Source organism: Theobroma cacao, chromosome 2 (assembly GCF_053813885.1).
Source record: "Theobroma cacao isolate CCN51 chromosome 2, ASM5381388v1, whole genome shotgun sequence".
NCBI classification, from domain to species: Eukaryota; Viridiplantae; Streptophyta; class Magnoliopsida; order Malvales; family Malvaceae; genus Theobroma; species Theobroma cacao.
This window is the reverse complement of record NC_142640.1, coordinates 40,016,964-40,089,052: the sequence shown is the minus strand read 5'-3', so window position 1 is coordinate 40,089,052 and position 72,089 is coordinate 40,016,964. Positions and strand designations below refer to the sequence as shown.

Genomic DNA, 72,089 nt, shown 5'->3' with positions numbered 1-72,089 from the left:
ATTTTTCCACTCGGGGGAAAATTTGGAAAGTTGGATGAAAATTTTGATCAAGTTTGACCAATTGGAGTATAATTTGAGATTGAGAAGTGAAAAATTTCAATTTCGAGCATAAGGGCAAAAATGTCATTTTTTGGGTCCACAAGGGCAAAATTGGAATTTTACGATTTTACACCACCATGATATTTGTCAAGCTCTAGAATTTTACCTATTATTATTTTATGCTATGGATAAATATTAGAGCATTTGTGGTGGTGAGAAAAGGCTTAAACATTAAGTTAAAACAAGTAGGCCAATAAAAAGGTGACATGTGTCAAAAATTAAATATTATTATATTGCCATTTAAAAACCAGCCCATACTCTTCCACTTAGAAATTGAGGGCCGACCAGCACCTGCAGAAAAGAGAAGAAAAGAAAAGAAAAACCCTAGGGAGGAAAAACTAAAGAAAATTTGTTGAATTTTCAAGAAATTGGTGACTAAAGGTAAGATTTTTAATCTTAAGCTTGAAATTCATCTTGCCCATGCATTCTTTTCCATTTTCCATGAATTAAATTCAAGTTTTCATGAGGGGCAATATGCTGGCCAAATTTAGAGAGAGAAAGTTGGTGATGAATTTAGTTGAATTTCAAGGTAACTTAGTGTTTTTAGCTGTTTAGTAACATTTAGTATGAAAATTAAGCAAGAAATCCACATGCTCATTATAAAACCTATCTTGGCCGAATTTTATGGGTGAGGTTTGATGATGAATTTGGTTGTTTTTCATGCCCTTTAGATTGTATTTGGTGCTTAAGAATACCGAAAATCGAAAACGGGTACCGAAAAATTTTACTCCCGTTAGTTAGCAATTTGCACCATAATGAGGGATATTTTGGTAATTGCACTTAGAATAGATTTTTAGTGAAGTGTGTGAAATTTTGGGGAGTACTGGAAGTGCAATAAATTAATTGGAATCGAATTGGACGTTTAGACCGATTAAATAGTGTATAGTGCGCGATAAGCCGAACACCTCCCATTTTATTGCATGCATTCAAATAGAACATAGATTAGTTTTGTGACAATTCAGCATAAATATATTAAATTTTCTGTTGCACATTAGGTATAGGTGGTGAGCTCTCGGATAAGGGCAAATGTATTGCACCCAAGGATCAAGACTAGGAGTGTTGTAAATTCTCGTCAAAGTGAGTAACCACTGTTCATCTTATCTATCTAGAGTATTTTTTACAGTCGTTTTTATGATTTTAAGAATATTGAACCTAAATGAATTTTATGTTTTATGACTAATAATCGATTTAAGGAATAAGGTTTATGACTTATTTTACAATTCAATAATATTTTTGAAAATGTGAGTATGTGGAGACCAACCTTTGATGTTGCCTATATATTTAAGTTTACGTACCTACGTTTGGAATTGATGATTTATGAACTGATAGGTGATGACATATGTGGCTGGGTTTTTGGGTTGTGAAATATATAAACTGTTTGTTTTCCTTTGACAGGCTGGGTAGTATTATGTTAGCCACGTTATGCTGTCAAAATTTTATTGATTGGTGGGTTATTTAATTAGCCATTGCAGTAGGTGGGTTTTCGTGGACCAGCTTATTAGAGGGGCACGGTAAACCCCATTATATTTACCTTAGTATGAGAGGCACGAAGGATATCTCCTAAGGTACGATAGAGTTTGCTTCACGCCAAACCACCACTTGAGGATGAACTCTACCAACTCCAAGGGATGGCTAAACTATGTTTTTATGAGTGGTTGTTAACTCAATAACCTTGACGGACTCGGTTGAATGCCTCGGCCAAGGTATCACAGAGTATGATTTTTGGCACAAGCCAAGTTTTTAAGAAAATCATAAGTCGTGATGTGTATTATAATGAAATGTGTTGTTTTATATGATTTGAAACAAGTACAAAATGTTGTGGATTATGGTATGATGAAAAGTTAACTGTCTCCATTTACTCGGCTTTAGAAGTTAATGACAGACTTTGTTTACTTACTGAGTTTATGAAAACTCACCCTTTTTTTAACCATTTCAGGTTCAGGATAGTCTGTAGGCAGTCGATTTCATCAAGGATCTCTTTGGGACTTACTTCCTTGGAAATCGTAGGTCTACATTCTTGCACACTTTTGATTATCGCGGGGTCCATATGCCATTGTAGGAAAATTTTGAATACCTGGTTTACTGTATCACTATGTGTATGAATTTATTTTGTTCTTACGCTATAAAAATTATTTATGCATAGTTCTATAAAAATTGTTTTGTAAGAAAATGGAATATATTATCGAATATTTTTATTTAGTCTAATTAGCCAACTTTTCTCTCCAAATGGATGATTTAGATTACAAAAATTTATTTTTGATCGGAAATGGATATCTGTCTACCATATGTTGTATTTTTATCAGGTTTCAAAATTTTCAGGTAAAAATGACCAAAATATTCCTGTGTGACGAAAATTTTATTTTGATTGTTTTTGATCTAAAATAGTTTATATTCTCTTAAAACTCGATATTTAGTAACTATTGCTCACAGGGGAAGTGAAAAACTGATGCAAGAGCCTTGCGAGGTTTCGGTTGATATTTCGAGTAATGAATGTCTATCGAGATTTTACGACGGTTGTCACGGGCTCGAAGGGAGTGCCGGGTCGTGACAATTATTGTGATCATCCATTGAAAAACTAGATGATTTTTTAATCTAATGAATTCTTATGTGTTGTTTGCTTTGAAGGCAAATTAATTATAAAGCTATCACTAGTGAAAGTTGAGACTGAATCCTTTACATTTTTGAAACATATTCAGAGTGATATATGTAAATTCAAACATCCACTATGTGGACCATTTAGATATTTTATAGTTTGAAAGATGCATCTACTTGATGGTCACATTTGTGCTTATTATCAACTTTCAATTTGACATTTGCAAGATTGTTTGTACAAATAATTTGTTTGCGAGCACATTTTCCTAATTATGCAATTAAAATTATTTTGTTGGGTTGAGCCCTGCAGCTAATTGGAATTAGTTAAGCCTTGATTCCAATCATGCAACAATATCATTAATGTTGAATGGTTAGAGGTTTTCTTTCATTAATAAGACATCAATTATAATGAGTTATAATTCTAATTGGATAAAGTTTATAAGATTAATATGCCTTGTAAGGGAATTGTAATGGGCTGTAGTTATGAGATCCCTATGCATCAAAGTATAATATCAAAATATTCTTGGTCAATGTATCATTAAGACTTGCCATCAATGATGCTTAGAGACTGGTATATTCTACGTTTCTTACTTTGGAAGTAAGCAATTGATTTCATAGATTGAAGTATAGAGATACTTAGAACTAGAATATAGATACTTGCCTAGGAAAGCAAGTTCACTAAATATAACCCACCATGAGAACTGCATTTGATAATACACTCTAGTGTCTATGCAGCACTTCCAATGCATCAATTATGTAAACTGTCAAGACCCGAAACTCCCGTCGAGCCAGTGACAACCACCGCGGTGCCCCGATGGGCACTCATCTCTCAAAATGCCAACCGAAACCCTGCAAGGCTTAATATCAGTTTCTCATTTCTCCCGGTGAGTAACCGTTGCCAAATATTATGTTCTAAAGGATTTTGAGCTATTTTCAACTTAAAATAGATAAAATAAAAGTTTTCATTTCACAGGGGCATTTTGGTAATTTTTCATTGAAAATCTCGAAACCAGTTAAAAATGTAGTAAGCAAGTACCAATCGCATAATTCACAATCAATAATAAGTTTAAGCATCTAAAACCTTTATTTAAAATGAAATTATAATTATTTGGATATAATAAGAAGATAAAACAAGATATTCAATAAAATATTTTTTTTATAAACAGTAATTTTAGAGTTATACGTAAATACTTTTTATAATGTAAAAACAAAATAAATTCATTTATACTGTAACGTAATAAACTAGAGTATTTAAATTAATTTAAATTTACAATATCAAATGGGCCCACAATAACCAGAATTAAAGAAACTGTGAACCTACAGTTTGGAGGACGCAAGTCCAATGGAAGCCCTCGATGGAATCAGCTATCTACAACCTACTCTGAGCCTGAAATGGGTGGAAAAGAGGGTGGTGAGATTATAAAATCCCAGTAAGTAAACAAACATAATTTAAATCAGCTAAAACCGAATAAAAGGAGACAATCAAAATATCCCATCATATTACGTATTTCACAATTTGAAAATTTATCCCAACCCATGCAAACAATTGTATTTCATTTAATTTCTCATTTAGGCTTATGACTTCTATAAACATTTGGCTCATGCCATTAAATAGTACTCGACGACACCTTGATCAGAGGTGTACACTCGAGCCCGCCAAGGCTATTAAAATTTCATATACACGTAAAATATATTTTTAGTTTGAGAAAATCACAGTCGTTCTTTGGCGTTAGCGGAGTTCATCATCACAAGGTGGTTCGACGTGACGTGAACTCTATCCATACCTTAAGAGATACATTACACGCCTTTCCGACCGAGGTACATATATATATCCGAATTCTGTGCCCCTCTAATAGGTTGGTCCACAGAATCTGCCCACTGTAGCAAGCTAAACTCACCATACAATAAAATTCAATAACATGATATGACAATTATTGTAATTCATAGCCTTTCAAAGCTAAATACACATTTCATATATTTCAACACAAATACCAATTCAGCCATTCATGCAAATATCGTCATAAGCCATTCGATTTCAAATCATAAATTTACGACATAATAAGTGGTCTCCAATTACTCTATTTTTCAAAATCATTATTTCGTTTCAAGACAATTTATAAAATCCTTTCATGTAAATACATTTTGTTTGTACAACATAAAGATTTACCATTTAAACTCCTTTTTATAAAATTTCACCAAAACCGAATAAAAACATACTTTAGATGATTAAAATGATAGTAAGGTTACTCACCTCATAATAGCGGGATTTCTACGTCACTATTGATTCGTATACGCGTACAATTATTCCTAATTGCCAATCCTATACTTTGTTCGACGCGCTCCCACAACAACTTTCCAAACAACAATTTGAATCCAATATATTTAGTGCATCAATTCCACTTCTCTCTCTCTCATTCTATTATAAATCCACTCACCTAATTCACATCTTAATATATTTTTTTACTATAATTAATTGCATCATTCGTTTACGTAATTCTTTAGATTATTAACACCGGTAATTTATTTATGGTATTAAATGCCTATTTCAGCCTTTTAAACAACTTCAATTTACTTCATATCACTAACTAACCTGTCACGACCTGGTACTCCCCTCGAGCCCATGACAACCGCCGCGGTACCCCGATAGACACTCATTTCTTGAAATGCCAACTGGGACGCCGCAAGGCTTAATATCAGTATCTTATTTTCCTTGTGAGTAACCATTGCCGAAAATCATGTTTTAGAAGATTTTAAGTTGTTTCCAACTCAAAACAAATAAAATAATAATTTCTGTCTCTTAGGGGTATTTTAGTTATTTTTTCCTAAAAATTTCGAAACTGACTAAAATATAATATACGAGTACAAAACATATAATTCATAATCAAAAGAGAGTTTTAAAGTCTAAAATCTTCATTTAAAATGAAATTTCGATTATTTGGATATAATAAGAAAATAAAAAAAATGTTAAGTAAAATATTTTATTTTCTTATAAAACAATATTTTTAGAGTTATACGTAAATAATTTTTATAGCATAAAAGTTCAATAAATTCATACATACTGTAATACAGTAAGCCAAAATATTTAATTTAATTTACAATAATAAGTGGGACCCCGAATAAACAAAAGTAAAGAGGACTATAAACCCATAGTTTGAAGAATGCAAACCCAACGGTGGTCCTCGATGAGATCAACTATCTACAATCTAATCTGAGCCTGAAATGGAGGGAAAGGAGGGTGGTGAGATTATAAAATTCCAGTAAGTAAACAAACATCATTCAAAAGATCTAAAGTCCGAGTAAAAGGAGACTATTAAAACATTTCATCCAAATAAGTTTTTCATAACATAAGTATTCATTTCATTTAAATAGTCAACATGGCTTACGAGTATTTTAAAATAAAACTTGGCTCCTGCAATAATCATTCTCGGAGATACCTTGGCCGAGGCATCTTACCGAGTTCACCAAGGCTGTAAAAATTCGTATACACGAAAATATATTTTTAGTTTAAAAAACATAGCCGTTCCTTGGCGTTAGCGGAGTTCATCGTCACGAGGTGGTTCGACGTGACGTGGACTCAAACCATACCTCAAGAGATACCCTACGCACCTCTTCGACTGAGGTACATATTTATATCCGGATTTCATGCCCTTCTAATAGGCTGGTCCACAAAATTCACCCATTGCAGCAAGCTAAACCCACCATATAATAAAATTTTAATAGCATGACAGGGCTAATATAATACTACCTAGCCTGCAAGGGTAAAATAAAACAATTTATACAATTCATAAAACACAACCCAACTAGTCATGCCAACACAATAACAATATAACATAAGCCATCAATTTCCAATCATAAATTTACAACATACCAGTGGTCTCCAATTACTTTATTTTCAAAATCGTTATTTCGTTTCAAGACAATTTATAAAATCTTTTCATTTAAACACATTTTTGTTTATAAAACCTAAAATTAGCCATTTAACTCATTTTCATAAAATTTCACCAAAATCGAGTTAAAACATACTTCAGATAATTAAAATGATAATAAGGTTACTCACAATGTCTAGAGGGGGGATTTTCGAAATACTCAGACTACTGGTCCTCGGGTACAATTCTCTTATCTTTATTAGAGGACTCACCACCTTGACACAATACAAAATCGAGAAATTCACCACATTGGTACTAAATTGAAATTAAATTAATTTATACTACTAATGCATGATATGGAATGCAAAATGTCCGATTAATCGCTTAAATGTAATATTTGACCTAAGTCACACTATACTCGGTCTAATCGACTAAAATCTCTAATTTAACTCCAAATCAATTCTTGTCACTTTCTACACTCCAATTATACCTAAATTACCTCCGTGATTGTGAATGAGATTCAATTTATCAGTCCTGGGTCAATAATCACACATGTTTATACATTGAGCAAAAATTCAGATTTTCACACAAAAATTTCCCATTTAATTTCTAGCCTCACCAAACTTCAAATATCACCAAAATATCATAAAATACCATCAATTTCAGCCTCAATATTCTCCCTAGAAAACTTGGCCTCTTATGGGTAATGGGAGAAAATCAATTTTGTTTCTAAATATGCTAAACTAATTAAACACTAACATAACTTAGAATCAAATCAATCCAACTTCATTCTCTCTCCATACCCATTTGGTCAGCCATAAATTCACCATGAAAACATGAAATTTAATCATAGAAAATAAGGAGAAATGCATGGGAAAGGTAGATCACAAGTCAAAATCAAGAAATGTTACCTTTGATTGTTTGATTCCTTGAAATCCCACACTTTTTCTTCAATTTTTCCACCTAGGTTTTGTGTTTTTCCTTTCCTCTATTTGTTCTTACTATGGCCAGCCACATGAAAAGAAAATGGGATAAATATGGGCTGATTTTTATGGAAAATAATAAAATATCCTTACTTGACACATGTCACATGCTTATTAGTCCATTTTTCTTTTTTTTTTATACTTTAATAATTATGCTTCCATTCTCCACCACATGATTAGTCAAAGGTCAAAATGAGGATAAGGAAAGACCATGTGCTGGACAAGTGTCCTGGTGGTGGAAAATTACGATTTTGCCCATGAGGTGGTAAAATTACCATTTTACCCTTATGCTCCGAAAAATATCGAGATTATAATTTTTCACTTCACAACCTAAAATTATACTCCAATAAGTCAAATGTGATCAATCTTGATCAAAAACTTCTTCCAATATTCTAATTTTATCCTCAGGTGCAAAATTACCATTTTATCCCTAGATAGTGAAATTTCGATTTGACTTCAAATTAATCCTCGAACTCCGAATCACCATTTTAAGTCATTCCTTGACTATAAAATTTTGAATTTCACCCTAAAATCTATATTCGATCTAATTCGAGGCTTAAATCAACTTTGTTGTACCTCTAAGTACAATACCGACTTTTGTAAATTTTTCGGGACTCTTCTAGCATGCTTGCATGCTATCCATCACATGTATGTCATGACAAATATTTTATAAGGTCGGGCTTTACATAACTAATGTACAATTAAATAAAATAAGCTAGTCTCCATATAGTCCAATTTCAAAATAAGCTATGGAGAAGAGTAAACAATTTTACCCAATTAAGCTAGGTTGGCCCAAGTCTCCACTTTTCTTCCTTTGGTGTTTTTGGACTCTTTTATGATTTCTCCTCAACTTATTTCTATTGGGCCATGCCCATTTTTCTTTCTTGTTGGGCCATGCCCATTTTCCTTTCTTGTTGGGTCATGCCCATTTTCCTTCCTTATTACTTTCTTTTCTTTTCTTTCTTTCTTTCTTCCACCGTCCAGCAGCCCTTGTTGTCTTTCTTTCTTTTTTCTTCACATGCACAAACTGTCCTAATTTCTTCCTTTCTCTCTCTCTCACCACCGGCCACACTTTCTTGCCTTTTATCCTTCAATTTTTTAGCAACTAAAGCTGCTCATATTGGCTTCAAAATCAGCAGCTAAGATGCTCTGTTTTTCCTCAAAAATTCAGTAGCTAAGCTGCACTTTTTCCTCCAAAAATTAGCAGCCAAAACAACAACAATTAACCACCAAAACAACACCTTACAACCTTCAAATTCTACTACAAAAATATGCACTTTTTAGCCTCCAAAACCAGCAGCGAAGCTGCACTTTTTGGCCTCCAAAATTAGCAGAAAAATATCTTTTTTCAGCCTCCAAAATCATCCCTTAAATGGCTCTCTTTTCTTTCTTAAATGGTGTCAAAATCGACCCCTCAACTCAACTCTCCCTCCTCTCACTTTCTTTCTCACGCTCGGCTTTCTCTTTGTTTTTCTTTCTCTCGACTCCTTCTTTCTTCCTTTGTATTTTGTTTCTCTTTTACTCTCCTTCACAACCGACCTCTCTTCTTCTGTGTCTTCTTTACTTAGCTTACTCAATTATATATATATATATATATATATATATATATATATATATATATATATTATTCTTTCTTGAATGTTCCACATAGTTCCAACATGACCGGCCCCTCCAAAATTTTTTTTCTTCCTTCACCTTTTTGCTCTACATGGACGGCCCCCTCCAATTAACCAAGTAAAGAGTCTTCGACTCTTTTATTGACCACATAGGCGGCTACCCGTGTTGGTATTCTAATATATATATTTTTTATATACTATTATTACTTTACTATATATTCATTTTATTTCTCTCATTAATTCCACTACATATTCTTTTGTCACGATCCGGAACCTCCTTTGGGCACATGACAACCGTTGCGACGTCTCGATTTACACTCATTGCCCGGAATGCCAATCGGAACCCCGCAAGGCTTACATATCAGTTTCTTGCCTTTTCTGCGAGTAATCGTTTTTAAACATTCTGTTTTAAACAATTACTAGTCGTTTCCGGCTCAAGTAAATCAAATGACAAAAATATAGCATTTTTATATAAAATAATATTTATAGAAACACGTGTAAGTAAAATAAATTCATACATACAATAATTTACAAAGTTATAATGTACAATAATAATTACAATGACAAGTGGCCCATGAATATACCAAGTACTGGTGATAGTAACCTACTGTCTGTGACGTAGAGATGTCAACTAGAATCCTCGACAAAATAGGGTATCTACAAGCTACCACAGACCTGAAATGTTTGGAAAGGAGGTGGGTAAGATTTTGCAATCCCAATGAGTAAACAGACATTATCATAAATATCTAAAGGCGAGTAACATGGAGGCAAGTTTAAACACAAATTACAAATCATTTCATAAGGTTTTTAATTTATTCCTTAAACCCTAAAATATTTGTAATTTACCAAAATAGTTGTTAAGGCTTATGACTTTTATTAAAACAAGGCTCAAGCCAAAACTAATCCTCGGGGTTCCATTAAAACAAGGCATCTAACCGAGTCCGCCAAGGTAGTTATGATATTTACATATGAAACACATTTTTATTTTTAAAACAAGCCATTCCTTGGCGTTGGCCGAGTTACACATATACGTGGGGGTTCGACGTGAAGTGAGCTCTAATACTACCCCGGGAGTTACCCTCCTAGCCTCTACAACCGGAGTAATTATGTAACCGGGTTTACCGTGCCCCTCTAATAGGCAGTCCACAGAAACCCGTCACTGCAGTGACTAAACCTACCAATTTTAATAAAATTTCGACAGTATAACGTGGCTTTTATTTATTTACCCAGCCTGCATAGTAAAAACAGCGTACATAAATTTTCAATGCAATTTATCAAATATAGCCACATATACTCATATTTCATAAGCCATTCATAGGAAAATATATATTTCAAAATAATTGGCAGCCTCCAATTACTCAATTTCATAATCAACACAATATATTTTTATTTGTCACATTTATTTCTAAAACATCAAAAATCCCATTTTAATCTCGTTTTCATTTCATAAAATACATAAAGAGCATTTAAAAATAAACTCTAGATAATTTACAATAATAATAGGTTTACTCATTGTTTGTACAAACTAAATGCTTCCTAGGTGCCCCGATCACTGTTCGTCGGGTACGACTTCCTTACCTTTACTGGAAGGCTCTCTTCCTAGACATATTGCAAAAATTACACAATTCACCACATTGATGCTAAATCACTATATAATTGACTTAAATCCTATACTAATGCATGGTATGAAATGCAATAGCCTAAAACGGCTTAAACGCGGTATTAACTTATTTTTGGTACTTTACTCGATAAATTGCTAACGTGCTCCATTTTAGCTCTAAATTGTCCCATTTTCTCTCCAACATTTCTAACCATTAAATATCAGCCAATAACTCACTAAAATCACCAAAATCAGCTCACTTTCCTCCTTGAAAAATTCAGCAAAAAATAGGACATTAATTCTGTAAGTCTTTCACTTTGTTTTTCTATCACATTTAACCATTTTTCATTATTTTCTCTTCATTTCTCTTAGAATAAAAATCAGTTCATCATCATTGTACATCATTGAACATTCAACCAAGGGTGGGTATTGTGAAAATTTCATGCTTTCTTACCCAATTTGATTTCTATACACATTTAACTAACTAAAACTATCAATTTAACTAAAAATCAAAACATAAAAATTTCAAATTCCTCCCTCTTGAATTTCATCCAGCCCTTGATATCACTTTTGATCTCTCTCCTCAAGCATGCTAAATGGAAACAAAGGCATAAGAAAGGTAGAAATCAAGCTAAAGTCGAAAAATCTTACCGTTAGACGCGTAAAAGGTCGAAAAACGCGATTTTCCCTTTGAATTTTCTAGTTTTCCTTGTTTTTCTCTTTTCTTCCTTTCCTCTCTATTTTCTCTCTTGTTCTTTCCTTATGGCCAGCCAGCACTTAATATGGGGTTTAAATGGGCTGCCTTTTCATTAAAATAATATTAAATCATTAAAAAGTGCCATGTGTCACTTTCCCAATGGCCCGTTTTAAAAATTTCATCCATTTGTTTCCAAATTTTCACCATACACTTGTCCCACATATCCATAGCTTAGATAAAATTCTCAGACTTATCCAAAGTCTTGGTGGAGTAATTTTTGAAATTTACACTTTTGCCCTCGTAAAAGTAAAAAATTACATTTTTGCCCAAAAAACTGAAAAATTGTCCATAGACATATTTTTCATCCCTTATACTCATACCATTCCCAAATTTGTCAAATTTTTTCTAAATTCTCTCAAAATCTCAAAGTTTGTCCGCGGGTGGTAAAATTACGATTTTACCCTTGAACATCAAAATTTTCAATTTTACCCCAAATGAACTCTCGAACTCCGAACAATCATTTTTAGTCATTCCTGAACTGTAAAATATTAAATTTCATCCTACGATTCCTATTTGAACTAGTTTGAGGTTAAATCAACTCAAGTGTACCGTTAGGTACAATACCGAGTTTTGTCTATTCTTAGGACTTTCCTAGCGTAATAACATGCTACTCAGTGCATGTATGTCCTGACATGTGTTTATAAGGTCGAGTTTTACAATTTTACCCCCCTAAAAATAAAATTTTGACCTCACAATTTCACTTACCATATTCGACAAATAGATACGGGTATTGGTTCCTCATCTGATGCTCTACTTCCCATGTCATTTCCTCTATTCGAGCACTTTTTCACAACACTTTGACCATTGAAATACTCTTGTTCCTCAGTACTTGATCCTTTCGATCCAAGATACTCACAAGTTGCACCTCGAACTTCAAATCGTCATGCAACTCGATCGGAGGTGCTTCGAGGATGTGAGAGGGATCTGGTACATATTTCTTAAGCATGGAGACATGAAAAACGTTGTGGATCCGATCTAACTCCGAAGGTAGTTCTAACCGATAAGCCACTGGTCCAATTCTCTCAATGATTCAGAATGGTCCAATATACCTCGGGTTAAGCTTTCCCCCATTCGCAAATTGAATCACACCTTTCCACGAAGAAACCTTAAGAAAAACTCTATCATCGATCTCAAACTCCAAGTCTTTTCTCCGTTTATCTGCATAGCTCTTCTGCCTATCCTGGGCTACCTTCAGGCTTTCTCGTATAATTTTGATCTTGTCATTAGTTAGATCGATCAATTCCACACTAACTAACTTTCTTTCACCCACTTCATCCCAATAAAGTGGAGTACGACATTTCCTTCCATATAAAGCTTCGTACGGTGCCATACCAATGCTAGACTGGAAGCTATTGTTGTAAGCAAATTCCATTAACAGCAAGTGTCTATCCTAACTCCCAAGAAAATCCATGACACAAGCTCTCAACATATCCTCCATAGTCTGGATAGTCCTCTCTGACTGACCATCCGTTTGTGGTTGAAAAGTAGTGCTAAATTTCAATTTGGTTCTGAGAGCTTCTTGAAATTTCGGTCAGACTCGAGAAGTGAATCGAGGATCTCGGTCTAACACTATAGAAACGGGAACTCCATGTAGCCTCACAATCTCATCTATATAGAGCTGAGCCAGCTTCTCAATAGAGTATGTACTATGGATTGCTAAAAAGTGAGCGGACTTAGTCAATCGACCTACGATCACCCAAATCGCATCCTTTCCCCTCTGTGTCCGCGGTAGTCTCAAAACAAAATCCATAGTTGCATGCTCCTATTTTCACTCGGGAATAGTTAAAGACTGAAGTGTACCTGTTGGCTTCTGATGCTCCGCCTTAACTTGCTGACATACGAGACACCTTGCTACGAATTTTGCTACGTCTCGCTTCATACCTAGCCACCAATAATTCTCCTTGATAGTCCTATACATCTTGGTGCTTCCGGGATGTAATGCATAGGCAGATGAATGAGCTTCTTCCATGATCGCCTGTCTCAACTGGTTTCCCTCAAGAACACAAACTCGGTCTCTAAACATCAAGACGTTATCCTCTCCGAATCTAAACTCACTAACTCCCTCATCGGTCAATTTTTGAATTTTTTTTCTTAACTCTTCATCAGACCTCTAAATGTCCTTGATCTGATTTAGTAACGAAGGTTGCACAATGAAGCTTGCCAATAAGGATCCATCTTACCATTTCTTAACTGGACCCCAAGAGATTTCATATCTAATAATGCTGAAAAATAACAACTCTGAAGTGTGGCTAAAGACGATGAAAACTTACGACTTAAGGCATCAGCTACAACGTTCACCTTTCCCGGATGATAGTCTATCACCAAGTCATAATCTTTTATCAACTCCAACCATCGCCTTTGCCTCAAATTAAGCTCATTCTGAGTGAGCAAATATTTTAAACTCTTGTGATTCGTAAATACCCGACAATGCTCACCATATGTCAAGCCCGACCTTATAAAATACTTTCCATGTCATTCATATGATTGACAATATGCTTGCATACTTGGAAAGCCTTGAAAGAAAAATCGTTAAAAGACGACAATGCACCAAATGGTACAATTAAGTTAATTTAAGTCTCGAACTAGATCAAATAGAGAATTTAAAATGAAATTAAGAATATTAAAGTCCCAGAATGGTTTAATATGGTGATTTGGAGTTCGAGGATCAATTTGAAGTCAAACTAGAATTTTTACTGTCCAAGGGCAAAATGGTCATTTGCCACCCAAGGACACAATGGGAATTTTTAGAAAAGAAATTTTTTAGCCCCATTTGACTTATTGGAGTATGATTTGAGTATTGGAGTATAATTTGAGGGTTTGGCAGTGAAAAAGTTTAATTCCAGTGATTTCTAGAGTGTAGGGGCAAAATCGTAATTTTGCCACCCGCGAACAAAATTTGAGATTTTGAGAGAATTTAGATCAAATTTGACAAATTGGAGAATGGTATGAGTATAAGGGATAAAAAATATGTCTATGGGCAATTTTTCAATTTTTGGGGCAAAAATGTAATTTTTGACTTTTACGGGGGTAAAAGTGTAAATTTTAAAAATTACTCCACCAAGACTTTGGATAAGTCTGAGAATTTTACCTAAGCTATGGATATGTGGGACAAGTGTATGGTGAAAATTTGGAAACAAATGGATGGCTAGAATTTAAGGAATTAATAAAACATTAAAAAATGAATAAAATAATATTATATTATTTTAGCCTTTAAAAAGGTAAAAATTCCGGAATTCTCATCTTCTTCAGCTGTCCAAACCAGGGGAGAAAAGGGGAAAAAAAAAAACAAGAATCCTACCTGAAAAATTTGGGGAAAATCAAGAGAAATCAAGAAATCAAGCATTAAAAAGGTAAATTTCATTGATTTTCCTTGTGATTTTCACTACCCATGCATTTTTTTCTCATTTTCATGCAAAATTAGAAAGTGGGTATGGACACCCATGCTGGCCAAACCTCCATGGATGAGTTTTGAGCTTGATTTTTGGTTGATTGTAATTGAATTAAGTGATTTTAGTTAAGTTATATTAAAATATAGCAAAAATAAGCTAGAAATATAATTTTTTCCCATTGAAACCCATTATGCTGAATTTTCTAGGGGAATATTGGCTGCTGATCTTGATGGTTATTTGAGGAATTATGATGAATAATGATGAATTATGAGCCTAGAAAAATAATGGAAATTTTCGGAGCAAAAATACAAATTTTTACCCACTAGGGGTATTTTCGTAATTTGTTATCGGGACTGATAATTTGCACCACACTGAGGGACATTAAGTCAATTTGGGTGCAATTGAGGTATAGAAACTGAAAAAAATTAATTTGGAGTTTAAACGGACGCGTATATCAATTTATCGGGTAAAAGACCGAAATAGGCTAACACCGCATTTAGGCAAAAATTTAGACATTTTTGCATTCCATATCAAGCATTAGTAGTCTAAATTAGTTTAATTTCAATTTAGTACCAATGTGGTGAATTTCTCGATTTTGTACTGTGTCAAGGTGGTGAGTCCTCTGATAAAGGCAAGGGAATTGCACCCGAGGACCAATAGTCTGAGTATTTCGAAAATCCTCACTCTAGACACGGTGAGTAACCTTACCATCATTTTAATTATCTAAAGTATGTTTTTATTCGGTTTTGGTGAATTTTATGAAAATGAGTTCAAATGGTAAATTTTTATGTTTTGTAAACAAAATGAGTTTAAATGAAAATATTTTATAAATTGTCTTGAAACGAAATAACGATTTTGAAAATAGAGTAATTGGAGACCACTGATATGTTGTAAATTTAAAATTGAATTAATGGCTTATGTTATTGTATTGGCATGACTGGCTGGGCTGTGTTTTTTATGAATTATATGAATTGCTTTATTTTACCCTTGCAGGCTGGGTAGTAATATATTAGCCCTGTCATGCTGTCAAAATTTTATTGTATGGTGGGTTTGACCTGCTGCAGTGGGCTGGATTCTGTGGACTAGCCTATTAGAGGGGCACGGAATCCTGTTATATTTTTACCTCGGTTGGAGAGGCGAGTAGGGTAACTCCTGAGGTATAACTTTTAGAGTTCACTTCACGCCAAACCACCTCGTGAAGGGGAACTCGGCCAACGTCAAGGAATGGCTATGTTTTCAAAATAAAAACATGACTTTCTAATAGCCTTGGCGGACTCAGTTGGGATAGCCCTCGGCCAAGGTATCCCAAATAACTGAGTATGATAATAATTTTTGGCATGAGCCAAGCTTTTTAAGAAATTCATAAGCCATACTGGTTACTTGCTTTAAATAAATTGATTTCATTTGGTTGAAATAAGTTGAAAGATGATAAATTACAGTTTGATGAAATGTTTTAATAGTCTCCTTTCACTCGACTTTAGATATTTTGAGTGATGTTTGTTTACTCACTGGGATTTTATAATCTCACCACCCTCATTTCCACCCATTTCAGGCTCAGAATAGATTGTAGATAACTGATATCGGCGAGGATTACAGTTGAACTTGCCACATCCAAAGACTGTAGGTTCATTTCTTTTGCTACTTTTGGTCATTCGTGGGCCCACGTGTCACTGTAAATTAAATTCTATCCTTTGGTTATCTGTATTATGGTATGTAAGAATTTACTTTGCTTTTACGATATAAAAATTATTTATACAGTGTTCTTAAAATATCTTTTTATGTGAAAATTGAATATTTTTATTTTATTATAACAGTCATAATTCCATTTTAAACGAATGTTTTAGACATCCAAAATTATTTTTGATCATGAAATATGTGTTTTCCACTTACATACTATATTTTTAGATGATTTTGAGATTTTTGGGATAAATGACGAATATACCCCTGTGAGACGAAAATTATTATTTTATTTGTTTAAGTTGGAAACAGTTTAAAATCTTTTAGAATGTGGTATTTGGAAACAGTTACCCACAAGGGAAATGAGAAGCTGATATTAAAGCCTTGCGGGGTTTCGGTTGACATTCCGGGTAATGAATGTCGATCGAAACATCGCGGCGGTTGTCACGGGCTCGATGGGAGTTCCGGGCCGTGACAATTAAGTTGGTATCAGAGCTGTTGGTTTGAAAGATTAGAGTTTTGGGTTTAAAGTTATTTTAAAGCTGTTTTAAAAATTTACAGTGTCAGTGTGGCCCCGAGTTAAGTTAGGTTAGGTTGAATAAAATACATGCATATGCATATAGAGCCTGAGGTTGCCTAAACTCACTTTGTTCCCTCTTATAGATTATTATGTCTCCTCGACGCAAACAACCACCTTTCACTAGATCAGCTGGGAGGGGAAGAGGTTGTTTTCAACGTCGTCAGTTAGGTGCAATAGAGGAGGAATCGACTGCATCCACCATTCGGGCAGCACCTGCTGCTGAACAAATCGAGACTCCTCCACATCCTCCACCTCCTCTGCCACTTACTAGTATTCTTGCTATGCCTCTTGAGGCAGTTCAAGCATTAGCAGCCTTCTTTACTGCTATTGCTGGCCAGGCTCAGGCTGGTCAAGTTCTTCCTACAGTTCCTCTGGCTGCTCCTTCAGTACCACTATCCCCACCTCCTGTCCCACCACCAGTGCTGGATGTTTCTGATTCTAAGAAGCTTAAAGAGGCTAGGCAACATAGTTGTGTTTCTTTTATGGGTGAGTCGGACGCAACCGTGGCTAAAGAGGTGGTGCGAATGGCTTTAAGAGCCGAGAAGCTTGCGAATGAAAATAAGAGTCTGCGAGCTGAGTTAGCAAAAAGGAGAAGTCTAAGTGTATCTTCTAGTCAGCCACCAAACAGGGGCAAAAACTCCTCTGTTTCAGGAAGTTCACGTAGATGCAGAAATTGTGGGAATTATCATGTTGGGCCGTGCAGAGGGCCTGCACGATGTTTTCATTGTGATAAACTGGGTCACATTAGGAGAGATTGTCCACAGTTAGGACGGGCTACGGTAGCTGCTCCATCTCCACCAGCTCATACGGATATACAGAGGAGAGATTCCTCTGGATTGCAACCGAGACAGGGATGATTTTGACATACCACCAAGGGTAGATTAAATAAGTTGAAATTAGTGCTCTAATAAAGTATGTATGATAGAAAGCTAGTTTGTAAGTTGTAGTTTTCATGCTCATGAAATATATAAAGATTATCAATATATGGACATACATTTGGAGTTGTAATTTACAAGTTTGAAGTATTTAAGATATGATTAAATGGAATTAGCATTAGTTAGGGTACGTAAATCTTTTAATTAATTTCTATGGAGTATCCATGATAGTAGAATGGAGGAACATCGTGCAGTGATGCTATATGGTGAAATCACTATACAATATGGAAAGGGTATTTTCGAGTGGGATTTATTGACTGATGATAAGTGATGAGCAATTTGAGATACATGTAGCTATGAATAAATTTGGAGATCTTTGCTTAAGCAAACTCGTATTAAATGTTATGGTAAAGATATATGAATGCTAGTGGCAAAAAAAAAATTACGTTAAATCAATGTTTTGATTTCACACTTGTGATAGAAAGTTAGTCTTGATAATTGTGGTATAGACTCGAAGGGAAGCCACACGATTGTGAATAATTGAGGTAGTAGCTTTAAAGGTGGAAGAGTTGCTAAGATAAAGTGAATTCAAACCGTTGCAACGCCACAGTACTGACTATCAAACGCTGTCACGTTAAGAACCCCTAATGGCTAGAAAGTAGAGCAAATTGAGAGTGGCATGAAGATGAAACACACGAGTTGAAGAATGGTCATTGGTTTTCATGCTAAGCTTTGTTGTTTGGAGTCTTAAGTGCATTGGGAGGTATTAAGATAAAGATGATGAGTGAAATTGCAAAGTTTTTTTTTTTTTTTTTTGCCTTATATATATTGGCATGTAAGAGAAAGAAAAGTTAGAGAATTTTTGAGATGGCTACATAAAAATAAATTAACATGTGGAGTGTTAAGATGAATAATATGATGACTGAAGTCAAATCTTAAGAAATAAAGAAGACAAGAGATTAAGTCTTGTTAAAGACTAAAGAGGAAGCGAGCGAAAGGTTAGATGAATGTATGAGATACTGATAAGAGATGTCAATAGCAAGTGAGGAAAATGTAAATAAAGATTTCAATAATGATATAGCAAATGAGTTTATATAGAATATTGTTATGAGAATATACTGATCTTGTCTTGACCTTGTTGAAAGGAAAGGATTAGTAACAACACAAGTAAACTAGGTGACATGCTAGAAACCCATGGAGATAAATTGAAGCATGAGTAGTTGGGCATGCCTTTATGGAAATGATATACTTGGTGTATAAAAGAGTAAATAAGTGATTAAGTGTTTCAAGAATGTTTACACGCCCTTGAGAAAGAATTATAAGTTATACATGATGGGCATAAGATGCGTGACTTTGAAACTTGCTAAGGAGCCAAATGGCTAAGTTACGGGTTAAATGATCATATGTTGTGAGACATAAATTTAAAATAAATATCTCTAAGGAAATACTCAAGAGAAGTTCTGCCATGGATCTTGTGAAAGCAAGCACTAAGTTATGTAGTTATAAAAAGGAAGCTATAAGCTGAGTGGTATAAGTATTAACATTAAAAAGTACTTGAAGAGAATTTAGTTTCAAGTCTTGTAATTTCAAGTACAATTTGTTAATTAGTTAAGGAAGAATGATGTTATATTCATATGAAAGAGTGGAATAAAGGATGATAGAAGTTAACCTTGATAATGAAGTCAGATAATGAAACTTTCTTAATATATTATGGGAATTGGAATTCGAAAATGCGTGAGGCATACATGATTCAAATGAATCTGAGTTTTAAGTGACAAATCAATATCGAAATGCAATAAGGATACAATATATAGGAGACATGAAGGATAATCGAGGAATAAGGATGACTTTTAAGAATTGTAGTATTGCATAAGATGCAATGATCAAGTCAAGATAAATTTTTGAGATACCAATGGGATTATAAAACATACATGCATAATAGATTATAATTCAATGGAGATGACATTGTGATGCAATGATATAAAGTACAAGGAAACTTAAGCATATAATTGGAAACGATAAGAAGAGAATATAAGTATATAAATGATGAGGAACTATACACAGGCATGATGAGAATTTGTATGAATTATGAAGCTTATTCTATTGAATCTTGATTGTGGATGGGAATGAATTAAGAGAAATTAGTCTGAAGGCATTTGAAAACAGAGACTCGTATACATAATGAGGAATATAGACATTTGAATGTATATGTATATGTATGTGTGGAGTAGTGATGTACCCAACTAAATGAATAATGGTTTTAGTGGTTCAAGATTTGAACTCAATATATTTGATGAGTTGTATAGATAATGTAACGATTAAGAATCTTATCAGAAGACGATTTATGGTGACCTAAGGAATTTTGGAGAAATAGTTAAGGGAATATAATCTATAGTACGATTAAGCCATATGAGATGGATTAATAGGATTAAGAAGATTGAAATTTCCTAAATGCAAAGTAAACATGAAATAAGTAGAAATAATTAAAGCCATTAATTTTCCTGAACGCTGAGTATATGTACAGGAATGAGTATGGCGTGTTAATGATGTTGTAAACTACACAATAGTGTATGAGGATAGGATGAATGAATGAAAGTCGAGAAGTTTGATATGGAATGAAGTAATAAGATAGTGATTGGTATACCTAAATAAGAATAAAATGCGATCGAAATTGGTATGATTGAGATGGAGTTATGGTTCAAGCTTAATGATAGTAATAGAAGCATGCTTAATGTCTCAATATAAGAGATCATAATTGTGAAGGTTATTATTGATATGATTTTAAAGGATAATAATAGACATAAGCGACGTACTTGAGTTGAATTGGAGGTAAATGAGGTGAACAAATCGAAATTCCCTATAAAGGGGAGGACATAAGAAGTCGAGCATTAGATGAGAAAACAATACCCCCACCTTTTCTCTGAGTTCAGTACATGAAATTTTGAGGTCAAAATTTTATTTTAAGGAGGGTAGTGTTGTCAAGCCCGACCTTATAAAATACTTTCCATGTCATTCATATGATTGACAATATGCTTGCATACTTGGAAAGCCTTGAAAGAAAAATCGTTAAAAGACGACAATGTACCAAATGGTACAATTAAGTTAATTTAAGTCTCGAACTAGATCAAATAGAGAATTTAAAATGAAATTAAGAATATTAAAGTCCCAGAATGGTTTAATATGGTGATTTGGAGTTCGAGGATCAATTTGAAGTCAAACTAGAATTTTTACTGTTCAAGGGCAAAATGGTCATTTGCCACCCAAGGACACAATGGGAATTTTTAGAAAAGAAATTTTTTAGCCCCATTTGACTTATTGGAGTATGATTTGAGTATTGGAGTATAATTTGAGGGTTTGGCAGTGAAAAAGTTTAATTCCAGTGATTTCTAGAGTGTAGGGGCAAAATCGTAATTTTGCCACCCGCGAACAAAATTTGAGATTTTGAGAGAATTTAGATCAAATTTGACAAATTGGAGAATGGTATGAGTATAAGGGATGAAAAATATGTCTATGGGCAATTTTTCAATTTTTGGGGCAAAAATGTAATTTTTGACTTTTACGGGGGTAAAAGTGTAAATTTTAAAAATTACTCCACCAAGACTTTGGATAAGTCTGAGAATTTTACCTAAGCTATGGATATGTGGGACAAGTGTATGGTGAAAATTTGGAAACAAATGGATGGCTGGAATTTAAGGAATTAATAAAACATTAAAAAATGAATAAAATAATATTATATTATTTTAGCCTTTAAAAAGGTAAAAATTCCGGAATTCTCATCTTCTTCAGCTGTCCAAACCAGGGGAGAAAAGGGGAAAAAAAAAACAAGAATCCTACCTGAAAAATTTGGGGAAAATCAAGAGAAATCAAGAAATCAAGCATTAAAAAGGTAAATTTCATTGATTTTCCTTGTGATTTTCACTACCCATGCATTTTTTTCTCATTTTCATGCAAAATTAGAAAGTGGGTATGGACACCCATGCTGGCCAAACCTCCATGGATGAGTTTTGAGCTTGATTTTTGGTTGATTGTAATTGAATTAAGTGATTTTAGTTAAGTTATATTAAAATATAGCAAAAATAAGCTAGAAATATAATTTTTTCCCATTGAAACCCATTATGCTGAATTTTCTAGGGGAATATTGGCTGCTGATCTTGATGGTTATTTGAGGAATTATGATGAATAATGATGAATTATGAGCCTAGAAAAATAATGGAAATTTTCGGAGCAAAAATACAAATTTTTACCCACTAGGGGTATTTTCGTAATTTGTTATCGGGACTGATAATTTGCACCACACTGAGGGACATTAAGTCAATTTGGGTGCAATTGAGGTATAGAAACTGAAAAAAATTAATTTGGAGTTTAAACGGACGCGTATATCAATTTATCGGGTAAAAGACCGAAATAGGCTAACACCGCATTTAGGCAAAAATTTAGACATTTTTGCATTCCATATCAAGCATTAGTAGTCTAAATTAGTTTAATTTCAATTTAGTACCAATGTGGTGAATTTCTCGATTTTGTACTGTGTCAAGGTGGTGAGTCCTCTGATAAAGGCAAGGGAATTGCACCCGAGGACCAATAGTCTGAGTATTTCGAAAATCCTCACTCTAGACACGGTGAGTAACCTTACCATCATTTTAATTATCTAAAGTATGTTTTTATTCGGTTTTGGTGAATTTTATGAAAATGAGTTCAAATGGTAAATTTTTATGTTTTGTAAACAAAATGAGTTTAAATGAAAATATTTTATAAATTGTCTTGAAACGAAATAACGATTTTGAAAATAGAGTAATTGGAGACCACTGATATGTTGTAAATTTAAAATTGAATTAATGGCTTATGTTATTGTATTGGCATGACTGGCTGGGCTGTGTTTTTTATGAATTATATGAATTGCTTTATTTTACCCTTGCAGGCTGGGTAGTAATATATTAGCCCTGTCATGCTGTCAAAATTTTATTGTATGGTGGGTTTGACCTGCTGCAGTGGGCTGGATTCTGTGGACTAGCCTATTAGAGGGGCACGGAATCCTGTTATATTTTTACCTCGGTTGGAGAGGCGAGTAGGGTAACTCCTGAGGTATAACTTTTAGAGTTCACTTCACGCCAAACCACCTCGTGAAGGGGAACTCGGCCAACGTCAAGGAATGGCTATGTTTTCAAAATAAAAACATGACTTTCTAATAGCCTTGGCGGACTCAGTTGGGATAGCCCTCGGCCAAGGTATCCCAAATAACTGAGTATGATAATAATTTTTGGCATGAGCCAAGCTTTTTAAGAAATTCATAAGCCATACTGGTTACTTGCTTTAAATAAATTGATTTCATTTGGTTGAAATAAGTTGAAAGATGATAAATTACAGTTTGATGAAATGTTTTAATAGTCTCCTTTCACTCGACTTTAGATATTTTGAGTGATGTTTGTTTACTCACTGGGATTTTATAATCTCACCACCCTCATTTCCACCCATTTCAGGCTCAGAATAGATTGTAGATAACTGATATCGGCGAGGATTACAGTTGAACTTGCCACATCCAAAGACTGTAGGTTCATTTCTTTTGCTACTTTTGGTCATTCGTGGGCCCACGTGTCACTGTAAATTAAATTCTATCCTTTGGTTATCTGTATTATGGTATGTAAGAATTTACTTTGCTTTTACGATATAAAAATTATTTATACAGTGTTCTTAAAATATCTTTTTATGTGAAAATTGAATATTTTTATTTTATTATAACAGTCATAATTTCATTTTAAACGAATGTTTTAGACATCCAAAATTATTTTTGATCATGAAATATGTGTTTTCCACTTACATACTATATTTTTAGATGATTTTGAGATTTTTGGGATAAATGACCAATATACCCCTGTGAGACGAAAATTATTATTTTATTTGTTTAAGTTGGAAACAGTTTAAAATCTTTTAGAATGTGGTATTTGGAAACAGTTACCCACAGGGGAAATGAGAAGCTGATATTAAAGCCTTGCGGGGTTTCGGTTGACATTCCGGGTAATGAATGTCGATCGAAACATCGCGGCGGTTGTCACGGGCTCGATGGGAGTTCCGGGCCGTGACACCATACAAGTAATGCCTCTAGATTTTTAAAGCAAACACTACAGCTGCTAACTCTAAATCATGGGTAGGTATTTTACTTCATGCCTCTTTAGCTGTCTAGAAGCATAAGCCACAACTTTTTCATCCTGCATTAGTACGCACCCCAACCTTAACTTAGATGCATCACTGTACACCACAAATCCCTTACCACTCATTGGAAGTGTTAAAACGAGAGCGGAGGTTAACCGGTTCTTTAGCTCCTGAAATCGATTCTCACAAACATCATCCCACTCAAACTTAACTCCCTTACGAGTTAGACAGGTCAAAGGAGCTGCTATTAAGGAAAACCCATGAACAAACCTCCGATAATAATCGGCTAATCCGAGGAAACTACGAATCTCCATCACTGTCTTAGGTTGCTCCCATTGTAAAATTGCCTCTATCTTCTTGGGATCAACATATATTCCAGCTCCCGATACTACGTGTCCCAAGAATACCACTTCTTGTAACCAAAACTCACACTTCGAAAACTTTGCATACAACTGTCTTTCCCGCAAAGTCTGTAATACTATACACAAGTGGTTAGCATGCACATCATTATCTCTCGAGTAAACCAGGATATCATCAATGAACACAATAACAAACTTGTCCAAGTAAGGGTGAAACACCCTGTTCATGAGGTCTATAAAAGCTGCTGGTGCGTTAGTTAACCCGAAAGGCATGACCAAGAACTCATAATGACCGTACCGAGTCCTGAACGCTGTCTTGGGTACATCATGTTCTTTGATCCTCAACTGATGATACCCAGACCTCAGATCAACCTTAGAAAACACTGTAGCTCCCTGTAATTGATCGAAAAGATCATCAATCCTCGGTAACGGATACTTGTAAATCCAAAGCTTTAAAACCAAAATCTTTGATTTTTAAACTATGCCCTGATACCAATCTAAATTGTCATGACTCGGAACTCCCCATCGGGTCCGTGACAACCGTCGCGAGACCTCGATAAACATTCTTCACCCCGAATGTCGATCGAAACCTCGCAAGGCTCTTGTATCAACTTTCGCACTTCCCCGGTGAGCAATAGTTATCAAATATCAAAATTCGATGGATTAAAAATCATTTCCAAATCAGAACATTACATATTGTTTTCTGGCTCACAAGGGCATTTTTATCATTTTTATCAAAAATCTCGAAACTTGCTAAAAAATATAGTAGGTAAGCAAAAAATATATATTTAATGATTTAAAAATAAATTAAGTATTTAAAACGTTCATTTGAAGTGAAAATTTGACCATTTGAATATAATAAAAATGTTCAATAAAATAAGCTATTTTTTTGTAAAATAATTTTCATAAAACTATCGGTACATAATTCTTATAGCATAAAAGTTAATTATATTCATATATACTATAAAGCAAATAACCAAAACATAAAATTTCTTTTACAGTGACACGTGGGCCCACATCTAACCAAAATGCATCGGAAGCTGGAAACCTATAGCTTTTACCAATTCGAGTCCAAATGAAGGTCCTTGTCAAAGTCAACTAACTATGGAATTCCCCGAGCTTGAAATGTGAGGAAATGAGGGTGGTGAGATTATAAAATCCTAGTGAGTAAACAGATACCATCTAAACTATCTAAAGTCGAGTAAATGGAGACAATTGAAATAAATCATCATACTGTAATTTCATTACCTTTCAACTCATTTCAACCAAATAAAATCAATCCATATAAATCGAGTAATCAACTTGGCTTATGAATTTCTTAAAACTTTGGCTCGTGCCAAAACTCATACTCGGTGATACCTTGCGCAGGGCATCCAACCGAGTCTGCCAAGGTTGTTAAAATTTTGTATACACTTAAAATATATTTTTAGTTTGAGAAAAATATAGCCGTTCCTTGGGGTTGGTTGAGTTCCCCTTCACGTGGTGGTTTGGAGTGAAGTGAACCCTAAGCTTTACCCCAGGAGATACCCTACGCGCCTCTCCGTTCGAGGTAAGAATATAATGGAGTTTACCGTGCCCCTCTAATAGGCTGGTCCACGGAACCCCCTCTGCAGTGAATAATTAATATATACTCCACCAATCAATAAAATTCATTCTAGCATGACATGGCAATTTATCGCAACCTAGCTTCTCAAGGTTGAATACTCAGTACAAATAATTCTAACACCAAAATCAGTTTAGCCATTCATGCTCATATATTGTCATAAGCCATTCAATTTAAAACCATAAATTTACAACACAAGCAGGCAGTCTCCAATTACTCTACTTTCAAAATCAGTATTTGATTTTTCCAAAAAAATTATAAAATCGTTTTATAAATCCTAAAACATAGCAATTTACCGTTTAAACCCATTTTCCATAAAATCACACAATTGTATAAAACTACTCTAGATAATTAATATGATAATAAGTTCATTCACAGTTCTAGGAGTCGATGTACTCCTAATCCCAATCTCCAAGCACAATCTCTGTACTTTTACCAGTGTACTTTGCTCACCACCTATCCACAATGTACAATACATAATTCACCACATCAATGCTTGACCATTATAAAATCAAATCAGGCTCGGTATATATGCATGATATGATATACAACTTATCCGATTACCGCTTAAATGCGATGCTGACCTAATTCGGCCTATTATCTCCAATTTAACTCCAAATCAATTCTTCTCACTTTCTACACTCTAATTATACTTAAATTACCTTAGTGACTGTGAATGAGATTCAATTTATCAGTCTTGGTAGCAAATTACGAAAATATCCCTAGTGGGTAAAAATTCATATTTTTGCTCCGAAAATTCTCATTATTTTTCTAGGCTCATAATTCATCATTATTCATCATAATTCCTCAAATAAACATCAAGATCATCAGCCAATATTCCTCTAGAAAATTCAGCCAATAATGGTAATGGAGAAAAATAAATTCTTTTCTTGTTGTTTTGTTCCTAAATATGCTAAACTAACTAAAAACACTAACATAACTTAAAATCAAATTAATCTAACAACTTTCTCTCTCCTAACCCATTTGATCAGCCATCAATTCATCATGAAAACATGTAATTTAAGCATGAAAAATAAAGAGAAATGCTTGGGAATAAGAAAACTCAAGCTTAATAGAAAAAATCTCACCTTTTTCACTTAATTTCCTTGAAAATTCATACTTTTTTCTTTGATTTTCTCTTTCTAGGGTTTTGTTTTTATTTTCTCTCTCTTCTTGCTGGTTTGGCCGGCCATGGGGTGGAAGATGGGCTGATTTTTGTGCCTTTTAAAAAGGAAAATAATAAATTAATAAAGGCATGACACGTGACATCATGTCATTGGCCCGTTTTTAAAACTTTAAAAATTTTAATCCTTTTTATCTCCACCACATAATTAGTCAATGGTCAAAATGAGGATAAGAGATGACCATGTGCTGGAAAAATATCCTGGTGGTGAAAAATTACTGTTTTGCCCATAGGGTGGTAAAATTACCATTTTACCTCTATACTCCAAATTATACCAGAATTAAAATTTTTCACTTCTAAATCTCAAATCATGCTCCAATAAGTCAAATGGGGCCAAAAATCTTTTCTAAAAATTCCCATTTTGTCCCCAGGTGACAAATGACCATTTTGCCCTTAGATAGCGAAAATTTTGATTTTACTCCAAATTGATCCTCGAACTCCGAATCACCATATTAAACCATTCTGGGACTTTAAAATTCTTAATTTCATTGTAAATTCTCTATTTGATCTAGTTCGAGGCTTAAATCAACTTTGTTGTACCTCTAGGTATAATACTGACTTTTGTAAATTTTTCGGGACTGTCCTAGCATGCAAACATGCTATCCATCACATGTATGTCATGACAAATATTTTTATAGAGTCGGGCTTGTCATCTTCTCCCCCACTTGGGTCAACCATATGATCTTTCTTCATGACTGATTTCGACATCCGACTAAATATTAATATTTTAATATTATTTCATTAATAAAATATTATTTTATTCTAAAAAGTTTATCTTGTCTCCTTGGTACCCAAAATACCTTATTATGCCTCACTTGACTTCCGAATCGCCTTTTATCCCACAAATTCTCCTCCGATAAAATTATTATTATTTTATTATTATTTTCTCACTTACGAAATATTTTATCTTAAAATACTCATTTCCTCTTTTATCACTTTTAAACATTTTAATTGACCTCAATTTGCATTCGATCAACTTTATTTATCACCATATCAAAGTATGGGGTGTTTCAGTCTTGGTGGAGTAATTTTTGAAATTTACACTTTTGCCCCCGTAAAAGTGAAAAATTACATTTTTGCCCAAAAAACTGAAAAATTGCCCATAGACATATTTTTCATCCCTTATACTCATACCATTCCTCAATTTGTAAAATTTGATCTAAATTTTCTCAAAATCTCAAATTTTATCCGCGGGTGGTAAAATTACGATTTTGCCATTGAACATCAAAATTTCTAATTTTATCCCAAATGAACCCTCGAACTCCGAACAATCATTTTTAGTCATTCTTGGATTGTAAAATATTAAATTTCATCCTACGATTCCTATTTGAACTAGTTCAAGGTTAAATCAACTCAAGTGTACCGTTAGGTATAATACTGGGTTTCGTCTATTCTTAGAACTTTCCTAGCATAATAACATGCTACTCAGTGCATGTATGTCATGACATGTGTTTATAGGGTCAGGTTTTACACCTTTAATCTTTATATTTCAATTTCGATCCTTTTTGATGCTTCTAAAAATTTCAATTTTTATCTAACTTCCTTTCTCGGTGCGTATACCACCGAAATATAAAAGAATTTGCACCTCAATGTGGTATTATCATAATATTTAAATATTTACTTATCCGCGTTGGTTCGACTTAACAAAACACGCGTATTTCACTTTTTTTGCTTATTTATACAAAAAATTCACTTATATTTCTTCTCTCCCACTTGGATCAACCATATGATCCTTCTTCATGACTGATTTCGACACCCGATTAAATATTAATATTTAATATTATTTTATTAATAAAAAATTATTTTATTCTAAAAATTTTATCTTGTCTCCTCTATACCTAAAATACCTTATTATGCCTCAATTAGCATCCGATAAGTTTTATTTATCACCATATCAAAGTATGGGGTATTTCATAAATACTCCCTAAACTTGAGACACCAGGTTGCCTTATATGTGTAGTGCTATGCTTTAATTTCATCTCTCCGAGTGCCTAATCAAGGATGCCTAAACATGATGCTTTTGGGTATAGTATGAAGCATGTGAAGGCAAATGAGTGGTCAACATACAGATCATCACCTCAAGTGTTTTATAGGACATGAAATACCCCATACTTTGATATGGTGATAAATAAAGTTGATCAAATGCAAATTGAGGTCAATTAAAATGTTTAGAAGTGATAAAAGACGAAAGGAGTAGTTTAGGATAAAATGTTTCGCAAGTGAGAAAATAATAATAAAATAATAATAATTTTATCGGAAGAGAATTTGTGAGATAAAAGACGATTTGGAAGTCAAGTGAGGCATAATAAGGTATTTTTGGTACCAAGGAGACAAGATAAAATTTTTAGAATAAAATAATATTTTATTAATAAAATAATATTAAAATATTAATATTTAGCCGGATGTCGAAGTCAATCAAGAAGGAGGATCATATGGTTGATCCAAGTGGGGGAGAAGATGACAAGCCCGACTCTACAGAAATATTTGTGATGACATACATGTGGTGGATAGCATGTTTACATGCTAAGAGAGTCTTGAAAAATTTACAAAAGTCGATATTGTACCTAGAGGTACAATAAAGTTGATTTAAGCCTCGAACTAGATCAAATAGAGAATTTACAATGAAATTAAGAATTTTAAAGTCCTAGAATGGGTTAATATGGTGATTTGGAGTTCGAGGATCAATTTGGAGTCAAACTGGAATTTTCGCTATCCAAGGGCAAAATGGTCATTTGCCACCTGGGGACAAAATGGAAATTTTTAGAAAAGATTTTTGGCCCCATTTGACTTATTGGAGTAAGATTTGAGGTTTAGAAGTGAAAAATTTTAATTTCGGTATAATTTGGAGTAAAAGGGTAAAATGGTAATTTTACCATTCGAAATCGAAAATTTAATTTTTTGAAAGGATTTTGATCAAATTTAATTATTTGGAGTGTGAAATGAGTATGAGGAGTGAAAATTATGCATTATGGAAAATTTTCAATTTTTGGGGTAAAAATGTAATTTTTGAAAAGTTCAGGGGCAAAAGTGTAATTTTGAAAAATTTGCTCCACCAAAACTTTGGAAAAATCTGGAAATATCACTTAAGACTTGGATAAGTCAAAGGGAATGCATGGTGAAAGAAAATAGGACAAGTGGATGGCTAGAAAAAAGAAATGAATTAATAAAATATTTAAAATATGAATAAAATAATATTATTTCATTAAACAATAAAAATGCATAAAAAAAATCAGCCCACCCATTCTTCTTCTTCAACATTCGGCCAAGCAAGAAACAAGAGAGAGAAAGGAGAAAACAAAACCCTAGAGAGAGAAAATCAAAGAAAAAGTGTGAATTTTCAAGGAAATTAAGTGAAAAAGGTGAGATTTTTTCTATTAAGCTTGAGTTTTCTTATTCCCAAGCATTTCTCTTTATTTTCCATGATTAAATTACATGTTTTCATGATGAATTCAATTCTGAAAAAATGGGTTAGGAGAGAGAAAGTTGTTGGATTTATTTGATTTTAATTTATGTTAGTGTTTTTAGTTAGTTTAGCATATTTAGAAACAAAACAACAAGAAAAGAATTTATTTTCTCCCCCAACCATTAATGGCTGAATTTACCATGTAGTGAGTGAGGATGAGTTTGATTTTATTCTAGGAGAATTGGTTAAGGAATAATGAATTATGAGCCTAGAAAAATAATGAGAATTTTCGGAGCAAAAATATGAATTTTTACCCACTAGGGGTATTTTCGTAATTTACTGTTGGGACTGATAATTTGCATCACACTGAGGGACATTAAGTTAATTTGGGTGCAATTGAGGTATAGAAACTGAAAAGAATTAAATTGGAGTTTAAACGAACCCGTTAGGAATTTAATCGGGTGATAAGACGAATTAGGCTAATACCGGATTTAGATAGTTACCAGTGCATTTTTGCATTCCATATCATGCATTGGTAGGCCAAATTAGTTTAATTTTGATTTAATACCAACTTAGTGAAATTCTCGATTTTGCATTGTGTCAAGGTGGTGAGTCCTCTAATAAAGGCAAGGAAATTGCATCCGAGGACCAGTAGACAAAGTGCTTCGAAAGTCTGCATTCTAGACATTGTGAGTAAACTTATTATCGTCTTAATTATCTAGAGTAGTTTTATACAACTATGTGATTTTATGAAAAATGGGTTTAAATGGTAAATTGTTATGTTTTAAGGGAAATTGTGATTTTATAAAATGATTTTATAAATTTTCTGAAAAATCGAATATTGGTTTTGAAAATAGAGTAATTGGAGACTGCTAGTTTGTGTTGCAAATTTATGGTTCTGAATTGAATGGCTTATGACAATAAATGAGCATGAATGGCTAAACTGATTTTGGTGTTATAATTATTTATACTGTGTATTCAGCCTTGAGAGGCTAGGTTGCGATAAATTGCCATGACATGCTAGAATGAATTTTATTGATTGGTGGATTGTATATTAATTATTTACTGCAAAGGGGGTTCCGTGGACCAGCCTATTAGAGGGGCACGGTAAACTCCATTATATTATTACCTCGAACGGAGAGGCGCGTAGGGTATCTCCTGGGGTATAGCTTAGGGTTCACTTCACGCCAAACCACCACGTGAAGGGGAACTCAGCCAACGCCAAGGAACGGTTGTATTTTTCTCAAAAAAAAAAATATTTTAAGAGTATACAAAATTTTAACAGCCTTGGCGGACTCGGTTAGATGCCCCGCGCAAGGTATCACCGAGTATGAGTTTTGGCACGAGCCAAAGTTTTAAGAAATTCATAAGCCAAGTTGATTACTCGATTTTTATGGATTGATTTTATTTGGTTGAAATGAGTTGAATGGTAATGAAATTACAGTATGATGATTTATTTTAATTGTCTCCATTTACTCGACTTTAGATAGTTTAGATGGTATCTGTTTACTCGCTGGGATTTTATAATCTCACCACCCTCATTTCCTCACATTTCAGGCTCAGGGAATTTCGTAGTTAGCTGACTTGAACAAGGACCTTCATTTGGACTCGAATCGGTAAAAGCTGTAGGTTTCCAGCTTCCGATGCATTTTGGATAGATATGGGCATACGTGTCACTGTAAAAGAAATTTTATGCTTTGGTTATTTGCTTTATAGTATATATGAATATAATTATCTTTTACGCTATAAGAATTATGTACCGATAGTTTTATGAAAATTATTTTACAAGAAAATAGTTTATTTTATTGAATATTTTTATCATATTCAAATGGTCAAATTTTCACTTCAAATGAACGTTTTAGATACTTAATTTTTTTTTCTCATTAAGTATATATTTTCGGTTTACCTACTACATTTTTAGCAAGTTTCGAGATTTTCGACAAAAATGACGAAAATGCCCCTGTGAGCCAAAAAAAAATATATGTTATGTTATAATTTGGAAATGATTTGTAATCCTTCGTATTTTGATTATTTGATAACTATTGCTCACCGGGGAAGTGCGAAAGCTGATACGAGAGCCTTGCGAGGTTTCGATCGACATTCGGGGTGAAGAATGTTTGTCGAGGCTTCGCGGCGGTTGTCACGGGCTCGATGGGGAGTTCCGGGTCGTGACAATTTAGATTGGTATCAGAGCATGGTTTAAAGATCAGATATTTTGATTTTAAAGCATTAGATTTTAAAGCCTTTGGTTTTAAAGTTGTTTTAAGGAATCTACATTGACACTGCGTGGCCTCAAGTCCAGTTAAGTTAAGATAAGTTAAGATAAGTTAAGTTAGGTTAGATTGAATAGTATGTATGCATCTTCATGTAGAAATCTACCTACTTTTGAGATGCATAAATAATTACTATTTGATTGCATATAGGTTTTGAGGTACACTGGTGACATACACACCATGTCTAGAAGAGGTGGTAGTCTCGATACCTCTCATAGTGATAGCGAGGGATCGCTAGATTCTACTGCTAGGAGCCGATGGCAGCTCGAACCGAGTAGTCCAAAAAGTGCAGATAGTAATAATATTAATGTAAGCATGACAGGTTCCCTTTTGAGAGAATCTAAGGAATATGCTAAAGAAAGGGGGAAATTAAGGATAGCCGAATGAGGTATTCGTTTTAGGAAGAGCGTGACAGTAGTCCGACACTTTCCACTAGGCTGTGGGAGAAATGTAAGGGAACAACCAGAAAAGAACAAGGAGAAAGTAACAGTGGTAAGTAAACCCCGTATGGGGGTGAACGTTGTATGACATTTTCCTCCCGATTGTGGAAGAAATGCTGCACCGATAAGTGATGAGGAATGTAGGAGAATACAACAAGCCTGGATTAAAGAACAAAAGAGAAAATTTCAGGAGGAAGAGGATCCATTAATGTGCCCGGATCAGGACAATGAGGAAGCTAAAGATGTTTAATACTTTATTTGAAGTTGTATTATCATAAATCTAGGCAAGTGTCGTTTAAGGGATAATGTGGTAGTTACCTGTATAAAGGAGTTATGAGTGGCTTTTATTTTGTATGACTCGAACGGAATGTAAAATAGCAGTTTAAATAATTGGATATGTATGGGAATCTTTTAGTATAACAGAGATAAATTGGTAATATAATTATTGAGGAAGGTTATAGAAGGAAGCAATAAGGTCATAAATGACATTCGGAATGGATAATGTGATTAAGTTAATGATTGTAATTTAAGCATGAAGGGGATTATTTAGTGATGTTATGATACAATGAGGTAATAGTCGGGCACAAATATAACCCAATGAACTTAAATTATGGAATATGGGGAATATAAAATTTTGATTCAGTAAGGATTGTGAGAATAAAATAAGGAGGAAGCTGAGCTGTTTTCGTAGTTAATTATACCGAAAGTCAATAAGATTATTGGAGTATAAGACAAAGAAGATAAATGGGATAAGGATGACAATAAATTTGAGGAAAGTTGTAGATAGTAAGCAACTTATGTGTGGAGTGGTATATTTATCATGAACTTATTACACTGTATGGAAAGGATGTTTTGAGGTGGAATTTTATGAATGTTGATAAACGTCAAAAGATGACATGAGATGAAAGTATTAATCTAGCTTAGTGTGTATGACAAGAAAATAGAAGGTACCTATACTTATGGAACTCATGATATATATCTAAAAGGGAAACCACTGTTTGAGAATGATTGATGTGGTGACTTTGAATGCAAACAAATAGCTTTGATGAGAAAATTTCTATAGCTACAATACTTCAGCATTGACTGTTCAACGCTATACTACTTCAAATACCTCACGCTTATGATGCATGAGTAAGATGGGAGTGACACGATAATGAGCTTACAAATTGAATTTTGGTTGTTGGTCATTGTGTTTTGTTATCTGGGAGTCTTAAATATTCTGGAGAATGTTTACCCAAATGAATTGAAAAACTTCTTTATTGCCTTGTATAGAGGCATATAATAAAAAAAAAATTTTGAAAGATTCTTAAGATGACTATATTGAGATGAGATACCAAATAATGAAAGTGTGAAGGATGAATTACGAGACTGGTATAGAAAATCAGTTTATATAGAATATCATTATGAGAATTTGTAATATCTGTTTTGATACAGTAAAATGACAAGGGTTAGTAACAACATGAGGCTAATTGTGTGGCACCCTAGAAACTTATGAAGATGAGTTAGGAGTTGAATGGATGAGTATGTATTTATATATCTTTAAGAGTAAATGTTTTAGGAATACATAAACATCTTTGAGAAGAGATTCTAATCATACACAGCAAGTATGAAACGTAAAATTTTTAAAACTTGCTGAGAAGCCTAACGGCAAAATCACAAGTTAAGGGATCACATGCTGTGAGACATAAGTTTAAGATAGATATTCCCAAGGAAATACTCAAGAGAAGTTTTGCTTTGGATCTCGTTAAAGCAAGCACTAAGTTATGTGATTATAAAAAGAAGTTGTAAGCTGAGAGTGATATTAGTATTAGTATTGAAAAATACTTGAGGATAATCTAGTTTTAAGTTTTACAATTTCAAGTACAAATTATAAATTAGTTAAGGAAGAATGATGTTATGTTCATATGAAGGAGTGGAACAAAGGATGATAGAAGTTGACCTTGAAAATGAAGTCAGATAATGAAACTTTCCTAATATATTATGGAAATTGGAATTCGAAAATGCTTAAGGCATACATGATTCAAATGGGTTTGAGACTTAAGTGACAAATCAATATCGTAATGCAAGAAAGATACAAGGTAATATAGAGGCATGAAAGATGATTAAGGACAAAAAGGATGACTCTTAGGAATTGTGGTATTGCATGAGATGCAATGATCAAGTTGAGATAAATCTTTAAGGCATCAATAGGATTATAAAGCATACACATATAATAGATTATAATTCAATGGAGATGACATTGTGATGAATGATATATAGTATAAGGACACTCAAACATATGGTTGGAAATGATATGAATGATATGAAGTTATATACAAGTATAATAAGAAGGTTGACATGCACTATAAGAATTATTATATTGAAACTAGGATTAGGATATGGATGAATAAAGGGGGAATGTAGTCCAAGGCATGTGAACACATGGATTCCTATATATAAAGAGAGATGTTGACATTTGAAAATGCATGTATCTATGTATATATGAAATTGATAATTTTACTAACTAAAGTGAAGAATGGTTCTCAGTAATTGGGAGATTTTGAAATAGTGTCCAGAGAGGTCAGTGAGCTAAAGTGTTAACGGACATGCAATGAACGATTAAAGTTATGAGTGACTTTGAAGGCAAACCTTGAATTGTTTAAGTTCTTAATGGAACTCTATTAAAGGAAGTGTATAGACCAGTATAAGATGGATGAATCAAGGTTGAGAAATTTGGTACGCAGTGAATTAATAAAATGATGATTAGGTATACATAAGTAAGTATGATATGTGATCGAAATCGGTATAATTGAGATGAAGTTATGGTTCAAATGTAATAATGGAGATAAAGGCATGCTTAGTGTCTAGATATAAGAGATCATGGTTGTGAAAAGTATTACTGATCCGGTTCCAAAGGATGATAATTGCCTTAAATATAGCATTTAATTGAACTGAAGGTGAACGAGGGAAATAAATTGAATGTCCCTATAGAAGGAACAAGGAGTAGGATCATAGAAGGAGATTGATAACGCAACATCGACGGGAATTCGAGGACGAATTCTATTTAAGTGGGGGAGATTGAAATACCCCATACTTTGATATGGTGATAAATAAAGTTGATCAAATGCAAATTGAGGTCAATTAAAATGTTTAGAAGTGATAAAAGACGAAAGGAGTAGTTTAGGATAAAATGTTTCGCAAGTGAGAAAATAATAATAAAATAATAATAATTTTATCGGAGGAGAATTTGTGAGATAAAAGACGATTTGGAAGTCAAGTGAGGCATAATAAGGTATTTTTGGTACCAAGGAGACAAGATAAAATTTTTAGAATAAAATAATATTTTATTAATAAAATAATATTTTATTAATAAAATAATATTAAAATATTAATATTTAGCCGGATGTCGAAGTCAATCAAGAAGGAGGATCATATGGTTGATCCAAGTGGGGGAGAAGATGACAAGCCCGACTCTACAGAAATATTTGTGATGACATACATGTGGTGGATAGCATGTTTACATGCTAAGAGAGTCTTGAAAAATTTACAAAAGTCGATATTGTACCTAGAGGTACAATAAAGTTGATTTAAGCCTCGAACTAGATCAAATAGAGAATTTACAATGAAATTAAGAATTTTAAAGTCCTAGAATGGGTTAATATGGTGATTTGGAGTTCGAGGATCAATTTGGAGTCAAACTGGAATTTTCGCTATCCAAGGGCAAAATGGTCATTTGCCACCTGGGGACAAAATGGAAATTTTTAGAAAAGATTTTTGGCCCCATTTGACTTATTGGAGTAAGATTTGAGGTTTAGAAGTGAAAAATTTTAATTTCGGTATAATTTGGAGTAAAAGGGTAAAATGGTAATTTTACCATTCGAAATCGAAAATTTAATTTTTTGAAAGGATTTTGATCAAATTTAATTATTTGGAGTGTGAAATGAGTATGAGGAGTGAAAATTATGCATTATGGAAAATTTTCAATTTTTGGGGTAAAAATGTAATTTTTGAAAAGTTCAGGGGCAAAAGTGTAATTTTGAAAAATTTGCTCCACCAAAACTTTGGAAAAATCTGGAAATATCACTTAAGACTTGGATAAGTCAAAGGGAATGCATGGTGAAAGAAAATAGGACAAGTGGATGGCTAGAAAAAAGAAATGAATTAATAAAATATTTAAAATATGAATAAAATAATATTATTTCATTAAACAATAAAAATGCATAAAAAAAATCAGCCCACCCATTCTTCTTCTTCAACATTCGGCCAAGCAAGAAACAAGAGAGAGAAAGGAGAAAACAAAACCCTAGAGAGAGAAAATCAAAGAAAAAGTGTGAATTTTCAAGGAAATTAAGTGAAAAAGGTGAGATTTTTTCTATTAAGCTTGAGTTTTCTTATTCCCAAGCATTTCTCTTTATTTTCCATGATTAAATTACATGTTTTCATGATGAATTCAATTCTGAAAAAATGGGTTAGGAGAGAGAAAGTTGTTGGATTTATTTGATTTTAATTTATGTTAGTGTTTTTAGTTAGTTTAGCATATTTAGAAACAAAACAACAAGAAAAGAATTTATTTTCTCCCCCAACCATTAATGGCTGAATTTACCATGTAGTGAGTGAGGATGAGTTTGATTTTATTCTAGGAGAATTGGTTAAGGAATAATGAATTATGAGCCTAGAAAAATAATGAGAATTTTCGGAGCAAAAATATGAATTTTTACCCACTAGGGGTATTTTCGTAATTTACTGTTGGGACTGATAATTTGCATCACACTGAGGGACATTAAGTTAATTTGGGTGCAATTGAGGTATAGAAACTGAAAAGAATTAAATTGGAGTTTAAACGAACCCGTTAGGAATTTAATCGGGTGATAAGACGAATTAGGCTAATACCGGATTTAGATAGTTACCAGTGCATTTTTGCATTCCATATCATGCATTGGTAGGCCAAATTAGTTTAATTTTGATTTAGTACCAACTTAGTGAAATTCTCGATTTTGCATTGTGTCAAGGTGGTGAGTCCTCTAATAAAGGCAAGGAAATTGCATCCGAGGACCAGTAGACAAAGTGCTTCGAAAGTCTGCATTCTAGACATTGTGAGTAAACTTATTATCGTCTTAATTATCTAGAGTAGTTTTATACAACTATGTGATTTTATGAAAAATGGGTTTAAATGGTAAATTGTTATGTTTTAAGGGAAATTGTGATTTTATAAAATGGTTTTATAAATTTTCTGAAAAATCGAATATTGGTTTTGAAAATAGAGTAATTGGAGACTGCTAGTTTGTGTTGCAAATTTATGGTTCTGAATTGAATGGCTTATGACAATAAATGAGCATGAATGGCTAAACTGATTTTGGTGTTATAATTATTTATACTGTGTATTCAGCCTTGAGAGGCTAGGTTGCGATAAATTGCCATGACATGCTAGAATGAATTTTATTGATTGGTGGATTGTATATTAATTATTTACTGCAGAGGGGGTTCCGTGGACCAGCCTATTAGAGGGGCACGGTAAACTCCATTATATTATTACCTCGAACGGAGAGGCGCGTAGGGTATCTCCTGGGGTATAGCTTAGGGTTCACTTCACGCCAAACCACCACGTGAAGGGGAACTCAGCCAACGCCAAGGAACGGTTGTATTTTTCTCAAAAAAAAAAAATATTTTAAGAGTATACAAAATTTTAACAGCCTTGGCGGACTCGGTTAGATGCCCCGCGCAAGGTATCACCGAGTATGAGTTTTGGCACGAGCCAAAGTTTTAAGAAATTCATAAGCCAAGTTGATTACTCGATTTTTATGGATTGATTTTATTTGGTTGAAATGAGTTGAATGGTAATGAAATTACAGTATGATGATTTATTTTAATTGTCTCCATTTACTCGACTTTAGATAGTTTAGATGGTATCTGTTTACTCGCTGAGATTTTATAATCTCACCACCCTCATTTCCTCACATTTCAGGCTCAGGGAATTTCGTAGTTAGCTGACTTGAACAAGGACCTTCATTTGGACTCGAATCGGTAAAAGCTGTAGGTTTCCAGCTTCCGATGCATTTTGGATAGATATGGGCCTACGTGTCATTGTAAAAGAAATTTTATGCTTTGGTTATTTGCTTTATAGTATATATGAATATAATTATCTTTTACGCTGTAAGAATTATGTACCGATAGTTTTATGAAAATTATTTTACAAGAAAATAGTTTATTTTATTGAATATTTTTATCATATTCAAATGGTCAAATTTTCACTTCAAATGAACGTTTTAGATACTTAATTTTTTTTTTCTCATTAAGTATATATTTTCGGCTTACCTACTACATTTTTAGCAAGTTTCGAGGTTTTCGACAAAAATAACGAAAATGCCCCTGTGAGCCAAAAAAAAATATATGTTATGTTATAATTTGGAAATGATTTGTAATCCTTCGTATTTTGATTATTTGATAACTATTGCTCACCGGGGAAGTGCGAAAGCTGATACGAGAGCCTTGCGAGGTTTCGATCGACATTCGGGGTGAAGAATGTTTGTCGAGGCTTCGCGGCGGTTGTCACGGGCTCGATGGGGAGTTCCGGGTCGTGACAGGACATATCCTATTAGTTCTTAGTAAACATTAGCTTATTGAAGTCCTTGGCCAAGGCAACATGGAGATTATGAAAAGGTTTCATAAGTTTTTATAAGCTAATGCTATAATTGTATGAACGAATATAGAGTTCAATAAGAGTAGACATTGTACCAAGCTTTTATCATCTTCAGGTTATATGATGAGGGAATGAATTACATTGATAGACTGTATACTAAAAGGTTGTCAAAGAACCCTTTGACTCTCCTAATAATTGGGTGGCCATGATGCATTGTTAGATGTCAATATTGGTTTATGAAATTGACTATAAATTAATTAATTAAAATTTACATTAATCAATTAAGTCATTAATCAATTCCATTGCCAATATGTTAGGAACCTAATGGGTCACGCACAATGATTGCATTTGAATTAAATTGGGAGAGTGATGATTTAAGTTAGACTTAAATCACATGCTAGGTAATTAACTTCTATAAGCTTAATTAAAAGAGTTTAATTAAATTTTAACCATAATTATAAATAGTTATAATTATAAGGCCTTGAGTGCAAAATATAAAGGAAATTAAGTTTGACTTTAATTTTCAAGGACTTAATTAAAAAAGTTTAATTAAGTAATGGGGGCCTAATATTATAATGTGTTATAATACTGAGGGCTTAATTATAAAACTGATATTATTTTAACCTAACTATATAAGTCACATTTTAACTATTTTTCATATGAGAGTTTTTCACAATTGAAGAAAACCTAGTTTTTGTCGGAAAAAGAAAAAGCATTTTCTCTCTTTGCAGCCACTCCTTTTGTGTGAAAGAAAAAATTACTTATCAAGCAATTTTCAAGAGAGGTTCCGTTAAGATTGTGAAAAAGAAGAAAAAGACAATTGTAGTCATTTTCGCTAGCACAAAGTATAGTGAAAAACTCTTTTCTTCATTGAAGGTTCATGTGCAATCGTGTATACTATCGTTGGAGGCCAAGCACTTGATTGGCTGGGGTTTTTGCTCCTTGTGGTGTTCGCGGGATTGTTTTGGGAAGTGCAATTGTAATTACGAAATTACTTGATAAGGTAACTTTCAGAATAATAATTAATTATATGCTTTTATGTATTAAATATTACCAAGTTGATCCATGAGTGAAAGCATGTTTGGTTGTTTAGTTATAAAATATTAATTTTCTTTTTGTCGCGTATTTTAAGCATGCCGTCCATAGTTAAACCCATCAGTGGTATCAAAGCTTTCCTTGGTTCGATTTTAACACATTTTTATATCTATTGTTGTTAATGCTTTGTTGAAAAAGAATATGAGGTGTTCGGGTTTTGTTATGCACAAAGTAAATTTTACAATTTGTTTTAGTTATTTTGATTTCTAGATAGATTTTACTTGTAAATTTTAAACCTCATTTGTCACAATATTAATCTCATTTTAATGTCAAAATATTTCAGATTAACAAGTGCATGAGATGCAAAAATTAATTTAGCAAATAAAGATTTAATCTCATGACATTATGGTGTGATTTAAATGGCAGAATTCGATTCTGTCCAACCATGGCATTGGTCCATTTTCAGCCATAAAAGTGAGGTTTAAGTGCCTCATAAAATGCAGGAATATTAAAGGATGAATACACATTGGAAATATTCCAAGATAGGTAATTATGTGTGGCTGATGGTAGAGATAAAGTTATCAAAACATGACTGAAACAGCTGCTGTTTGCAACAGTAACAGTTACAGTTTTGTTTGACTTGGCAACTAAGAAAAGCCTCAATTTGTGCAATTACTTGCACCAATTGGTTGAGGATTTTTTTATGGAAAGATTTCATAAATTATCCAAATTGTTGCCAAGAATTTTAAGGATTTAAATTCCTAGCATTAAGCCTTCATAAAACTGAGTTGGTGGAGTCAAAACCGTTGCTACCTTTGCAGCAACAAGCCAGGGTTTTTGAATTTTTTGACAGCAAAAAACATTTCCTAAAATCTTGAAAAATTACTATGGAATTGTTCCATAAGTTTTCTATCAAAGAAAATTTAATTGGGAATTAAATTCCTAATTTTATGCTACCAAATAGCTTCAAAATAAAGACAAAACCGAAATTGCCTCTATAGCTTAAGGCCATGGTTTTGAATTTTTTTTTACAGCCAAAAACGTCTCCTAAAATCCTGAAAAAATATTATGGAATAGTTCCATGAGTTATCTATCAGGATAAATTTTATTAGGAATTAAGTTCCTAAGTTTTAGTCACAAAGAATTTCAAAAGGACTGAAAAACTGATTTTGCCACCTACAGATAAAAGTTACAGTTTTTTAATTTTTTGAATGGCTAAATCACCTCCTAAAATCCTGAAAATTTTTTTGAAATAGTTCCATGAGTTATCTATTAGGATAAATTTTATTGGAATTAAATTCCTAAAGATACACCACCATAATGCCACGTAATTAGGACATGTCTGCTGTTGTCTGCAGTAGGACACTGTCTTTGTTAAGACGTAGAATTTGTCCAAAATTTACCCCAATAATTGATCAATTAAATTGGTTAATTGGCAGAGGATAAGTTATGGAATTAGTTCCATAATTATGCTGATTTTTGAAACATTTAGTTTAAGGAATATGATTCCTAAAATTAAGGATGTCAAAAATGATGCGTTAACATCCACAAATAAAGAAATGTGATTTCTAAAATTATGGAGGTTAAAATATCTTCATTAGCTAACTAAATATTTATGGAATATGTTCCATAAAGATTCATAATTTATTTAGTAAATTATAGAATGTGATTCCTTCATTTAAGGGTGTCAAAATTTAAATAATTTAAGACAACATTAATTTAGGAATTAAATTCCTATTAGTAATGAGAATCTAAATATTTATGAACAAATTTGGTTTTGAATTGACTTCTTACAAGAAGATAATTCTAATTTGACATTAATTTAAAGATTAAATTGTCTAAGATATCTCCTAATAAAATTAGGTAATAATAGACATTCAATCTTTAATTAAATGAGATAAATAATAGATTATGTAAAATGTTTAGGAACACAAATTAAAATTGTTTGAATTTGTAATTTTTAATAAAAAATTTAATTCTAATCCTAACTAGATTAGGAACAGATAAATTACTAATTTTGATTAGAAATACTTACCATATATGAAAAAAGTTTCCATATATAGAATTAAATGGTTGCCTGAAAATTTGACATCGGTAAAATTCAAATATTGAAAATTGCTAATCTCAAATACCTCATATGATTAACAATTTGAATGAGATATGTCTTTAAATTTTATTCATATTGATGAATATATGTGGATGATTATAGACTTAGGCCCAATATGATTATGTTATGATTGAATGTATATTCTTGGTAATTTTTTGAAATAGGGCTTTCATATTTAATAATTCTATTTTATAGAATTATTTTAGTCTAATTTTGTTATTAAATATTAGCTAAGTCCTCAATTTTTAATAATAATTTACTTATTTTTAGTTGTTTTTATAATTAGTTTATTTTTAAGTGAGTTATTTTAATTTTATGTTATTTCTTTTAATTTGATTATTATTTATTAGTTTTTATATTTTTCGTAGGAGCTAAAGGAATTGGGCTTAATTTTGAAAAGTAAGGTGTTGAAAGATCCGAAAGTCTGTTTGCATATGCTTCAGTGTTTTAGCTATAACTTGCGCTACAAAACTTCAAATGATGTGATTCTTAGACTATTGGAAAGCTAAGAGACAGAGCTACAAGTTTTATGGAGATCACTTTACCCAGTTCTACATTGAAAGTAGAGAAAATCACATTAGAAAATGACTAGACATACTGTGCTGGGAATGGAAATTTGTAAAGACTGACAATTGATTTTTTGGGCCTCTCATTACACTTTTAAGCGCAATTAAAACATAGGTCAACTTAGAGAACTATAGGTTAAGTTTATTAGTATAAATAGGATATTTTTAAGAACATTAGGGTAAATGACCTAGGGAGATTCAAGAAGCTAGAAGTGGAGGCTGAAACTTGGAGAGTAAGGCGGCAAATATTTGTTTTTTTTCTTCCTTGGCATTTATTTTTCTTGTTACTCTCAATTGTTGAAATTATTATAATATTATTTGTCTTTGCAATGAGTAGCTAATTTTCTCTTTCTAGGATTGTAATTGAACTCACATGTAATCTAAATTTTTAATTTTTTTCTTACGTATCTTTAATGGGATTTGAATTGCTTATTCCAATTTGTTCTTAATGCCTTTAATTGCTTGGCCACCAATCAAATTGATTTAGGAACTTAAAAAAAACTTGGGAAAGGGAGTTTAATGTAGACTAAAATTGGGATAGCATATGATCATATTACTTGATTTGCGTATAGGATAAGGATATACCTATAGGCTATATGTAGTCAGATTAGAGCTATAACTTAATGAATTTATTTTAATTTCAATTCACATAGGGATATAGTGTTTTGATTAAAATAGATATTTTTATAAGATGAGTCAGAAGACCCTTATAAATAATTTACGACTCTAGGTTAGCAATTCAACCTATTGAAATAAGTTAAGGAAGAGAGGTAAGATTTAGATGAAATGTGAGGGATATTGTAATCCTTAGCTTGTTTGATTTGATATTTACTCAAGTTATTATTATTTTTATTTTTCTTAGTTTAAATTTTGGTTAAGTATTTTTAGTTAGTTAATTTAATTATTCGATATTGATTGTTTGCATAAGATTAAATTGTTATAAGTTTAGTATTTAGTAAAGTTTTAGATCAATTGTCTATGGGATCGATACTCTGCTTGCTTATATACTATATATTCGATACGTATATTTGCGTTGTAGAATTTTAACTGACAATGTCCTACCTTATCTCTTTATCTCGATTTATAAAATTTTTTCCTTATCTTACTCCCTTCGAATGTAACTCGAGGTTTCTACATTCAAATGTAATTAGAATTAGGATAAATTAGTAATTGAATTTGGGAAAAATTGACAATGGAGATCCAAGGTGCCAAGGAGGACAAGGAGATTACAAGCAGATTTTAAAGATTCTTATATGTAATCCCTTAGGTTTGATCAGGTTAGTTCCCTTTGATGGCTCAAGAAAATTGGTATAGTTAAAGTTCATAATCATCCAAAGTAGTTTGCATGTGATAGATTTATTTTATACAATTTAATAAATGCTATGCAATGCAAAGTAGTATGCATGTGATAGATTTATTTTATACGATTTAACAAATGCTATGCAATGCAAAGTAGTATGCATGTGATAGATTTATTTTATACGATTTAATAAATGCTATGCATGCAAAGATGAGACCTTAATAAAATCGAAAACAAAATCCCTCATCATATATTGAGTCACATGACATGCATGACCAAATTGCCTTCCACCATATAGCAAGATAACTTGGCTACTTTTTTAATCAAAGACTTGTTGAGCACACTTAAGGTCACACTTTTACATGAATATGGTCGAGCTATTGGTGGGTCTTACTCAACTGGTTTCATCAAATCCGGATGCTTGAAAACTTGATCATTATGGAAACTAGAGGCAAAGGCTAGTCGAAACGTGTATAATATATTTAGGCAATGTGTTGTCACCTAATTGATCTAGAAGTTGTATAGAGATACAATTCGTAAGCTTAGTTACCTACCTAATCCACCTATCATGGTTTGTTGAACACACTTAAGGCCATGACTGGATGGATGGGATCCTAACCCACTAAGAGAATCATAATAAAGATCTCTGGAGGTGATATGGAGGGTTATCATTTTGTAGAAAATAGTAGGAGAACTATTTAAAATTTTAAAACCTTGTTTTAAATAGTTTATGCATATTATTTACCAATTGCTTTATCTATTCAAACATGTTTATATACATTACAAATGGCTAAAAATCTATGACTATGGTACATTTTGGATGCAAATCAAACTCATTAGACCAAACCCTTTTGAAAGGTACCAAGACTTAAGAAATGTTTTCAACCAAAAGGCTGTTCGTTCCACAATCTCTACCAAACACAATTCATAATTAGGAGTGAGCTTCCATGAGATAGAATTTACATTACCTTAATTATGAATTGGGAAGACAACCATAATAATGGCACTAACTTGGAAATGTTCTCAAACATTTTTATTGTAAAGATGAAAAAAGGAAAGATTAAAAAAATGTTTCCTTGATAAATTTAAAGAAGAAGAAGCCTATAAAAGTTTTTACTTTTGCAAAAGTTTATGATTGAGCTAAAAGTTACTAATATTGTATTAACATCATAGGCATTCGATACTAGATGTTGAATGCATTTAAGTAGTGACATAAAGTGCAAAACAATAGTAGTAAGTCAATGCTTAATATAAATGTTAAGAAAACTGATTACAAATGATCTCGATTATGACATTTGAGTCTTGGTCATTGTAATAAGAATTAGAGTATGAAGATACTCAGATTCTTTTTTTTTTTTGGGAATTGTAAAAAGAGCTAGTCATTCTTATCTACATGACTAAATCACTTTTCATGCAAAAGTGAATGATTTGGTATGTTCAAAAGGTCTTATACATATAGATGAATAAGAACCATTAAACATAAAATAGTATGGCAAATGTTCCTAATTCAATAAGTTTACACAAGACCAAATTAAGATTTTGTCTTGTATACTTAAAGAAATATAATTTGAATTCTTGAAATGTTTAGAGAATTAAAATATAAGATCATATGAGCTATATAGTATGGAGTACTCCTATTAAGATATGATCTTAGTGAAGATTACTCTTACTTATTAATTAATCATTCAAAAGATGAATGTAGATTCATGTGAAATGGAACTTTCTTATGAATAAAATATAGAGATATTTGTTCAAAGAAAAAAACAATTTCGTATAGTGATATGATTTGGTCCATATCTCTCTAGTATATATGTAGCTAATTATATTATACCAAACCAATACGATTCCAAGCGTACGTTGACATGTATGTATGTAACATCACGGAATATTTTAAAGAGTTCAAATATTACTCTCACAAAGGATCTTGGATTTAGTGGGAGCATGATGGCACTAAGAAAGGAGTTTCTTTAGTATTACATAGTTACATTGGAATCTAACTCTTAAGATTTTGCATAGAGATGCTTAATCATATGTATAAGAACTCTATGAATTTAGTAGGTGTAAAGCCCGACCTTATAAAATACTAGTCATGATATACATGTGATGATAGCATGATTGTATACTAGAAGAGTCTTGAAAAATTTACAAAAATCGGTATTGTACCTAGAGGTACAACAAAGTTGATTTAATCCTCAAACCAGATCAAATAGAAATTTTAAGGTGAAATTAAGAATGTCACAGTCCAAGGATGACTCAAAATGGTAATTCGGAGTTTGAGGATCAATTTGGAGTCAAATCAAAATTTTCACTATCTAGGGGCAAAATGGTCATTTGCCACATGAGGACAAAATGATAATTTTTAGAAAAGATTTATTTGTCCCCATTTGACTTATTGGAGTATGATTGGAGTATTGGAGTATGATTTGAGGTTTAGAAGTGAAAAATTTTAATTTCGGTATAATTTAGAGTATAAGGGTAAAATGGTAATTTTGCCACTCCAACGGTAAAATTGTAATTTTCCACCACTAGGATATTTTTCCAGCACATGGTCTTCCTTTATCCTCATTTTTGACCTTTGACTAATCATGTGGTGGAGATAAAATGTTTAAATTTTTAAAATTTAAAAAATAGACCAATAAGAAAATGCCATGTGTCAAGCTTAGGATAATTTAATATTTAACTTAAAAATCAACATAAATCAGCCCATTATTCTTCAAATATTAGGTCAAGCTAGGAAGAGAGAGAAAGAAAGGAAGAACAAACCCTAGGTGAGGAATTTCAAGAGAAAAAGTGTGGAAAATCAAGGAAAACAAGTGAAAAAGGTAAGATTTTTCAACTTAAGCTTGAAATCTATTTTCCTTAAGCATTTCTCCTTATTTTTCATGCTTAAATTATATGTTTTTATGATGAATTGTTGGCTGATCAAAATGGGTTAGGAGAGAGAAAGTTATTAGATTAATTTGATTTTAAGTTATGTTAGTGTTTTTAGTTAGTTTAACATATTTAGAAACAAAACAACAAGAAAAGAATTTATTTTCTCCCACAACCATTAATGGCCGAATTTACCATGTATGACTGAGGATGAGTTTGATTTTTATTCTAAGAGAATTGGTTAAGAAATGATGAATTATGAGCCTAGAAAAATAATGAGAATTTTCGAAGCAAAAATACGAATTTTTACCCACTAGGTGTATTTTAGTAATTTGCTATCGAGACTGATAATTTGCATCACACTGAGAGACATTAAGTCAATTTGGTTGCAATTGAGGTATAGAAACTGAAAAAAAATTAATTTGGTATTAAATTGGACGCATTAGTAATTTAATCGGGTGATAAGATGAATTAGGTCAATACCGAGTTTAGATAGTTACCAGTGCATTTTTGCATTCCATATTATGCATTAGTTTAATTTCAATTTAGTACAAATTTAGTGAATTTCTCGATTTTGTACTGTGTCAAGGTGGTGAGTCCTCCGATAAAGGTAAAGAAATTGCATCTGAGGACCAGTAGACAGAGTGCTTCGAAAGTCTACATTCTAGACATTGTGAGTAAACTATTGTCATTTTAATTATCTAGGGTGGTTTTTAGATGATTTCATGAATTTTATGGAAAAAGGAATTTAAAAAGGTAAATTTTCATGTTTTATGAATAAATGTGTTTCAATGAAATTAAATTATAAATTGTTTTGAAATTAATAGTGATTTTAAAAAATAGAGTACACGGAGACTGTTAATCGTGGCAATTTGATTGTTTAAATTGATTGGCTTATGATAAATCGGGCATGATTGGCTAGTTGGCAATTGTATTGAAATAGAAATTGTTTAGTTGCCTTGAGAGACTGTGAATTACAAAATTGTCATATCATGTTATTGAGTTTTATTGTATGGTGGATTATATATATTAATTAATCATTGCAGTAAGGGGTTTTTGTGGACCAACCTTTTAGAGGGGCACGGTAAACCCCATTATATTCTTACCTCAAACGGAGAGGCGCGTAGGGTATCTCCTGGGGTAAAGCTTAGGGTTCACTTCACGCCAAACCACCACGTGAGGGGGAACTCAGCCAACGCCAAGGAATGGCTATGTTTTCAAAACAAAAACATGATTCATGTGAAATGTGAATTTTAATAGCCTTGGCGGTCTCGGTAGGATGCCTCAGCCAAGGTGTCCCTGAGAATGGATTTGTGGCACGCGCCTAGTTTTTATGAGATTCATAAGCCTCTTTATGTATTTTAAATGAAATGTATTCTAATGCTGTGACCCAGTTTACGATGATTTACTTTATTGTCTCCATGTACTCAATTCTAGATATTTATGATGATGTCTGTTTACTCATTGGGATTTTATAATCTCACCACCCTCCTTTTCACCCATTTCAGGTTTAGTATAGACTATAGATAGCTGATCTCATCGAGGACTACCATTGGATCTGCATTTTCCAAACCGTAGGTTCATAGTCCTCTTTACTTTTGTTTATTCGGGGGCCTTCTTGTTATTGTAAATTAAATTAAATATTTTGGCTTATTGTATTTCAGTATGTATAAATTTATTTAGCTTTTATGCTATAAAAATTATTCACGTATAACTCTATAAATATTGTTTTATAAGAAAATAGAATATTTTACTTAATATTTCTTTTATTTTCTTATTATATTCAAATAACCGTAATTTCATTTTTAAATGAAGATTTTAGACTTTTAAACTCATTTTGAATATGAATTATGTGTTTTGTACTTGTATATTACGTTTTAGCCAGTTTCGAAATTTTTAAGAAAAAAATGACCAAAATACCCATATAAGACGAAAATTAATATTTTATTTATTTTTAGTTGGAAATAGTTTAAAATCTTTTAGAACACGATATTGGACAATGGTCGCTCAGAAGGGAAATGAGAAACTGATAGAAAAGCCTTGCGGGGTTTCGGGTTGACATTTTGGGCAATGAGTGTCTACTTGGACACTGCGGCGGTTGTCACGGGCTCGAGGGGAGTATCGGGTTGTGACAATTCGATTGGTATCAAAGCTTTTGGTTTTAAAGATCAAAGTTTTTAGTTTTAAAGTGGTTTTAAAAATTTACAGTATCAGTGTGGCCCCGGATTAAGTTAGGTTAGGTTGAATAGAATGCATGCATTTGCATATAGAGCCTAAGGTACCTAAACTTGCTCGTATTCTTTTATAGATTATAATGCCTCCTCGACTCAGACGTCCACCTCTCACTAGATCGGTTGGGAGGGCAAGAGGTCGTTCCCAACGTCATCAGCTAGATGTAGTTGGGGAAGAATCGGCTGCGTCTACCATTCGAGCAGCACCTGCTATTGAGCAGGTTGATAGTCCTCCACATCCTCCACCTCCTCAGCCACCTACTGGTATTCCCGCAATGCCTATTGAGGCAGCACAAGCATTGGCAGCTTTCTTTACCGCAATGGCTGGTCAAGCTCAGACTGGTCAAGTTCCACCTATAGTGCCTCCAACTACTCCTTTAGTTCCACCACCAGTACAGGATGTATCCATTTTCAAAAAGCTAAAGGAGGCTAGACAGCTCGGTTGTGTGTCTTTCACGGGTGAGTTGGATGCCACTGTGGCAAAGGACTGGATTAATAAGGTTTCAGAGACTCTCTCTGATATGGGATTAGATGACGACATGAAGCTGATGGTAGCTATGAGTTTATTAGAGAAGAAGGCTCGTACCTGGTGGAATTCGGTGAAGTCCCGTTCCACTACTCCTCAGACATGGTCCGAATTTCTCAGGGAATTTGATGGTCAGTATTTCACTTACTTTCATCAGAAAGAAAAGAAAAGAGAATTTCTAAGCTTGAAGCAAGGAAATCTAACTGTAGAGGAGTACGAGACTCGTTTTAACGAGTTGATGTTATATGTGTCGAATCTGGTGAAATCTGAGCAGGATCAGGCCAGTTATTTCTAGGAAAGGCTCCGTAATGAGATTAGAGAGCGAATGACAGTGACTGGTAGGGAGCCACATAAGGAAGTGGTACAGATGACTTTACGGGCTGAGAAGCTCACGACTGAGAATAAGAGGATTCGAACTGAATTTGCAAAGAAGAGGAATCCTGGTATGTCTCTAGTCAGCCAGTAAAAAGAGGCAAGGACTCAACGACTTCAAGGAGCACTACTTCTATTTTCGTGACATCTCTTTGACCTCTATTTCCACCATCACAGCAGAGACTTTCAAGGTTTAGCAGATCTGTTATGATTGGTTCTAGGAAGAGTTTCGGAGGTTCTGACAAATGCAGAAATTGTGAGAATTATCATAGTGGGCTATGTAGAGGGCCAACAAGATATTTCCAATGTGGACAGACGGGTCATATTAAGAGTAATTGTCCACGGTTAGGATGAGCCACTATAGCTGCATCATCTCCACCAGCTCGCACTGATATGCAAAGGAAAGATTCTTCTGGGTTACCACCGAGACAGAGAGTAACCATACGGTCCGGTGTGGAGAGTAATACCCTGACGCATCCACCTTCGAGACCACAGACTCGAACTTCGATAAGAGTTTTCGCTGTGACGAAAGATGAGGCACGGGTCCGACCTGGAGTAGTGACAGGTATTATGTCTTTATTTGATAAAGATGCTTATGTTTTGATAGATTCTAGCTCAGATAGATCTTATGTGAGTAGGACATTTGCATCAATTGCTGATAGAAACCGTCACCATTAAAGGGAGAAATTGTAGTGCATACGCCTCTAGGAGAATAGTTGATTAGAAATACTTGCTATAGAGACTGTGGGGTAAGGGTAGGTGAGGAAGAATTTAGGGGTGACTTAATTCCTCTAGAGATCTTGGATTTTGATTTAATATTGGGTATGGACTAGTTAACTGCACATCGGGCAAATGTGGATTGTTTCCGAAAAGAAGTTGTTATTCGAAATTCGGAGGGAGCAGAGATTGTGTTTGTAGGGGAACGTCGAGTATTATCATCCTGTGTAATATCAGCCATCAAAGCTTCGAAATTAGTGCAAAAAGGGTATCCGACTTATTTGGCATACGTGATTGATACTTCAAAGGGGGAACCTAAGTTAGAGGATGTCCCAATAGTAAGTGAGTTTCCTGATATATTTCCTGATGATTTACCGGGACTACCTTCTGATCGAGAGCTTGAGTTCCCTATTGATTTACTTTCGGGTACCGCATCTATTTCTATCCCTCGATATAGAATGGCTCCGGCAAAGTTGAAGGAACTGAAAGTCCAGTTGCAATATTTGGTGGATAAAGGTTTCATTCGCCTTAGCATTTCTCCTTGGGGAGCACCAGTCCTATTTGTAAAGAAGAAGGATGGCACTCTTCGATTGTGTATCGATTACTGTCAGCTGAACCGAGTGACCATCAAGAATAAATACCTTTTACCCCGGATAGATGATCTTTTTGATCAGTTACGAGATTCAATGGTATTCTCTAAGATTGATTTGAGATCTGGGTACTATTAGTTGAGGATTAAGGAGCAGGATGTACCCAAGACTACCTTTAGAACGCGTTATGGGCATTATGAGTTTCTGGTGATGTCGTTTGGTTTGACTAATGCCCCGACAGTTTTTATGGATCTTATGAACCGGGTGTTCCATCCATACTTGGATAAGTTTGTGAGAGTATTCATAGATGACATCCTGGTTTATTCGAAAAATGATGATGAACATACTGTCCATTTACGTATTGTGTTGCAAACTTTGTGCGAGAGGCAACTCTATGCCAAGTTATCTAAATGTGAATTCTAGTTGAAGGAAGTGGTTTTCTTAGGACATGTGGTGTCTGGAGCTGGAATTTATGTCGATCCCAAGAAGATTGAGGCAATCTTGCAATGGGAGCAACCGAGAACGGTAACTGAGATTCGTAGTTTCCTTGGCTTAGTCGATTATTATCAGAGATTTGTTCAGGGATTTTCTTCGATAGCAGCTCTTCTGACTCATTTGACTCGTAAAAGAGTTAAATATGAGTGGGATGATGTTTGTGAGAATCGATTTCAGGAGCTAAAGAACCGGTTAACCTCCGCTCTCGTCTTAACACTTCCTGTTAATGGAAAAGAATTTGTGGTATACAGTGATGCATCTAAGTTGGGATTAGGGTGCGTATTGATGCAGGATGAAAAAGTAATAGCTTATGCTTCCTGGCAGTTGAAGAAGCATGAGACGAATTACCCTACTCATGACTTAGAGTTAGCAGTAGTAGTCTTCGCATTGAAGATTTGGAGGCATTATTTATATGGTGAGCGTTGTCGGATTTTTACTGATCATAAAAGCTTGAAATATTTGCTCACCCAGAAAGAGCTTAATTTGAGACAGAGACGATGGTTGGAGTTGATTAAGGATTACGACTTGGTGATTGATTATCATTCGGGAAAGGCAAATGTTATAGCGAATGCTTTAAGTCGTAAATCCTCATCTTCATTAGCAGTACTTCAGAGTTCTTATTTTTCGATATTACTTGAGATAAAATCTATAGGGATCCAGTTGAATAATGGTGAGAATGGAACCCTACTTGCTAGTTTCGTCATGAGACCTTCATTGTTGAATTAGATCAGAGAATTACAAAAATCTGATGATTGGTTGAAACAGGAAGTTCAAAAGCTACAAGATGGAGAAACTAGTGAGTTTAGACTCAGCGATGATGGTACTTTAATGCTTAGAGACCGAATTTGTGTCCCTAAGGATGATCAGTTGAGACGAGCTATTTTGGAGGAAGCTCATTCTTCCACCTATGCTTTACATCCTGGAAGCACCAAGATGTATCGGACTATTAAAGAAAGTTATTGGTGGCCGAGTATGAAATGAGACATAGCAGAGTTTGTAGCGAAATGTCTCACATGCCAACAGATTAAGGCGGAGCATCAAAAATCATCCAGTACTCTTCAACCTTTACTGATTCCTGAATGGAAGTGGGAACACGTGACTATGGACTTTGTATTGGGTTTGCCGCGGACACAGAGTGGGAAGGATGCAATTTGGGTGATTGTGGATAGACTGACTAAGTCCGCTCATTTCTTGGCTATCCATAGCACGTATTCTATTGAGAAACTGGCGAAGCTTATATAAATGAGATTGTGAGACTACATGGAGTTCCAGTCTCTATTGTGTCAGATCGAGACCCTCGATTTACTTCTCGATTTTGGTCGAAATTTCAGGAAGCTCTTGGAACTAAATTAAGATTTAGTACTGCCTTTCATCCGCAGACAGATGGTCAATTTGAGAGAACTATTCAGACCTTGGAAGATATATTACGGGCTTGTGTCATTGACTTTATTGGGAGTTGGGACAGACACTTGCCATTGGTGGAGTTTGCTTATAATAACAGTTTTCAATCTAGTATTGGGATGGCACCATACGAGGCTTTGTATGGAAGGAAGTGCCGAACTCCGCTTTGTTGGGATGAAGTAGGTCAGAGGAAATTGGTGAATGTGGAATTGATTGATTTGACAAATGATAAGGTCAAGGTTATCCGAGAGCAGTTAAAGACAGCTCAAGATAGGCATAAGAATTATTCAAATAAATGAAGGAAAGATTTGGAGTTTGAAGTCGACGATGAAGTTTTTCTTAAGGTTTCTCCTTGGAAAGGTAATAATTTGAAAATTTCAAGTATTAAATCTTATTTGATTATACTATTGTGATAATTTGTGGTATTTATTGGATAATGAAAGGTGTGATTCGATTCGTGAAGAGGGGAAAGCTCAATCCAAGATACATTGGACCCTTTCATATCATTGAAAGGATTGGGCCAGTGGCTTACAGACTTGAATTACCCTCAGAGTTAGATCGGATTCATAATGTCTTCCACGTCTCGATGTTGAAAAAGTATGTTCCTGATCCCTCTCACATTTTAAAGACACCTCCCATTGAGTTGCATGAGGATTTGAAGTTCGAGGTGCAGCCTGTACATATTCTAGATCGAAAGGATTGAGTGCTAAGGAACAAGTGCATTCCAATGGTGAAAGTATTGTGGAAGAATGCTCGAATGTAGGAGATGACGTGGGAAGTCGAGGGCCAGATGAGAAACCAATATCCACATATTTTCTTCGAATCCGGTAAGTGAAATTTTGAGGTCAAAATTTTATTTTAAGGGGGGTAGTGCTGTAACGCCCGACCTTATAAAATACTAGTCATGACATACATGTGATGATAGCATGATTGCATGCTAAGAGAGTCTCGAAAAATTTATAAAAGTCGGTATTGTACCTAAAGATACAACAAAGTTGATTTAATCCTCGAACTAGATCAAATAGGAATTTTAAGGTGAAATTAAGAGTGTCACAGTCTAAGGATGACTCAAAATGGTAATTCGGAGTTTGAGGATCAATTTGAAGTCAAACCGAAATTTTCACTATCTAGGGGTAAAATGGTCATTTGCCACTTGGAGACAAAATGGTAATTTTTAGAAAAGATTTATTTGTCCCCATTTGACTTATTGGAGTATAATTCGAGGTTTAGAAGTGAAAAATTTTAATTTCGGTATGATTTGGAGTATAAGGGTAAAATGGTAGTTTTGCCACTCCAGGGGCAAAATTGTAATTTTCCACCACTAGGATATTTTTCCAGCACATGGACTTTCTTTATCCTTATTTTTGACCTTTGACTAATCATGTGGTGGAGATAAAATGTTTAAATTTTTAAAATTTTAAAAATGTACCAATAAGAAAATGCCATGTGTCAAGCTTAGGATAATTTAATATTTAACTTAAAAATCAGCATAAATCAGCCCATTATTCTTCAAATATTCGGCCAAGCTAGGAAGAGAGAGAAAGAAAGGAAGAACAAACCCTAGGTGAGGAATTTCAAGAGAAAAAGTGTGGAAAATCAAGGAAAACAAGTGAAAAAGGTAGAATTTTTCAACTTAAGCTTGAAATATATTTTCCTTAAGCATATCTCCTTATTTTCCATGCTTAAATTACATGTTTTTATGATGAATTGTTGGCTGATCAAAATGGGTTAGGAGAGAGAAAGTTATTAGATTAATTTGATTTTAAGTTATGTTAGTGTTTTTAGTTAGTTTAGCATATTTAGAAACAAAACAACAAGAAAAGAATTTATTTTCTCCCACAACCATTAATGGCCGAATTTACCATGTATGACTGAGGATGAGTTTGATTTTTATTCTAGGAGAATTGGTTAAGAAATGATGAATTATGAGCCTAGAAAAATAATAAGAATTTTCGTTGCAAAAATACGAATTTTTACCCACTAGGGGTATTTTAGTAATTTACTGTGGAGACTGATAATTTGCACCACACTGAGGGATATTAAGTCAATTTGAGTGCAATTGAGGTATAGAAACTGAAAAAAAAATTAATTTGGGATTAAATTGGACGCGTTAGTAATTTAATTGGGTGATAAGATGAATTAGGTCAACACCGAGTTTAGATAGTTACCAGTGCATTTTTGCATTCCATATTATGCATTAATAGTCTAAATTAGTTTAATTTCAATTTAGCACCAATTTAGTGAATTTCTCGATTTTGTACTGTGTCAAGATGGTGAGTCCTCCGATAAAGGCAAGGAAATTACATCCGAGGACCAGTAGACAGAATGCTTCGAAAGTCTGCATTCTAGACATTGTGAGTAAACTTACTGTCATTTTAATTATTTAAAGTGATTTTTAGATGATGTCATGAATTTTATGGAAAAAGGAATTTAAAAAGGTAAATTTTCATGTTTTATAAATAAATGTGTTTCAATGAAATTAAATTATAAATTGTTTTGAAATTAATAGTGATTTTGAAAAATAGAGTACACGAAGACTGTTAATTGTGGCAATTTGATTGTTTAAATTGATTGACTTATGATAAATCGGGCATGATTGGCTAGTTGGCAATTGTATTGAAATACAAATTGTTTGGTTGCCTTGAGAGACTGCGAATTACAAAATTACCATATCATGTTATTGAGTTTTATTGTATGGTAGATTATATATATTAATTAATCACTACAGTAGGGATTTTTGTGGACCAGCCTTTTAGAGGGGCACGGTAAACCCCATTATATTCTTACCTCAAACGGAGAGGCACGTAGGGTATCTCCTAGGGTAAAGCTTAGGGTTCACTTCACCCCAAACCACCACGTGAAGGGGAACTCAGCTAACGTCAAGGAATGGTTATATTTTCAAAACAAAAACATGATTTATGTGAAATGTAAATTTTAATAGCCTTGGCGGTCTCGATAGGATGCCTCGGCCAAGGTGTCCCTGGGAATGGATTTATGGCACGAGCCTAGTTTTTATGAGATTCATAAGCCTCTTTACATATTTTAAATGAAATGTATTCTAATGTTGTGACCCAGTTTACGATGATTTGCTTTATTGTCTCCATGTACTCAACTCTAGATATTTATGATGATGTCTGTTTACTCATTGGGATTTAATAATCTCACCACCTTCCTTTCCACTGATTTTAGGTTCAGTATAGACTGTAGATAACTGATCTCATCGAGGACTACCTTTGGATTTGCATTTTCCAAACCATAAATTCACATTCCTCTTTACTTTTGTTTATTCGGGGGCCCTCTTGTTATTGTAAATTAAATTAAATTTTTGGCTTACTGTATTTCAGTATGTATAAATTTATTTAGCTTTTACGTTAAAAAAATTATTCACGTATAACTCTATAAATATTGTTTTATAAGAAAATAGAATATTTTACTTAATATTTCTTTTATTTTCTTATTATATTCAAATAACCGTAATTTCGTTTTTAAATGAAGATTTTAGACTTTTAAACTCATTTTGAATATGAATTATGTGTTTTGTACTTGTATATTACGTTTTAGCCAGTTTCGAAATTTTTGAGAAAAAAATGATCAAAATACCCCTGTGAGACGGAAATTAATATGTTATTTGTTTTTAGTTGGAAATAGTTTAAAATCTTTTAGAAAACGATATTTGACAATGGTCGCTCACAAAGGAAATGAGAAAATGATAGAAAAGCCTTGCGGGGTTTCAGGTTGACATTCCGAGCAATGAGTGTCTACCAGGACACCGCGACGGTTGTCACGGGCTCGAGGGGAGTACCGAGTCATGACAGTAGGAGATATTGGAAATGTATTATTCATATGAGATAAAACTACTAAATATGTTTTTCGTTGGAGTTTTACACTTTGTTCTATTAAATGTGTCACGACTCGGTACTCTCTTCAAGCCCGTGACAACCGTCGCGATGTCCCGATAGACAAACTTTACCAAGAATGTCAACTGAAACCTCGCAAGGCTCTAAGATTAGTTTTTTGCCTCCCCTATGAGCAACAGTTACTAAATATCATGTTTTAAAGGAATATAGATGATTTTCAAATCAAAGACAATCAAAAAATAATTTCTACCGTACAGGGGTATTTTGGTCATTTTACCCAAAAATTTCGAAACCTGCTAAAAATACAATATATGAATGAAAAATATACATTTCATATAAAAAAAATAAATCTAGGTGTCTAAATCATCTTTTTTAAGTGAATTTATAACTAATAAAAATATTAAATAAAATATTCCATTTTTATATAAAATAATATTTATAAAATTCTACGTAAACAATTTCTGTAGCATAATAACAAAATAAATTCATATACATAATAACACACAGCGCCAGGGAATACAAAAATATTTTACAATGACATGTGAGCCCTAAAATAACAAAAATAAACAGGACTGTAGACTTACGATTTCTAAGGGTGCAAATCCGAAAGCAAACCCTCGATAAAATCGACTGTTTACAGACTGCTCTGAACCTGAAATGGGTGAAAAGAAGGGGGTGAGTTTTTATAAACCTAGTAAGTAAGCAAAGTTCATCTATAACATGTAAAGCCGAGTAAATGGAGACAATTAAAACATCTCATCATAATATGATTCATAACATTAAAACTCATTTCAACCCATATAAAACAGTTACATTTCATCAAAATAATCAGCAAGGCTTATGACTCTCTTAAAACTTGGCTCGTGCCAAAACTCATACTCGATGACACCTTGCGTCAGGCATTCAACCGAGTTTGCCAAGACTGTTAAAATAACATATACACATAAAACATGTTTTTACGTTTAAAAACATAGTCGTTCCTTGGCGTTGGCTGAGATTCACCCTCACGTGGTGGTTCGGCGTGAAGTGAACTCTAAACTACCTTAGGAGATACCCTTCGCACCTCTCATACTAAGGTAAAATATAACGGGGTTTACCGTGCCCCTCTAATAGGCTGGTCCACGAAAACCCGCCCACTGTAGTAAGCTAATCAATTACCCCATCAAATCAATAAAAATTTCAGTAGTATGACATGGCTAATATGATATTACCCAGCTTATCAAGGTAAAACAAAACAGTTCATATATTCCACACAAACACAAAACCAGCCATTCATGCCATCACATTATCATAAGCCATCAATTCAAACCATATATCAAACACGAGTATATAGTCTCCACTTACTCAATTTCCAAAACCAATATTTGATTTCAAAACAAGTTATAAATCTCATTTCGTTTAACCAACACTTAAATTTTAAAACATAATAATTTACAATTTAAACTCATTATTCTTTAAAACATAAAAACGAGTAGAAACAACTTTAGATAGTTAAGATGAAAGTCTGTTACTCACTATAATAGGAGTACTCCTACTCTTGGTCCTCGGGTACGATATCCTTACCCTTACCAGAGGGCTTACCACCTATACATAATGCACAACAAGTAATTCAATACACTTGTGCCAAACTGTTATAAGACTATTTCAGCTTCTTTATGAATGTATGAAATTGAATGAGAAGTGTTCAAATAATCACTTAAAGATGGTGTTCTACGTAGGTTCAATTGTTGTTGGACTAAAATGGTATTCGACCTAACTCGCACTATAAACTGTTTAATTAGCCAAAACATCCAATTCAACTCCAAATAGATTCATTGCACTTTCGGTACTCCAATAAGTCCGTATACCTCATTAGAAATCAATTCTAAGTCCATTTACTGTAATTTTCTCATTATCGTTCAAGTCGTTTACTAAAGGAACTATACTTTTCGATAACCGTTTTCGATATCCGACATCACGAATCATCAAATACGAGCTAGATAACATGAAATATGACAAAATTCATCTTCAAAATATTCCCTATAGAATTCGGCCAATTAGGGTTTGATAAAGAACATGTTATTTTCTTGCTTGTTTTTCACACCGAATATCACAAAACACTAAAAACGCCTAAATAACATGAGATCTAGCAAAACCCATCCTCAAAACCTTCCCCCCTTTATTCGGCCAGCATGCTTCCATCATGAAAACTTGAGTTTCAACCATAGAAAATGAAAAAGAAAGCATGGGTAAGGTAGATCTTAAGCTAAATTACGAAATCTTACCTCCGATCGCTTCGTTTTTTGAAAATCCAATGAATTTCTCTTGAATTTTTCCTCCTTAGGGTTTTTCTATTCTTTCCCCCTTTGTTCTTTAGCTTGGACAGCAATGAGAGAGTGAATGGGAGCGTTTATGTTGGTTTATAAAGAAAATTATAAAAAAATTAAAACTTGACACGTGTCCCCACTTGATTGGTCCATGGTTAAAACTTAACAATTAAGCATTCTCTTACCACTACATATAATACCTTAATTATCCAAAGTATAAAAATGATAATAGGTGAAATTCATGGGCTTGACAAGTGTCACGGTAGTCAAAAATTTCAAAAATTTCAATTACGTCCTCGTGGACACGTGAAATGACCGTTTTGCCTTATACTCAGAATTAAAATTTTTCACTTCTCAAATTCAAATTATGTTCTAACTAGTCAAACTTGGTCAAAAATCTCGTCCAACATTCCAATTTTACCCTCGGGTGGCAAAATGACCATTTTGCCCCTACATTATAAAAATTCCCGATTGGACTCCAAATCAATCCTCGAACTCCAAATCACCATATTAAGATATTCTAAGGTTCAATAACTCTCAAATACATCCTAAAATCTCTATTTGGACTAGTTCGAGATTTTAATCGACTTAATTGTACCACTAGGTACGATATTGACTTTTAACGATTTTCCAAGGCATCCAAGTATGCAGACATGCTATCAAGTACATGAATGACATGGCAAGTATATTATAGAGCTGAGCTTGACAAAATGGGATCCAAAAAGTTGTATTTAATAGAATGTACAAGTGTACTTATCTCAACACATGAGCATGTTAGTAAGAGTGAATACAATTCTTTGGTGATACAATTACATGGAATGCAATGTGTATACAAACAGCCTGCCAAAATTTAAAAGGGGCGGATGGCCTAATGAAAAGTGACAAATGCATAAGATGCATGCAATATAGTCTAGTTGGAATGGTTTTGAAGGGCAAAAAAAAGACTATGTATGTGTATATAATTAAAGTCATATACATCTTATTAAAAAGGGCTCTAATAGGAAGATATTTAGATCATTAGTCGATGGACCTAATAAAAGGTTCTGAACATTGTTAATGTAACAAATGAGTCATAGTAGTAGAACTTGGGTCTCATTGGATCTAGATATAGTAATATGGCATGATGTGATGAATGGATATCACATAGATAGATACAAACAATTAACCACATTAAAAGGGACAAGTGAGTCTACATGAATTGAATCCACATACGATGAGGTAGTAATTGGCTTTGTGTTAGTGGGAGATGTTGGGATGAGCCTTACAGCTAATTGGGACTAGTTAAGGCTTGATTCCAGTCATGCAATAATATCATTCATGTTGAATGATTAGAGGTTTTCCTTTATCAATAGGACATCAATTATAATGAGTTATAAGTTTAATTGAATGAAGTCCATGAGATTAATATTGTCACGACCCAGAACTCCCATCGATCCCGTGACAACCGCCGCGATGTCCCGATAGACATTTATTACCAGGAATGCCAATCGAAATCTCGCAAGGCTTAACATCAGTTTTCTCGCTTCCCCTATGAGTATTAGTTACTAAAATCATGTTTTAAAGTGATATGAACCAATTTCAATTCAAAAACAGTCAAAGAGAAGTTTCAACTACATAGGGGTATTTTGGTCATTTTTCTCAAAAAATTTGAAACCAACTAAAATGTAGTATATGAGAGAAATTTACACATTTCATAATCGAAAATAAGTTTAGATATCTAAAACATTCATTTAAAGTGAAATTATAGCTAATGAAATAAAATAAAAATAATGAATAAAATATTCCAATTTTTCATAAAACAATTTTTATAGAACGCTATGTAAATAATTTTTACAGTGTAAAAGAAAAATAAATTCCTACATACAGTAGCACACGTAGCCAGGTATTCAAAAAATTTAACAATGACATGTGGGCCCCCGAATGACTAAAAGTAATGAAGGCTGTGAACCTACAGTTTTTGAAGATGCAAGTCTAACTGTAGCCCTTAACGAAATGAGCTATCTACCAACTATCTTGAGCCTGAAATGGGTGGAAATGAGGGTGGTGAGATTATATAATCCCAGTGAGTAAACAAATATCATCTAAAATATCTAAAACTGAGTAAATGGAAACAGATAAAATAGATTAGCATAAAAATGATTCACAGCATTTCGAACTCATTTTAATAAGATAAAATAGATTCATTTCACCCAAATAAACAACGAGGCTTATGATTTTCTGAAAAGCTTGGCTCGTGCCAAAATCATTCTCATACTCAGTTGACAAGGATACCTTGGCCTGGGGCTATCCCAACCGAGTCCACCAAGGCTGTTAAAAAGTCATGTACGTATAAATCATGTTTTTATTTTGAAAACATAGCCGTTCCTTGGCGTTGGCTGAGTTCACCTTCACGTGGTGGTTTGATGTGAAGTGAACTCTAAAGTTTTACCTCATGAGTTACCCTACGTGCCTCATCAACTGAGGTAAGAATATACTTGGATTCTGTGCCCCTCTAAAAGGCTAGTCCACAGAACCCGCCACTGCAGTGACCAATCTATAACCCATTAATTCAATAAAAATTCAACAGCATGACATGGCAATTTTATCATTATCCAGCCTATCAAGGCAAACAACAGTTTATACATTTTCAACACAAATACCCATCCAACCATTCATGCCCACATTATCATAAGCCATTCAATTCAAAACATAATTTACAATACAGCAAGTAGTCTCCAATTACTCCATTTTCAAAACCATCATTCAATTTCAAGACAATTTATAAAATCATTTCATTTAATCACATTTTGCTTATAAAACATAAAGATTTACCATTTAAACTCATTTTTCTATCAAATCACAAAAATGAATAAAAACTACTTTAGATAATTAAGACGATAGTAAGGTTACTCACTGTAATGAGAATCGAATTCGGGATACTTTGATTCTTGATCCTCGGATACTACCTCTTTACTCTTGCCAGAATACTCACCACCTAGACATAATGCACAATAAGCAATTTGTTACATTTGTGCTAAACCGTTGTGAAACCAATTCAGGCTCTATATTAATGCATGAAATGGGATGTGAAATACTCAGGTAACTATCTAAATATGGTGTTCAATATAAATTCAATTATGTACCTAAATAAAATGGTATTGGCCTAATTCGATCTATCACCCGATTAATTGACAAATACGTCCAATTCAACTCCAAAAAATTCCATTTCTCTCCCAATACTCCAAATCATTAAACACAATTTAAATAACTTGAAATGTGGCAAAATCATCCTCACATTTTCTCTTGAAAAATTCGGCCATGGTGAGTGCACTAACAATATAATTTTTCATGCTTGATTCTCACACCATAAATCATTCATTCCTAATCAAATCACTTGAAATCCAATCAAATTCATCATCAATATTCCACATGGAATATTCGGCCAATGAAGGTGATGTAAGAACATGAATTTTTTTTGCTTCCTTTTCATACTACACATTACCAAACAACTAAAAACACTAGAATAACATGTTTTCTAACTAAATTCATCATCAAATTCTCAATCCTAAGGTTTGATCAGCACACTATCTTTCATGATATCATGTGATTCAACCATGAAAAATGAAAAATAATGCATAGAAAAGGTAGATCACAAGCTAGAATTAAGAAATTTTACCTTTAATGGCTTGATTCCTTGAAATTTGGTGAATTTCTCTTAAATTTCTTAGCTAAGGTTTTGTTCTTCTTCTTTTCTTCCCTTTTCTTCCTTTGGCCAACCAAGAGAAATGTGTTGGGAGGGTTTATGTGTTGATTTCTAAAGCTAATTGTACATGGATGAAAATTTGACACATGTCACCATTCATTAGCCCATGTGTCATACTTACCCATTAAGCAATCTCTCTCCACCATTTAAAATTCCTCAATTATCCATAATAATAATGGGTGAAATTCATGTGCTGGACAAGTGTTGGGTGGTGAAAAATTCCAATTTTGCCTTTGAGAGGTAAAATGACTATTTTGCCCCTTATGCTCGAAAAAATACCGAAATTAAAATTTTTCACCTTTCAAACTCAAATTATACTCCAAATGATCAATCTTAGTCAAAAATTTCATCCAACACTCACATCTTAATCTCGAGTGGCAAAATGACCATTTTGCCCCTAGGTCATGAAAATTCCAATTTGACTCCAAATAAGTTCTCAAACTCCGAATCACCATTTTAAGTCATTTTGGGGTTTTAAAATTCTCAATTTCATCTTAAAATCTCTATTTGGACTAGTTCGAGGCTTAATTCAACTTAATTGTACCATTTGGTATATTGTCGTCCTTTAACGATTTTTGAGGTACCCAAGTAAGCAAACATGCATTCTTATGTAAGAATGGCATAGTAAACATATTGTAGAGCCAGGCTTGACAAATATGCCTTGTAAGGGAATTGTAATAAGTTGCAATTATGAGATTCCTATGCATCAAAGCATAATTTCAAAATGTTCCTGGTCGATGTATCATTGAGACTGGACATCAATGATATTTAGAGATTGGTATATTCTATGTCCCTCACTTTGGAAGTAAGCAATCGATCTCATAGATTGAAGTATAGAGATACTTGAAATTATAATAAAGGTGCTTGCCTAGAAGAGTAAGTTCATTGAACATGATTTACCATGAGAAGTGCATTTGGTAATACACTCCAGTGTCTATGCAACACTTCTCATGTGTCAGTCATGCAAATACTCCCTAAACTTGGGACACAAAGTTGTCTTATATGTGGAGTGCTATGCTGTAATTTCATCTTTATGGGGTGCCTTACCAAGGATGCCTAAACAGGATGTTTTTGGGTATAGTATGAAGCATGTGAAGGCAAATGAGTGGTAAAGATAAAAATCATCACCTTAAGTGTTTTAGAGGACATATCCTATCAGTTTGTAACACCTCGTACTTTGATATGTTGGCTAATAAAGCTTATCGATGCCAATTGAGGTTAATTAGAGTGTTTAAAAGTGATGAAGGGTGAAAGGCATAGTTTGAAATAAAATATTTCACACGTGAAGAAATAGTAATTAAATAATAATATTTTTATCGAGGATGAATTAGTGAGATAAAAGGTGATTCAGAAGTGAATCGAGTAAAGTAAGATGTTTTGGAGTGCTAGAAAGCTAGGGAAAATTTTAAAATAAAATAATATTAAAATATTAATATTTTATTAATTGTTGAAAGTAGTCACGTAGGAGGAGTATACGACTAATCCAAGAGGGGAAAAAGAAGTAAAAACGAATTTTGATGGAAAACGGTGTTAGCGGGGCCCACGTGCCTTTATTAAATTGCGCACAAGCGGGTAAACATATATTTAAATATTATGGAGATGCATTGGTGAAGTAGAAACTTGATATTTTATTGGTACAAATGTTAAGGAAGAAAAATAGAAAAAAAAATAGAATTAAAAGATTGTGGGAGGACTTAATTAAAAAGAGTGAAAACCTTAGAGGGCTAAATAGTAATTTTACCATTAGCTTGGTCAAAGCTTCCAAAGGAAACTTTGACTCTTTTCTTCTTTTTCCATGCCTGATCCTTATCTCTCAAAAAGGCATTTTCTTCTTCTTCTTTTTCCTCCCAACGTGATTTTTCTCTTTACCATGAAAAATCAAGTTTTTTTTTTCTTTTTTTCTTTTCCTTTCCTTTCTTTTCTTACTTTTTCCTTCTCCTACCTCCTTGTGCACCAAACTCACAACTTTCAACCTCATTTTTCAGCACAACCAAACCCTAGAGGGGGGAAAAAATCTCTTTTTTTTTTCTTTATTTTCCATTTCTACTCCACCTTCATCAAAACTTGAACTTTTAGCTTCAGATCTTTATTTTTAAAGCCAAAATGTATATATTTTCAACTCTTGAATTTTAGAATTTATGGGTTTATATATATTTTTAGATTTTATTTTCTAATTTTCTTCAAATTTAATTTCTTGGAAATATTAGGTTTCTATTGATCTATATACCTCCAAGCTCATCTAGATAAAGAATTTTAAATTGGAATAGTTGGTCTAATGGGTTTGTGAATTATACTAGAATTTTAGGTTAAATGTTAGGTTAGAGTGTAGATTGTCTAGTGTAAATTTATTAGAATTATTAGATTCAATTTATGACATAATTAAGATTGTTATGGTTTATTGACAAATATAGGTGCTAATGTTACTTCAGGACTTACTTAGATTAGGACCTTGTTGGTGCTAGTTTTGTAAGGTGAGTGAACTTGCATTTAAAAGGTTTTGAACAAATGCATATGTGTTGAATGAAATGCTAGAATATCCTTGGTTAACTCTTTTAAAATTTATGCACGGGAACAAGCTTTTCACAAGTGATACTTCTATGTTTTTAAACGTATAATGTGATGAATTATGTATTTGAAATATTATTTGAATTGCCAATTGAATTGTGGCATGTGATGTATTGTTATGCAAAGATTCTTGTTAAATGTTGTTATGTGTGCCATGCATTGAAATGTAATGTTGAATGATAATTATAACTGTGTGTGTGCGGTGTGGGAGTGCACATGAAGGTGCTGGTAGTGTGCAGTGTGAGAGAGTAGATGCCGATGATATATGCCATGTGCAGTGTGGGAGCACATGATGATGATGTATGCCATGTTCGGTGTGGGAGTGCACATGAGCTAAGTTGAGGATGGTGGTTGTGTGCGTTGAGCCATGTTGTCTAGTTGGGATTGACCTTGATGTGTTTTGTGCATGTTTGAAATGTGATTGCATTGAATGTTGAAAGTTAAATTTCCTAAATGTTTTAAAATGAGTTAAAAGTCAACATGGCATCAAGTTTTGTTTATGATATACAAATTGCATGGTTTCAATGCAAGTGCATTGCATTTTCTAAAAAATCTTCTGTATCGTTTGCTTGTTCCCTTCCTATGTTCATTCATTGGGTTTATACTCATTCTTTTAACTTCATGTTTTAGTTTTCAAGTTCGGAGGTAGTTAGATCCTAGGTTGAGGTGCTCCTTCATATTCATCTCTCGATAGGTTACGATGACACTCAACATTAGTACCACGCCTAGAGTCACTTCACTGGTAGTCAGGGTCTTTGTGTGTGTATGTGGATGTTTAATTGTAAACGGTGATATTTGTTGTAGACCTTGTATGTTTGATTTGTTTAATGATGTCGTTTAGGGTTGACAAATGATAACCCTATTTTGAGAATAGTATATACTTGGTTTTCCTGATTTATTTTTGAAGAAATTATTATTAACAATTATAAATTTTGGAACTTAAAGAAAGAGAGGTGATAGATGGACTAATGAACAGGTTGACATACAGAGGCTTGCTTGGGCCTGGTGGGCTATGCCTATTAGGCTCTTGTGTCGATCATGGCCCGAGATTTGGGCTGTGACACAATCATTGATAAATATTAGCTTATTGAAGTCCTTGGCCAAGGCAACATGGAGATTATGAAAAGGTTTCATAAGAATCTATAAAGTGAATCCTATAACTATAGGAATGATGAAGATCAATAAGCGTAGACGCTATACCAAGCTCTTATCATCTCCAAGATATATGATGAGGGAATGAATTACATTGTTAGAATGTACACTAAAAGGTTGTAAAAGAACCCTTTGACTCTCTTAACAATTAGCTGGTTATGATGCATTGCTAGATGCCAATCTTGGTCTATTGAATTGATTATAAATTAATTGATTCAAATTTATATTAATCAATTCCATTGCCAACATGTTAGGAACCTAATGGTCACACACAATGATTGTATTTGAATTACATTGGGAGAGTGATGATTTAAGTTAGGTTTAAATCTCATGCTAGGTAATTAACTTTTATAAACTTAATTAAAATGGTTTAATTAAGTTTTATGCACAATTATAAATAGTTATAATTATAAGGCCTTGATCGTAAAATAGAAATAAAATTAATTTTGATTTTAATTTTCAAAGACTGTATTAAAAGAGTTTAATTAAGTAATGGGCTCAAGATTATAATGTGTTATAATATTGAGGGCTTAATTGCAAAATTGAAGTTATTTTAACCTAACTATATAAGTCACCTTTTAACTATTTTTCATATGTAAGTTTTTCACAATTGAACTAAACCTAGTTTTTGTCAAAAAAAGAAAAAGTGTTTTCTCTCATTGCTGCCACTCTTTTTGTGCGAAAGAGAAAATTACATATGAAGCAAATTTCAAGACAGGTTCAGCTAAGATTGTGACAAAAAATAAAATGACCATTGTTGTCCTCTTTGCTAGCATAAAGTATAGTTAAAAACTCCCCATTTTGTTGAAGGTTCGTGTGCAATCGTGTGTACTACCATTGAAAGCCAAACATTTGATTGGCTAAGGTTTTTGCTCCTTATGGTGTTTGTTGAATTGCTTCGGGAAGTGCCATTGTGATTATGAAATTACTTGGCAAGATAACTTTCTGAATAATAATTAATTTTGTGCTTTATTGTGTTAAATATCATCAAGGTGATCCATGGGTGGAGGCATGTTTTGCTTGTTTAGTTTTAAAGTTTTAAGTTTCTTTCTGCTGCGTATTTTGAACATGCCGTCTATAGCCAAACCCATCAGTGTTGGGATGAGCCCTGTAGCCAATTGGGATTGGTTAAGGTTTGATTCCAATCATATAACAATATCATTCATGTTGAATGATTAGAGGTTTTCCTTCATCAATAAGACATTAATTATAATGAGTTACACATATAATTGGATGAAGTCCAGGAGATCAATACGCCTTGTAATGGAATTGTAATAGGTTAAAGTTATGAGATCTTTATGCATCAAAGCTTAATCTCAAAATTTTCCTGGTCAATGTATCATTGAGACTGGACATCAATGATGTTTAAAGACTGGTATATTCTATGTTCCTTACTTTGGAAGTAAACAATTGATCTTATAGATTAAAGTATAGAGATACTTGGAATTAGAATTTGCCTAAGAGAGCAAGTTCATTGAACATGACTCGCCATGAGAATTGCATTTGGTAATACACTTCAATGTTTATGCAACATTTTTCATGTGTCAGTCATATAAATACTGCCTAGACTTGAGACACCAGGTTGTCTTATATGTGGAGTGGTATGCTTTAATTTCATCTCTACGGGTGCCTAACCAAGGATGCCTAAACAGGATGCTTTTGGGTATAGTATAAAGCATGTAAAGGCAAATGAGTGGTCAAGATAGGAATCATCACCTTAAGTGTTTTAGAGGACATATCTTATCAGTTTTTGGTAAACATTAGCTTATTAAAGTCCTTGGCCAAGGCGACATGGAGCTTATGAAAAAGTTTCATAAGTCTCTATAAAGCTAATGCTACAACTACAAGAACGAATATGGACGTCAATAAGAGTAGACATTGAATCAAGCTTTTACTATCTTCGAGATATATGATGAGGGAATGAATTACACTGATAGATTGTATACTAAAAGGTTGTCAAAGAACCCTTTGACTCTCTTAACAATTGGGTGGCCATGATGCGTTGTTAAATGCCAATCTTGGTTTATGGAATTGATTATAAATTAATTGATTGAAATTTATGTTAATCAATTAAGTCATTATTCAATTCCATTGCCAACATATTAGGAACCTAATAGATCACACACAATAATTGCATTTGAATTAAATTGGGAGAGTGATGATTTGAGTTAGGCTTAAATCACATGCTAGGTAATTAACTTCTATAAACTTAATTAAAAGAGTTCAACTAAGTTTTAGGCATAATTATAAATAGTTATAATTATAAAGCCTTGATCGTAAATAGAAATGAAATTAATATGATTTTAATTTCCAAGGACTTTATTAAAAAGGTTTAGTTAAGTAATGGGCTTAATATTATAATGTATTATAATATTGAGGGCTTAATTGTAAAATTGAAGTTATTTTAACCTAACTATATAAGTTACCTTTTAACTATTTTCTATATGAGAGTTTTTCACAATTGAAGAAAACTTAATTTTGTTAAAAAAAGAAAAAACTTTTTCTCTCTTTACTGCCACTCCTTTTGTGTGAAAGAGAAACTTGTTTATGAAGTAATTTTCACGAGAGGTTTGGCTAAGATTGTGAAAAAGAAGAAAAGGACAATTATTGTCCATTTTGCTAGCATAATGTATAGTTAAAAATTCCCTTCTTTGTTGAAAGTTCATGTGCAATCGTGTGTACTACCGTTGGAGGCCAAACACTTGATTGGCTAGGGTTTTTGCTCCTTGTGGTGTTTGCAGGATTGCTTTAGGAAGTGCCACTGTGATTACAAAATTACTGGGTAAGGTAATTTTTTGAATAATAATTAATTTTGTGCTATTATGTGTTAAATATTACCAAGGTGATCCATGGGTGGAGGCACGTTTTTGTTGTTTAGTTCTAAAGTTTTAATTTTCTTTTCACTACATATTTTGAGCATGCCATCCATAGCAAAACCTATCAGTTATTTGTCTTGACAATGCTGGTGAATTTAAATCTCAAGCCTTTAATATTGCATCTTAGTTGGAATAGCTGTTGAGCAGCCTGTCTTATGTTCATACACAAAACTGTTTAGCAGAATCGTTTCTTAAACACTTCCAACTGATTGTAAGACCATTGTTTATGAAATATAAACTCCCAATTTTTTGTTTTGGGGCATGTCATTTTGGATGCAGTAGCACTTATATGCGTTAGGCCAAACAAGTTATTATAAATTCTCCCTTATACAATTTGTTTATGATCAGAAACTAAATATTTCCCATCTAAGAATTTTTGGATATGCGGTATATGTTTCAATTGCTCTACCATAATGCACAAAGATGAGTCCTCAAATAAAGTTAAGAATATATGTTGGATACGAATCTCTATTTGTAATTAAATATTTAGAATTATTAATAGGAGATTTATTCATGATAAAGTTTGTCGATTGTCATTTTGATAAAACAATTTTTCCAACATTAGAAGGAGAAAATAAGTAGTTGGAAAGGAAATTTTTTAGAATGAATTATCATTATCTAGTTTTGATCCTCGCACAAATCAGTATGAACTTGAAGTTCAAAAGATAATTCTTTTGCAAAATATAGTAAATCAGTTGCCAGACGTATTTACTGACCTAAAAAGAATAACAAAATCTTATATACCGGTTACTAATGCTCCTATTAGCATTAATGTCCTTGTAGGACAAGACACGCTAGGAACGTGGAGACCAATTTGTTCCAAAGATAAAATCCTCGAAAAAGAAAAAGGACAAATATTTAAAATGGTTAGAAAGAGGAAGTAGAAACTCTAGAAGAGACTCTTAACATAATTGAAAAAAATTTCAGAAAAAATTCAGTTACCTTAAATCATTGAAAATGAAGAAATCTCAATCAATTATGTCAGACGGGAAAAAATGGAACCAAAATGAAATAAACGTTGACGATATTTTTGTATATAATATAGTACTCAATATTATACAAGAAAATAAGGATCTTGAACTTATATTTATTGAAGAATGTAGATATAGAAATGATTGGCTAATACGGAATGACGAAATTCAGGAGGAATTGAATTTACTTGCAAAACGTGAAGTTTTTGGACCTGTAGTCCATACACCAAATTGTGTGAAACCAATGGTGTAAAGCCCGACCTTATAAAATACTATTCATGACATACATGTGATGATAGCATGATTGCATGCTAGGAGAGTCCCGAAAAATTTACAAAAGTAGGTATTGTA

The 72,089-nt window shown here is 33.3% G+C and overlaps 4 long non-coding RNA genes across 4 annotated transcripts; all 4 read left to right on the top strand.

The window, feature by feature from the left end:
• Positions 1-14,806: 14,806 nt before the first annotated feature.
• On the top strand, positions 14,807-16,654 carry LOC148764270 (uncharacterized). Its single transcript, XR_016024438.1, has 3 exons — positions 14,807-14,863; positions 15,513-15,596; positions 16,455-16,654. It is a non-coding gene; the product is annotated as an uncharacterized LOC148764270 (long non-coding RNA).
• A 5,209-nt stretch (positions 16,655-21,863) lies between these two features.
• On the top strand, positions 21,864-23,547 carry LOC148764269 (uncharacterized). The gene is made up of 3 exons (XR_016024491.1): positions 21,864-21,920; positions 22,570-22,653; positions 23,512-23,547. It is a non-coding gene; the product is annotated as an uncharacterized LOC148764269 (long non-coding RNA).
• A 6,548-nt stretch (positions 23,548-30,095) lies between these two features.
• LOC148764268 (uncharacterized) lies at positions 30,096-32,483 on the top strand. The gene is made up of 3 exons (XR_016024764.1): positions 30,096-30,685; positions 31,335-31,418; positions 32,287-32,483. It is a non-coding gene; the product is annotated as an uncharacterized LOC148764268 (long non-coding RNA).
• A 4,709-nt stretch (positions 32,484-37,192) lies between these two features.
• On the top strand, positions 37,193-39,493 carry LOC148764267 (uncharacterized). The gene is made up of 3 exons (XR_016024763.1): positions 37,193-37,781; positions 38,431-38,514; positions 39,384-39,493. It is a non-coding gene; the product is annotated as an uncharacterized LOC148764267 (long non-coding RNA).
• The last annotated feature ends 32,596 nt before the right edge of the window (positions 39,494-72,089 follow it).